Source organism: Malania oleifera, chromosome 11 (genome assembly GCF_029873635.1).
Source record: "Malania oleifera isolate guangnan ecotype guangnan chromosome 11, ASM2987363v1, whole genome shotgun sequence".
Classification (NCBI taxonomy): Eukaryota; Viridiplantae; Streptophyta; class Magnoliopsida; order Santalales; family Ximeniaceae; genus Malania; species Malania oleifera.
In genome coordinates, this window is record NC_080427.1 from 86,828,319 (window position 1) to 86,900,407 (window position 72,089).

Below are 72,089 nucleotides of genomic sequence, written 5' to 3' on the forward strand. Positions count from 1 at the left end.
AAATATATTTTTTCCCTTACCTGGTTTCTTGATCTACGCCAGTAGGGACCTCAAAAAATACCTACAGCGCTCATCCGGACCCTGAATAAAAAATTCTAATTCCATTAAATTAATTCTAAATAAAATACTATTTAAATATTTCTTAGGGCCCTTAAATACTAAATAAATAATTATACCCTTAAATATAGTCAAAGTACCAAATTTCTCAAATCTCACTCTCGCTTTGAAGTAGGGTCTAGAAAATCCCAATTGAAAAATTACCTACGCCAAAATGACGACGACTAGGACCCCGTGGTGGTGCCCAATCATTGATTAAATGGTAGATTTAACGAGAAATTAAGAAATTAGGGGAAAGTTACCTTTCCCTAGGAGTGCTACCTACACCACTCCCACGACAAATCCGCTCCAGTAGAAATGTCGGTGGCGGAGTTAGGAATCCAACAACACCTTCCATTTCTCGATCGGTCAAATATCCGTCGAGAAATAAAGGGAGAGGGAGAGAAGACGGAGAGGCGAGACGGCAGCACGTAGAAGCTGAGAGAGAATTGAATCCACAAAGATCAAATTTCAAAATTTTGAAATCTGATCTTCTGCAATGCAATCTATATATATATATATGTGTGTGTGTGTGTGTGTGTGTGTGTGTGTGCGTGTGTGTGTGTGTACATATATAATTTAATATACATATCTTTATTTTAATTTTTTTTCCACACTATTCATTTTATTTGTTTATTTAATTAATTAGTTCAATAATATTTAATTAATTAATTAATAATTAGTCTTAATTTTTTTTCATTATTTTTTTTCATACTATTTCTTTTTACTTGTTTATTTAATACATTAATTTAATAATGTTTAACTAGTTAATTGATTAATAATTTTAATTTATTAATTTTTTTTTTGGGTTATTATATTCTTCCCTCCTTTAAAGAATTTCGTCCTCGAAATTTTGCTAACTAATCAATCATTTCCTTAACTTCTGAAATCAATTAGCCAACCTCATACAACACATTTCCATATACTTCAATTTAAATAGCAACCCAAGTTGCTCACAAATCATTTAATCACATCACTTAAATTATTCTCCTTCAAAAATCTTTCTCCCTAAATCAAGCAACCTAACCTTCGAGTTCAAATTACAAGTAGCACTCCTCTACTCTGATACCTAGGCAACCCAAAGGTCACAGCTAAAGCATACCAAGGCACTCACCTTACTCAATAAGCTCTCGAGTGATAAATTGATCTCATACTCACATAGTTCATACAAAAGTTTACCAGTGAAGGCTCCCAAGAATAAAGAAATCTACCCGCCTATACAAGTAGTTTCCCTCTGCCCTAACACGTTATGCAGCCTACTGCTACACCTAATACAACCAGAGCACTCGCCTTTCTCAGCAAGCCCTCAGGCAAAGAGTTTGCCTCGCCCAAACGTAACATGTTCTATTAGCATAAATACTTCTAATATCATAATACATTATTCTTTTCTGTCATTATTCAATCATACACATCTGTTCATGTTCATAGCTTAAACATTGCATTTCATTTCACTTTAAGTGACTCTTTTCCATTTTACATTGTTCACATTTCACATTTCATTTCCATTCCATTCATTTCCCTTTTCATTTCATTTCATTTCATACCCAGCATCTTTCAACTATTTTACCCAATATCTTTCAACTGTTTTACCCAACATTTTTCAGTTGTCATACATTTATCCAACATCTTTCAGCTATTTTACCCAACATTTTTCAGCCGTTTTACCCAACATTTTTCAGCAGTTACACATTTACCCAGCATCTTTCAGTTGTTTTACCCAGCATCTTTTAGCTGCTTTACCCAACATTTTTCAGCTGTTTACCCAACATTTTTCAGTTGTTTACGTGGTTGCATTAACACACACAAGCAGCATAGTCCATATCATGTTTTATTCACAATGCATTACTTACTTAACCTGCATTTCATACATTTAACATATATTTGTACAAAATCTCATGTCAAACAGTTTAGCAATAAAATTCATATATTACCTATAAAATAAGCCAACCAACATTTAACGTTTATATACTGAAAATACCTTTTATTTCTTACATAATTATCCTGAAAATATTTTTCCACTTTCATCAGTTCATTTTTGCATATACATATCTAATAAACAACCCTAAACTTGAAAAAATATAATTTAAACAGTTGGAATTTTACTCATACCGAAACATATACACGTATATATAACACAATTTATTTTTTCATTAAATTCATAAAAATTATGGTTTAATATATATTTTTCCCCTTACCTAGTTTCTTGAACTACGCCAACAGGGACCTCGAAAAATACCTGCAGCCCTCACCGAGACCCTGAATAAAAAATCCTAATATCATTAAATTAATTCTAAATAAAATACTATTTAAATATTTCCATGGACCCTTAAATACTAAATAAATAATTATACCCTTAAATATAGTCAAAGTACCAAATTTCCCAAATCTCACTCTCGCTTTGGAGTAGGGCCTAAAAAATCTCAATTGAAAAATTACTTACGCCAAAATGACGACGACGACGACGACTAGGACCCCGTGGTGGTGCCTAATTGTTGATTAAATGGCAGATTTAACGAAAAATTGAGAAATTAGGGGAAAGTTACCTTTCCCCAAGAGTGGTGCCTACGCCGCTCCCACGACAAATCTACTTTAGTAGAAATGTCGGTGGCGGAGTTAAGAATCAAACGACACCTTCCATTTCCTGATCGATCAAATATCCGTCAAGAAATGAGGGGAAAAGGAGAGAAGACGAAGAGGCGAGACGGTGGCACGAAGAGGCTGAGAGAGAACTGAGCCCAGAAAGATCAAATTTCAATTTTGAAATCTGATCTTCAGATTGCAATGCAATCTTACATATCCACTTATTATTATATTAATTATATATATATATATGTAGATATTAAATATAATATACATATCTTTATTTTAATTTTTTTCCACACCATTCATTTTTTTTATTTAATTAATTAGTCAATAATATTTATTTATTTAATTAATTAATTAATTAATAATTAGTTTTAATTTTTTTTCATTATTTTTTTCATACTATTTCTTTTTACTTGTTTATTTAATACATTAATTTAATAATGTTTAACTAGTTAATTGATTAATAATTTTAATTTTTTTTTTTAATTTTTTTTCCCGGGTTATTACACACCCCATTACTTTATCATTTTTCAGGTGAGCCAACTAAGCGCGTAGATTAGGCTCTCATATAAGGAGTTTATTTGATTACCCTGGTTATAGGGTGAGTTTTTGACAGAGTTTTGTCTTTTTGGCGTAGATGATACTGGAGGGAATTACTTTGTATAACTATGGTCTGTATATACTGGATTATGGTATTGTATAGTATATATGGTTATATGATTTATGTTTTCGCTGTGTAGGTATGAATACTGTATACAGGATTATCCTGGTTCCTTCTAAGGCCCGAGTTTCACAGTAGAGGGTATCAGAACAGTTTATATATATAATAAGGAAAAAAAATGATGATGATGATGTAAATTTTGAGGTCGTTACACCGAGGGTGACACTTCCACCTAAATTCAATACTCGGTTGGTTATCCTGATGACCGATCGGCTAGGCTCTAATGGTCGATCAACTGAGGCAAAGCTCAGTTCATTTTGGTCGGTCAGCTAACCCTTTGACTTTGGTCAAAATCTTAGGTCAACCGACTGAGCACCTCAAGCTTTAAATACGCCAGTCGACTGACTTTGAGTGAAAAAAACATTTTTGCCCTTAAGGCATGGTCGGTTAGCTGAGCGTTATAAAGCGTGGATTGGTCGATCGACCAAAGTCAGTGAAAACTTAAGATTTGCCTTAATTTTGATCCAAAAGATATTCCAAAAACCTTTGTTTGGTTGTAACTTTTATGAAAAGGATTTTTTATTAAATTTTAGGTGCCCTAAGGTCTGTTTATGGTCTATGTTCTAACTTAGCATCATATCAAATGGAGCATGAATTATTACTGATAAATCTAAATGCAATTACAAATAAAATACATGTCTTCTTCTTCTATTGCTCTTCATTTTCCCATGGAATACACCAGATGTATGAGCTTTAAGTCCTTTATTAGCTTCCATTTTCAATTCCCTTATGTGTGTGTTGAAATATAAACCTGTTCGCATACTGAAAACATACATAAGATACTTGTACTTTGTTAGCATCAAAATAGGGATCAGATTCAAAATGTCAACAGATCTTTGGTCAAATATCACGTTTGACGAAAGTAATGATTTTGGGCCTTATCAAATCCTTTTCTTCTTTAACCTATACCCTTAGTATACATTACGATCCAAATGAAAGTCCTGAGTAGATTGGTATATTGTTGTTTGAAATGAATTGTTAGACTCCATGTTGAGTCTGAACTACGTTATAACCTTATCCTAATAAGGTACATACGCAGCTTGTTCAAATAACAAGTTTGGTCAATACCTTACACTACTTGGGGCATGAAATGTCCTCTAGGGAAGTGATTTTGAGCCTTGATTCCCTTTTTCTTCTAAATGACCTTATCCTTAGCCAGACGTTTCGTCCCGTGTCTAAAAGACCACTTTAAGATTAGAACACTTGTAAGACATTTACCACACTTTAGGAGTAAAGGGTTGAAATGGGGTTGCAAGACCCGTATTAAGAAGAGCCTCATTTAGGGAGAGCATCAGATTTTTAGCAATATAATGCAGAAAAGGGGTACTATGTGTTAGCCTTAGTGGCTAAGGTTTCCCATTCCAGTAAGTTTTGATGTTAACAACCAACTCGTGTCCCTCAAGTTATCTAATCTATGAATTCAAGTTCAGTACAAGTTAAACAGGTCATAACCAAAGTACATACGAGGAACACTCAAGCACAACAAACTAGAATTCATATGAATACTTATTTTGTATACATGTCTGTTGGGTTGTGTGTGAGGTAGGAAATGTTTTGTAACTTGTGCATGTGATGATGGTAAAAACACCTTGCAAAGTGCTAAGCAATTACACATACATATAGTTCATGTAGTATAGAGCATCAAAACTAAATTTTCATATGTATACCGAAGTATGCTAAGTGCATAGGATGTCAAAACAAGCTTTCAAGAGTATTTTATCAAACAAGACATCTTACACTCATTCACACTTCATTTGGACAAGCCAAAGGCATCATTAGAACAATCATATTTCATTGGCACTTGTCCTAGCATGAGTTAGTGCATTTAGAGGTTTACTAGTAAGGAAAACATGGGACTCGTCGACTAGTGCACGACACTCGTCGACTAGTGAGGCTGACTCGTCAACCAGTGGAGCTTGGCTCATCGACAAGAAAAACCAGTAGTTAAATCATGTCTCGCAGCCTAGGTGGCTCGTCGACTAGAATAGGGCACTCGTCGACTAGTGGGTGCGACTCATCGACAAGTGACTGCGGCAGACCCGCATTTAATGAGCTTCAAATAGCTAGTTTTTGCTTTGTCTTTTCTCCATTAATGACCAACGGCTAGCCAGTGACTTGCTCGTCCCCTTGGCTATAAATATAACCCATTGACATTCATTAAATAGATTGATTGAATATTAGTTGTTGAGAAATTTAGTTGGAACATTCATTCTAGGTTTTCATTTTGCTCAAAGCTCTCTTGCACTTTGTTCTTATTTTTCATCACTTGTTGAAAGAGAGTAGTGTGAGATTCTATTTGAAATATCAACTCAAGAAGGAGCATCATTTGTGTTGACTCTACGAGTCCAATCCTGTTTTGATAATGACAAATCACTTGGTATTTGATCTGTGCATTGAGTTTGTGAACAGGACCTATATTAAGCATGCATGGAAAGATAACGAGTCATGGAAGCCATAAAGTAAAGCAGATACATTTTAGAAAGCACCATGGAACTCAAAGAGTACAAGAATCAAGATGCAAGCAGCAAAGTTTAAGAATATCTTGGGAATGGGTATTTAGAACTCATGTACTTACATTTTCGTATGATTTAATTTGAGGCTCAACATAACTTAGAATGAGTTTAGGATTCATGCATTTCATGTACATCATTAGGGAACTTCTATGGACTTAGAAATGTTTTTAAAATCATGGAAAAAATCTTTTATAAAAGACCCAAGAAAAGAAGCAAAGCAGAATATGAAACTGGAAATGAATAATTGAGAAAAAGGGGACTTCAGTAGCTTGAACTCAACCTTAGGCGCCTGAAGAATTTCTTTGGTAGCTTGAACATTAAGTTCGATAGCCTGAATAATTAAATGGGAAAAACAAAACCTGGAAAAGGTACTTCGGTCGCCTGACCCTAGAACCTCAGGCGCCTGAAGTTGCCACTTCAGGAGCCTGACCCCTATTTTGGTTGCCTGAACCTGCAGGAAACTTAAAATTCAAATTTTTATTAAAAAGACTTGTGAGCTATTTTATTGATCCAACGGCTGAGATCAATCCTAAGGGTAATATACTATATATTCTGAATATCTAAACCCTAAAACATATGTTAGACACACAAGAAAGAGAAGAACACACCTTGTTGCAAGAACGTTGAAAATCTACTCCTAGTGCTATACGATTGCTTACACTTCAATCTCTAATCTTCAAGCTTGGGAAAATCAACTCAGATTCTCAAAGGAAACTTGTTTACTCTACTGTACTTCAATCTAGTATTAAGGTTTGATTTTTCATATTAGTCCTACGAACTTTTCATCTCATCTCATTGCTTGTTCTTGACTAGCATTGGAAAAGTTTTAATTCAATCTAGTATTAAGGTTTATGATTTTAATTGAATTTGTATTCAAGACAAAGTTTTTGTTAACTAGTTCACATCAAACATACTTGTGCATTTTTGCAAACTGAACCAAGAACCCTAGTTAACTCCAAAACATTTTAAATATATCTTTACTTGGGAGTTTTGGTTAAATAGGGACTTGTGTGTTGAAGCATATCATACATAAAACAATTGTATCGTTTTCATACATTCATGAGCTTCAAGTTATATTATATGCTAATGTATTTAGAAATTGAATTGTACTCATAAGCTTTTGTTGGAAGCATTGTTTTGAGTGTTAATTTTTCATATTCTATTGTATACATGGTTCGGTGTGTGAACCGGTGTGTGAGAAGAGAGTTGTATCTCTTGTAAGCAGCAGAGTAGGAGGGAGTTGTACCTCTTGTAAGCAGCGGATTGTAAGGGAAGCTCCATCCAATTTAAGGAGCAGGGATTTAGTGAATCCTTGAGTGGTTGCTCAAGGTGAGGACATAGGCTAAGTCGGCTGAACCTCGTAAAACTGCGTTTGTCTTCTCTCTTCCCTTTACTCTTTATTTTCAGCACCGCATTTAATTTGTGTATATTGCATGCATAGGTTGGATAGTCTTACACTTAAGTAAATTGAGTAACAAGATTTTATTGGTAAATAATTAAGAAGGGTTTAAGGGGTAAATAAGTGTCAGATATTTTTAAATACCCAATTCACCCCCCCTCTTGGGATTACACCTGATTCAACATTTGGTATCAGAGCGGGTTTACTTAGACTTGATAGTTAATTTGTAAAATGATAACATGGCACACATTGGTGTAACTCCATTTGGTGAGGGACACTCATCCACTAGACCACCCATTTTCTGTGGTGTAAATTACACCTATTGGAAACGTAGCATGAGCATATATCTACTTAACATAGATTGGAAAGTTTAGAAAATAGAGACTCAGGGAAATCACATTCCCATGAAAGTAATTGATAAGATTAATGTACCTAAAACTGAGGATGAATATACTGAAGAGGATTGGAAGTCAGTTCAAATCAATGCCACTGCCATGAACTTACTTTTCTGTGCATTAGATGTCAATGAATTTAATAGGGTAATGGCATGTTACTCAGCTAAAGAAATTTGGGAAAAACTAAAAGTTACATATGAAGGCACTAAGGAATTCAAGGATAGTAGGATAGACATGCTCACTAGTGAATATGAAGCATTTAAAATGACAGTTGATGAATCCATACAATCCATGTACACTAGATTCACACACATCATTAACTCTTTAAATGCTCTTGAAAAAACTTACCCTACTTATGAGTTGATCAGGAAAATACTTAGGGGATTACCTCCAGTGTGGGAAGCGAAAGCTACAACAATAGCAGAAAGGAGAAATCTCAAGGAGATGTCGGTGGACGAACTCATTGGATCACTCATCACCTATGAGCAAACAATAAACGAGAGGAAAAATGAGCAAAGCAAAGCTAAAAAGGTCACTGCACTTAAGGCATCATCAAGCTATTCAAGTGAAGGAAGCGATTCTAAAACGGATGATGATATGGCCTTTCTAACAAAGAAGTTCGGGAAGTTCTTGAAGAATAACAAAAAGTTCAATAGAAAATTCCGGAACTCTAAATAGGAAAAAGGAGAGCAAAGCATGAAGAAAAAGAAGGAGGATCCACCAACATGCTACAACTGCCGAGAAGTTGGACACATAAAGCCTGAGTACCCCAAGCTCATAAAAGCTTCAAAGAAAAAGAAGAAGGCGCTGAAAGTTGGTTGGGATACACATAGCACTAGCAGTTCAGAATCTGAATCCAGCGACGAAGAGGTTGTCAATCTGTGTCTAATGGCACATGATGACCTTGGGTAAAAAAATATTCTAGCTCGGTTTGTCAAAAGGAAAATATGGAGGGGGTGGTCATTAACTGGTTTACTATGTTGACATCAAAGTTACACGACGTTAAAGTCATGTCCTGTTAAAACGGCACCGAAACCTGGTAATCTAAGTGATTTGCGTATTTTTGTCCCATGCTTAGATGAGGTTGTACTACATATTTTTTTTTCATTTCTATTCAAAATGATTTTTTTTTTTTTTTAAAAGGGTCCAACCAAAATCATAAAATTTGAATAATGGAGGTCATAAGCAGAGTGGGGTTTATTACATGTTAAGAACAAAACTCGGAATCATCCGCATCAGATAACATGATTGGCGTTTCATGGAGTTCCCTTTGTATTGAGAATAAAAGCTGGGTTGCAAAATCTGAGTTGTTGGTGGAATGGAGCCTTGACATACTTGAAGAAGGAGGTTCATGCATCCCCATGCATAACATCATAAATGACCTGAAACAACATGCATACATATCATCATGTCATGCCTCACTCATGTTTACTTACATAAGTTTTGCATATCCATGGTCATCATTGTCCAGTCCAAAATCCTTATGGTTGGAGGTCTACTTTGGTACCAGGGAGCATCAATCCTTATATCCAAATGGTTCTTGCAAAAAGTTCTCTCAAATACTATGGCATTAGTTCTCGAATTTGAGCAGTTCTAGCAAAAATATCTTTTGCATGATGGGGCATCTTGTCCCCAAAATGCAAATAGTCACATCCAAATTGCCATGACTATCTCATTCATTCGAGTTGTCACATCCAAATTGTCCTGACTATCTCATTCATTCGAGTAGTTACATCCAAATTGTCTTGACTATCTCGTTCGTTCGAGTAGTCGAATTGTCCTTACTATCTCGTTCATTAGAGTAGTCACATCCAAATTGTCCTGAATATCTCGTTCATTCAAGCATTCACATCCAAATTATCTTGAATATCATTCATCCAAGAAGAGTTGACTATTTCAAAATTCAAGCAGTCACCTCCAAAATGTCTTGATTATCATTCATCTAAGAAGAGTTGACTATCTCAAAATTCAAGTAGTCACATTCAAAATATCTTTGTTGGCCTATCTAGGTTTAATCCCATTTTTATAATGACAAACCAAGGCATCTAATTGTGCTACTAAATGTGTTCACGGGAATTAAAGTATTAAACACAATAACAAGATGCAAATTGGAAGCCATGAAGCGTACATGATGATTGTATCTAGCTATAATCAATGGAGCTTATAAATACCAAGCTTGAAGACTATGACTATGATCATGGCGCTCATAAAGACCAAGCTTGAAGAATTAAGAGAATTTTTATTTTGTATATTGCAATAGGACCTATGTGAGTGCACTATCCTTGATTATGTGAAGAAACTCATAGGTGACCTTAGTTGGACCCTAGGCACCCTATATTTCATTGAAAGTCATTTTATAAATATTCAAAAATTATTTCAAAGTGTTAAATCATTTTTGAAATGAAAAACTAAGGGTCTTGAGGCTTTAGGAAGCTTAGGCGACTGAAGCAAGGTACTTAGTCGACCGTATTACCACTAGACGTGCACAATTCATGTTCCAGGTAGTTCGGGCGACCAAACTTCAAAGGTTGGGCGACCAAGTCGCTACTGACTTTCACAATTTCCATCTTCAGGTAATTCCGGCAACTAAATCCCAATTTGGGCGACCGAGTCTAGGGGATTCAACCCGCAATGGCTAGAAAACACCTAGTTTTGAAAATGATAAATTATTTTTTAAGGCCCAATGGTCATAAAACGGCTAGTTCATTATCTTGCCTATAAATACAAGTTTCTAAACTTTTTCTAACATATGCAAAGGGATTGATATTGATTGGATTTGATTTGTATTATTATTGGTAGCACTCATACATGATTCCAAGCTTTTGATCTATGTTGAAAAACCTTTTCAAGCACTTTGCAAATTCTTTGTTCATCTTTGCAAATTCTTTGTTCATCTTTCAAAGTGCTCACCTTCTAGTTACTCCTTTAGCTTCATTCATAATCATTTGAGAGTGTATTAGTGTGGTATTTTTCATTTTACTTATCCACTCAATTTAGGAGCATTCATTGTACAACAATCTTTATTGATTGCACTTTGTAAAGACATCTCCACGTATGGAAGAGGCATCTTCGTCTATTGAATGAGAGAGGCATTTCAGCCTAAAAAAGGAGAAAGGCATCTCCACCTATTGAAGGAGAGAGACATCTCCACCTAGTGAAGGAGGGATTGTAAAGGCGTCTCCTAAAAGTAATGGTGTAGTCCTAAGAGGGGGATCAATTGGGTATTTTAAAATTTTAATGCGCGGAAGTTTGATTAATTTTAAAACTTAATTACCACGTGCCCTCACAATTTCAATCACCACGAAAAACTAAGCAGTGAACGACTATACCAATCAGCAATCCTAAATATATAATCAACTCACAAGATATATTATTTTTTTCAGCAAATTAATATAGATAACAAGTTATTTAACTATACAAATATCAATCTTGAATTTGAACAATTAATTGATCAATATCATGCAATCCCAACAGATTTAAACCACTTCTCAATTTGAAGCTACAACAATGTTTGGTCTTAATATATATTTAAATCATTCAAACCATTCACAAATTTAACTAAGCATTCACAATATTCCCAAATCACAATATATCAATCACAGCAGATGAATATCAATTCTAAATACAAGAAAGTAAAGAGATTAAGGGAAAGAAGAACACCAAGATTTTTTACAAGGTTCGGCGGCTTGCCTTTGTCCTTGCCTCAAGCAACCCGCTGTGAGGATTTCCTTTACTCTCTCCGTTCAATAGTTGGAGTTTCTCTCTCTTTTCAATAGGTAGAGACACCTCTCTCCATTCAGTAGGTGAAGATCCCTCTCTAACAAGAATACCTCTCTTGCTAAGTCGATTCTATCCCCGAATCGATCATTCAAAACAATTATAGCAACAGATTTTCCGTACAAGATAAAACTCTCTCAGAAGAGCGGATTTGTACAAAATAAAATCACTAATGTACTCTCAACAATAAGATGTTATGAAGCTCAACAAGTTTGCTAGGGTTTTCTGGATTTAGAGATGAGAAATCAAGAGTAAAAACAAGAATTTGATTTGCAGCAGTGAGGAATGTGCATAGCAGCGTATGATGGTTGAAATCAAAGAGTATTATGTGCAATTGGTTGCCCTAATGTGATTAGGGTTTTCCTTAAATAGGTGGGTTTTGAAATTTGTCTGTTTGTAAAAAGTTTGGAAACAATATATTTTGAAAATGGTAAGAAATCGCAATGTTTGCAACTTAAATCGTGAACTTCGGTCGCCTAAATTGGACACTTAGTCGCCCAAACCATTTAAAAGATTTGAATACCAAACAGGCAGTAGCCTTTCGGTCACTGGACTCAAGAGTCCAGTCGCTTGAACCTGTTTGGTTGATTGAACATTTAGTTCGATCACCCGAACCAACACTGTCTTGGCTTTTCTCAATGACAGTACATCTTCGGTTGACTGAACCAAGTGTCCGATCGCCTGAACTCACTCTTTCCAAAGTAGGTTGTTCAGTTTACTGCATTCGATTGACTAAGCTGTACCCTTGGTCACCCGAACTTTCTGAAATTCAGTTTTTTCCTTTATTTTTTATTTCAAAATTCATTTGACTTCTTTTGAAAAGATGTTTGGACTTTGAAAGAATATTTTTCAAGATATTAAAACAAGTCTCTAAGTCCAATTAATCCTATGAGCTTCATAAACAAACTTAAGATTGAAAAGTACTTACATGAGACTTCTAATACATTACATATCAAATAAAAACTAAGTCCTTATGTCTTGAAGCTTTAACTTCATCCAAGCTTTTGCCAATCTCCATTTAACTTGTGTTCTTCATGACTTTTAAGCTTTAAATGTAAACCATTTTTCTTCCATTGTGCTTGTAAGATATAGAACCTCAAACTTAACTTGAACGCACAATTAGAGTTCTTTGTTTGTCATTATCAAAACTAAGATTAAGCCTTGTTAGGACAACATCTCTACCTACTTAAAGAAAGAGGCATCTCCACCTACTAAGGAGAGAGGTTTCTCCACCTATTGAAGGAGAGGAGTTTAGTGGAATCCTCAAGTGGGTTACTTGAGGTAAGGATATTCAAACCTTGTAAAAACACGATTTTATTCTCTCTTCCCTTAACTCTTTAATTTGAGCACATTTACTTTCATACATACTTAATGTGAATATTGATAACATTTGCATATTTAGATCACTTGCTTAAATTGTGGTTAAAATTGTTAAGTGTTAGCTTAAAACTTTAAATATTCAATTCAACCCCCTCTTGGGATTACACCTCAACTCACAATCTTGATTATCGTTCATCCAAGAAGAGTTGATAATCTCAAAATTCAAGTAGTCTTATCTGGGTCATCTTGACTATCTCATTTACTTGAGAAGTCTCACCCATGTTATTTTAACTATCTTGTTTATTCGGGTAGTTATGATGGCCACCTCAAAGGTATGTGGCATTAAGGGTTCCCTAATCTAAGTGGTTCCCCTTTTCCAGTTATTTTGACTATTTTGGAGGCACGTGACATTTAAAGTTCTCCAATTCGAATAGTCATCTTCAAAATTGCTTTGCCTATCTCGGAAGCATGTAGCATGAAGAGTTTCCAAATCCACGTAATCATATTCAAGTTGTTCTGCCCATCTCAGAGGCATGTGGCATTTATAATTCCTAAAATCTAAGTGATCCCCTCTAGGTTATCTTGGCTATTTCGGAGGCATATTACATTAAGAGTTCCCAAATTCACATAGTTTCTAATCAATTTTTGCTAACTACTGACTTGTACTAATCACTAACATTCTGAGTGGCCCTGATCATCCCTTTTTCATCCCAAACTATCTTGGCTCTGATTGAATATAGCTTGAGCAGGCAATGCCAAGTCAACCTAAAATCCTATACATCCCTTCTTTTATTATATAAGGCCCGATATAAAATATGTGTCTTTTATCTTTATAGGCTTATTGTCAAAAGATGACAAGAAGACTGCTCTTCATGTCACCTTAAGCAACATACCTATAAAGAGGGGCAACTGTAAACACCTAATTTTAACCAGACCTCAAAAATAACAAATTTTAATATTATACGTGAGCAATACATCATAATAGAGGAGAAAAACATTGAACTACAGGGGAAATACAGGGAAGTAAGGGAAAATATAGGGAAACATAGAAATACAAAAAAAAAAAAATAGGGGGTCAAATAAAAAATGCTCATCAGCTGTAGAGAATATCTCTGGCATCTTCATGGATAGCTGCGTCCAAAATCAAAGAGAAATCAAGCAATAAAAGGAAGAACAATTGAAAGATTTTGTGAGCCAATTGAAAAATCTGCAAGATTGGTGAAGTAATTGAATAATCTGCAAGATTGGGAAGTAATTGAAAATCTACAAGATTGAGGAATTAATTGAAAAATCTACATTAATTGAGAAATATGCAAGATTGATAAATTAATTGGAAAAAATGCATTAATTAAGAAAATCGGTGAAACTTGTTTCCTATATTGTCTAAGGCCCCAACCCTATAAATATGGGGGAGGCCTTCGAGAAAAAAAAAAAAAAAGAACACACACACACACACATTGGCACAACAAAAGATTCAGACAGCAAGAGAGATTGACATAGTGAGAGACATACACAACATTCAGTGAGAGAAATTGGCATACATAGTGAGAATTGCTGAGATATTCACATAGAAACAGTGTGTGAGCTACAGAGGGCAACCAAAGAGATCAGTTAGTGAAGAGCAATTCACAGAGGTAGCATCAAGCAGTTCGTAGTGCCAAGCAATATCAAGCAGAGTAGCAGAGAAAATGCCAATCACCAAAGAATTCACACACTGAATCATTTAAAGGCTTACAAAGGTATACTGGGGGATAAAGTTAGAAAGCGTTACTTGTTTCAATCCGAAGATTGAAGGAGTGGAAGATAGAGGTAGGTTTTTGCTTATTTCTACATCTTTCTGTATTATTTGTTCAATATTAATTCATAAAAAAAAATAGAAAAACATTTTAAAATCGGTTGAATCTGACCTGTGGACCTGGATCCGACCCGCTGACTTGACCAATGGGTTGATATGAACAATTGGCTCCCCATTGACCCATTTTAAAAATAACCCAAGCCTTATTTTTTTTAATTTTTTTTTTTTAAAAGGGCCCTGAGCCCAATTTTTAACTCCCAAACCCCCGACCATTTTTTTTTTTTTTTTAAAAAGACAACAGGCTCAGGCCCAATTTTTTTAAAACTTAGGCCCAATTTTTAACTCCCAAACCCCCGACCATTTAAAAAAAAAAATAGTGGGTTTAAGCCCAATTTTTTAAAACCCAAGCCCAATTTTGAACCAAATCAAACCCCTTAGCCGAACCAGCGAGTTGACTCACCCACTGAGCCAACTCGGAACTAGTCCAGTGGGTTGACTCGAATAATCCAATTCATTGAGTTCGAACGAGTCAACTCATCTAACTCCAATCCCCAAATCCAAATTGAGCCTAAGGAAATCACAAGTCCATAAAAACCCAATCGAGTTTCACAAAATCAAACAAATACAGAGAGATTAAGGGGATAGGGAAAATTTATCTTCAATGGAATTCATCGGTTTTCCCCAATTTCAATTTTTTAACCTACAAAATGGAAAACAAAGCAAAAATGAGAAAACAAGGAAAGAAAAACAAAAAGGAGGAGGAAAGAAGAGAGATCTTGGGGAAGGAGAAGATCTGAGAGGGGAAAGAAGAAGAAGAAGAAGGAGGAGGAGGAGGAGAGGAGAAATCTTGGGGAAGAGCAAATCTGTGAGGGGAAAGATCAAGAAGAAGAAGGAAAAAGCAGAAGAGAGAGAGAGAGATAGGGAGAGGGGAGGAGAAGAGAGAGAAAATGATTTAGGAAAATGAAAGAAGAAAAAAAATTTATATTTGGAGGTACAATGCCACGTGTCACCACCACATGGTGACACGTTTTGATCCAAGTGTTGAAGTGGGCAACGTGGCAGCTTCTGTCAGATTTGTGTTTCTTTAACAATCCAAAATGCCCCACATTATTAATCCTTAACTTTTCTTTTGAGCCAAGATCTAGCACATGGCAAGGTGACGTCATGATAACATCACCCTATCTAAAAAATTTAAAATAAAAATAAAAGGAGCCACGTGTCACCACTGTGGGAGGACACGTGACACTTACTAGCTTGACCCGGTTCAGTTTAAATGAATCTATTGACCCAATTTGCCCTTTTTTTTTATTTATTTAATATTTTTAATTAGTTTTAATTTTAAAAATTAAAGAAAAATAGCAAAAAATCACCCCAAAAAAAATGAGAAAATTTTGGACAAAAATTTTTGAAGTATGGAAAAATATTTTGAGTTATTTTGACTTGGGATTTGAAAAAAAAATGGAAAATAAAATACCAAAATATGAGGAGAAATATTTAAAAATCCCATAAAATTTTAGAAAAATATGAAAAAATTTCAGAAAAATTTTACAAAGATTTGGAAAAATTTGGGAATGTTTTAAAAGATACTTTTTTTTTTGGGATTTTAATTGTGATTTTAAAAAAGACAATGAAGTATTTTAGACCTTACCTATAATAATTGTGAGGGATTTATCTAACAAGATTTCCTCATTTGGAAGTCTTATTAGACCTTCCTAAGTCACACCCATATTTTCTAATCTCACGTTAATTTTGTACATTTATTCATTTATTTATTGATTTATTTTAAAAAGAGTTAATTAAAAGATTATTTAATTCAATTTGATGATAATTCACAATTAATTAGGTACTGTTTATAAAACGAGTGTATAAGGCGTGCGAATAACTTTCTCTTACATAACCGAACTTCTGATCTCAATCCAAGTATACACAGACTGAGACTACTGGTTCCTTGACCTAAGTTTAGTCTTGTAACCAATCAATTTAGTAATTAGATATTCTAACCACATCAAAGAAAAACAAGTTAGTGGCAACTCCCAAATTCAAAATTTTCAAATACAATATCTAATTTCGTCTCGGCCCCGCGACCCTCGCGCCCGAGACGTCAAGACAGTTGTAACACAAGTTTTTCATCCAAATGTGTCCTAGCTATCAAACAATATATTCAGCTTCTATTGAGGAATCTACTTTGGTGATCTTGTTTGGAACTTCAAGTGGTAGCTTTAGCACTATAGGTGAAAGAATAACCTAAAATGGATGTCCCATGATTAATATCTAGTCAAACCTAAAAAATTGTAAACTGTTTAGGAGAAATCTTGATCTTGAATTTGCATATATTAAAAAATATAAAATATAAAATTATATCAAATTTTATCTAAATCCACTCAAATTCAAATCCAAGATTTGAAATCCACACTTTCAAAAGCAACGTCAAATCCATAAACAAGTATTGCATTATTTAGTTCTCAAATATTTAAGGATGCACTGGGTAAGTATCTAACCTTCATGACTTTACTTCATCCCAAGAACTTACTAATGATGAAGCATAGAATATCCTTCCCATGACATCCTTCTCTTGATCCATCCCAAGAATTATATCCTTTCAGAGGTGAATTTCATTTCATGCCAAACTGCCATGATCGGCTCTTTATGTCTAATCATTTTGACACTTTCACCAACCAGTGGCATCATACCAATGTCATCACTATATAAAATTATATCATATCCATACAATACTATGAAATAATGGCGTTACCATCCACTATAGGTTATCTAAGTTTTATTCATTTTATTAGCAAAACATTGAACGGCATCATCAGAACAAATGCTCCGACTTGGGAGAAACATGCCCAACCCAAAAATTTAACTGTTCTGAAGCTACAGTTATATGGTTGCTTAAATCAATTTGAATTTCATCTTGCACACCATATAATTTTAAAAATTGTTAAGCATCCATAACAAAATCAATACATTGAAAGCTAACAAGTGATAAATAAAATTAACAAATATATATATATATATACACACACTAAAACAAATACCCTTGGAGCATTCATCGCAACAATGCCGAACCCCATTCATATCGCACTGCATCCATTTCATCCATACGCACAAAATTCCTCTAACATCCAGAAATATAGTGATTCCTATGGAGCAGCCACAAATAACGGGCAATATCAATTCATTTTATTTTGTCAAGATCGTCCATACGCCAGCCCAGCCGAGGAGAAAGGTCAAGGGTTGTGGGTCAGAGCAGCATTTAAACCTAGTATATTGACTACCTTTCAAGTAAATAAACTCAACAATGTCAACACAAAGCAGAAGAGCGAGCATAATGCCGGCAAGTTAAAACTTCTCATTTCACTGTTATACGTTACATACATACAACTATGGGTAAAATGCTACAAATTTCCGAAAATGGCACAAAAACGACACAGGCAAATCTTGTGGGAAAGTGCCGATGACAATGGTACGATCCTGTATAACGACAGCTTGCGCTACAAATCAGTATCCTCAATTGGCATGAGAACAAAAATGTACAACAATGATCCTGCAAAAAAAAATTATCATAAATATGCACATCAAGTGTAGACGTTCAAGTTATAATATGGGCTCAAAATTGTGCTTCGTTTGATTGAAGATCTCGCAAGGAAAGAACTGAAAACTTGAAATCTGTAACAGGTTCAGTTGACTCATACAAGGCTCCACTAAAAATTCCGGTCTATACAACAAACAAAACCAAACCTCAAGTCCCACTAGGTGGGATCAACTATATGAATCTTTTTCCCCCAATTTATGCGATCATGGACAATTTTTTTTGACAGATTTTAAGGCTATTAAATCCTTACTATCTTATTCTAAGTTACTTTAGGTCTACTCCTACTCCTACTACTACCCCCCCTCACAGTAACTCACTCACTCTTCCTCGCTGACGTACTATGCGGCCTATGTTGCAAATGACCATACCATCTGAGTTGTCCCTCCCTTATCTTATCTTCTATAAGAGTTACACCTAATCTATCTCGAATATGTTCATTTCTTAATTTATCTTTCAATGGTTATACATACCACTCATCCATCTAAGCATTCTCATCTTGACAAATTTTACGTTTTGGATATTCTGTTTCTTCCTTGCCCAACATTTTGATCCATATAGCATAGCTAGTCTTATGGCCGTCCTACAAAACTTCTCTTTTAATTTTAAAGGTATTCCAACCTGCTTTAATTCTATGCATTACATCATCTTCAATTTCTCCTTTAACTTGCATAATAGAACCAAGTTATTGAAATCTTTAAGTGCTATTTATTTCTTCATCATCAAATTTGACTGTCTCCAAAATTCCTCCTACCATTACTGAAATTACATTTCATATATTCGGTCTTACTTCTACTTCTCCAAAAGCCTCTAGAGTCCAAAACTTCTCTCCATAATTCTAACTCAGTCTCTACTCTGCCTCTAGTTTCATCAATCAATACAATATCATCGACAAACATATACCACGGAACCTCATTTTGAATGCTCTTAGTCAGTTGGTCCATTATTAAAGCAAAAAGATAAAGGCTCAAAGCAGATCCTTGATGTACACCTATGATGATTGGAAATTCTCTAATTTCTCCATCTATAATCCTTACACCAGTCATTACTTCATCGTACATATCCTTAATGGCATCAGTATACCTACTACATACACCCTTTTTTTTCTAAAACCCACCATAGAACTTCCCAAGGTATCCTATCATATTCTTTCTCTAAGTCAATAAATACCATATGCAAGCTCTTTTTCTTTTTTCCCTAAACTTTTCTAATAATCTTCTTAAAAGATGTATAATTTCTATGGTAGATCTTTCAGACATAAAACCAAATTGATTTTCTAGTTTATCAGAAAAATAATGATTTCAAATGTTCATAATCTTTTCCAACGAGATCTAAGCAATCAGACACGACATTATGTTAAGGTGTCACTAAATTTTAGTAAACCAAAACCAAGATCAGTTCGAGGATGGCAAAAGACTCAAAAGCTGCAGATTTTAAAAGCACACACCTGAGATTATCTGAACAGCTTATATCCCGTCCAGACATCAGATCATCAAAAGAATGCTATATATGTGCACAAACAAAACTAATCAGACATCCTATCTCTTCAAGTAAGTCGGGGCATGTCCATGCGAGGTGGCTGAGACATGGGCAGTTTAATTATTGGCTTCAAGGACTCCATAATGCTAGAAAAGGACGGGCGTTTCCAGGACTCACTGAAACCAAATTTACATAAACAATAAAAGATTACCCTTGCGAAAAGAACAAAAAAGCAAATACGTGAATAGAGAATTTCAACCCACTTGGTCCAGCAAGCCTCAATTATGGCAGCCACCTGAGGATCCAAGTCACGAGGAATCTCAAGCCTTTTTGCCTTGAAACCAACAGCTGCTACAACCTAGGAGGTAACATAGTATATATTTAGCTACATCTCAGCATATAGAATATTTTCCTCACAAATATCATATTTGCAATGCAAATTCACAAATACATTCAATATATTACTAGAATACCCCCGATAGAAGAGGGAAAGAAATGAATCAAAATAAGAAATAAGTGATTCAAAAACAATGCATGAACACAAGTGATCGTCTTGACCTCAGCCAGAAAATCACAGAACAAACCTACTGTCTAGTAACTCTAGTTAATTATTTAACCACCAAATCTCCTAAGCAATTATATAAGTTCTATTTAAATACTTCCAATGAACCTGCAAATGTGGATAATATATGGAAGAGAATACCTGCCATTAATATATACCGAAGAGAATACAGATTATCTTATACACTGTAATTGTCCATGTGCAAATAGCAACATATTTCCATTATGAAGTCTCTCGTAAAAGGAAATTCACAATTTTTAACTCAATCTATGGAGTTCCCAGCTCAAGTTTGTTTTCAAGATGAGTTAACACTTAAAGTGACACCTAAATTTTTATGGCTAAGTCCAGCTTTATGCTGCTAAAATACTTGTTTTCATTTCCACAACTTGATAAAATAATTTGACCAAGTACAACAATGAACTAAATTGCTCTTCTATTTTGATGTGTTGCTTTCCACAGGAGAAACATCTATACTATCAATTCTGAAAGCATTTCTCCATGTCCCAACTCCCTGAGAGGGAAATCATTACCAGAAAAAGGACCACTCCCACCATAAAAAATAGTGTAGATTTTAGACGGTATGTGCTGTTTCCAAAATTCACAATTATATAGAACTTCAACAAAACAAACCTGTGGTGGATTCAAATTACTCCAAGGCTGTTGCAATGTTACCAGCTCCCACAAAATTACACCAAAGCTGTAAACATCTGACTTCTCATTAGATGGCTCGTCACGGAGAACTTCTGGTGCCATCCACTCCGGCTAACAAAATTAAAAGAAAATGCAAAATACTATCATGTGATAAGGTCTCCTATAGCACCACGCATGACATAAAACTGAGATCATGATACAGCTAAGGGCCACCTAGGAATAGCTTTGAGGTAGAAGTGATTTAGCAGTAGCAGGCTCTGTTATAATAATATTTTTTTTCTGAAAAAGTAGTTTTCATGCCACAAATAAAGGTAGAAACTAATTCTTGACAGGAAATTTCTTTCATTTTAGAGTAGAAAACAACTTCCCAAGAGAAATAAAAGTAGTCTCTCCCCAAATGAAAAAGAAAATTAAAGGAAAGTTTCTCCTGAATAAAACAATTTTCCTATTATCCATTGAAAGCATTTTCTATCCAACCAAATGGAGCCTAAATGCTGATGTGCAACAATTTGGCTGGAAGGTTACTGATCTAAAATTAGTTTTGGAGGAAGCTTCCATAACCAACTTCCCCCAAAAGAGATTTCAGGTTCAAAACAAATTTCTAATTCCCAAAATTTAAGCAATATAAGTTGGCCGAGAATTTTAAGCTAGGAAATCACTTTTAATTGGAATCTCTCACAAATGAGCACCATATCTAATAGAACTTACAGTGCCTGCTGCTGACTTCGACGAAAGAAATGTGTTTGCCTTTAAACGAGAAAGACCAAAATCACAAACCTGAAGGAACATAGCATACAAAGAGAAAAGGAAAAAACAAATGCTCAATGAATAAGAACCTAATTTAATAAAAATGCAAATACTGAAAAATGTATCTATGGATATTTCTTCCATGATACTTGCCCATTTCCAAATGAGATTCTGCAGGAATATTAAAAGATAAATGGGATTTTAAAGGCATACCCATTAATTATACATATTTTTTGGGGCTGTTTGTGTCCCCCCCCCCCCCCCCAAAATTTTTTTCCTCTTTAAAAATAAAGGCAGGTGGTGTTCGGTATTATCATGTATTTATTGATCAAATGAAATGGCCCTAAAAAAGTAGAATTAGTGTTAATAATTATATAGAGTAAAAATTGCTTGTTTCCAAACTACAAATTTCACTTGAAATTTCAAGTGAGACTCTAACACCTGCTTGATGTCCCCAGAATCTACTGGTACAATTCAACAGATTATTAATCTGGCATTAATTTTTCAACACTTCATGCGAATTTAAAAACGTGGGTCCATAATTAAATAAAACTCGCAAGTCAAGAATATGGTTTCAGGAAACATGTAATATGGGAAAAAAAATCATAGGATGCAAATCTGGCTTTACAAACCATTGCAGAAGCCCAGAGTACCAAAAATAATAGCTTTAAAAATGGGGTACAAAAATGAATGACCCAGTAACTACCTATATTCACTTCCAAAATTCTAAAGATTCAAAGTTTGTGGCTGTGTCGCCCAATAAGTTGAATCTATCTGTGAGTTCTTGCAGCATACAAGGTTCCAAAGTTAGGCTGCCCGAGCCCCAGTATCATAAAGTGGAGCATTGGTACTTTATCTAGTAAATTAAGAAAACCTTCAGTGCTACCTTCACTGTGTATTTTTTGTCAACCAAAAGATTCGGAGACTTCAGATCTCGATGTACAATGGGAGGATTGCGTCTATGAAGATAATTCATTCCCTTTGCCTGACATAAATAAAAGAATTGTTATCTCAAAACTGCCTGAAATTTGTATAAAAATTAATTGAAATATGCAGTCTAACAACTGCAAAATTATCAAATGCGTACCACATCATAGGCCATATACAACCGCCGCCTATAATCCAACATCTCTCTCGCACCAGGTTTATGCAACAACCTATATAAGCTACCCCTGTTGTTCAAAGACAATATTAGTTCATTTAGTAGCTAACTACTAACTACAATAACCATCCAACTACAACAAATTATGAGAAGAAAAAAGAATGGGAGGATAGCAAAACCTTGATAAATACTCTGTAACAATAGACAAGTTGGGGGGCTGAGTGACAGCACCCATAAAAAGAACAATATTTGGATGTCTGAGACTTTTCATTATTGCAACCTAACCAGAAAAAGAAGCAGCAAAAATAAAAAATTAACCAATATTAAGGTAACCATTAAGTTCAGCTGATATCACCTAAAGCTTAAAGCACAATGCAGAATCAGCAATTCAGACCTCACGCAAAAACTCCTTGAAGCGCTCTGCATGAAAATCCTGTTCCATGAGAATTTTCACTGCCACATCCTGAAAGCAACAGCCTTAATATGATCAGCTAAACTAAAAAAGAAACTAAAAAGGAAAAAAAAAAAAAAAAGGAAATGCATAGCACCAACCAAAAATATAATCTATCAGTATGGAACTAAGATAGGATATCAGACGCAACTTTTCCTAGCAGCCCTCTTTGGGATAAAAAGATGGATCGACAGAACTTTTAACAATACACCACTTATTATTTTTAATTTTTATGAGAGAAGATGGTTATTAAGAAAGCCCAAGGAGGCTAACAATACAATGAATAACATATTGTCACATAAATATATATATATATATATATATATAAAATATCAGTGTGTACGCTCGAACAAGCCTGCATATGTAAATCAAGGGAACATATAAATGCATAAAATACAGTGCAGGCATATGCACATGTAAACCACAAAACAGAAAAGAAAACTTTTAAATTGCAAAAAAAAAAAAAAAGAAGCTAAAAACATCTTAATTTTATCGAGATGAGCTGTAACTCACACAGCAACTACTTATGGTCTTCCATGACAAGTAAGATGTACCATCTTTCTGACAAGAAGTGTTATTTACAGAGAGACCGATTTTTTTAGGGAAAAACTTGCAATATTCGTCATTGTTGTTGTTTATTGCATACTTCACACAATTAGCTATAAGAATATTTAGAAGCACCCCGGCACTCATTGCCATCACTTGAAAATACAACCAAACATCTGCACAATATTTGTGTGACTTAATGTTCAATCTATGCCAAGTTCCATACTAGAAGACTATATTTTTGTTTTGGCCCCATCGCAATCGACCTAGCACAATCATTCATTTAGTGCAAAAATTACAACGCACACAATTGACATAATCTTCCATACAACTACATAAAAATTTAGCTTGATGCACTTAACAACTCTACAAATAGCATACAATCTCTCCAAATTTAATGCATCGATTCAATCATACAAAAATTCATTCTTATTGGTGTGTATTAAGTGTTATAGTTACATATTGCTCGAGAATTAGTTTGGGATAGGGCGATAAGTAGTCCTAAAGAAATTCGCAGCACATCAGATGATATATCATCTGAATCATCAACATCATCAATTTCTCAATGCTATAGTGCCCACTACACGATGACACGACATCCTGTCAATGCTGCATAACTTTAAACTGCTTTCCCCTTCATTTTTTTCCATTCTTTCTTGTTTCTTGAGCACTTAGGATTAGAAACAATAGTTGTAAGTTGGATCAACAAGATTTTTGCATTAAAAAAAAAAAAAATTCAGGCTTGAAATCAAGATTTCTATAAGTTGGATAACTCCAAATCACAAACTGAACAACAGAGGTTAAATGCGGTCATTTGTCGCTCCTTTGCTCTGATTTCTACTTGGATTAGGGTTAAGAAGGATCTTCATAACCTAGGTACACAATCTTCAAAGGTTGAATTTAATTTCATATTCAAGAGCAAACCGGTTAGATATTTGGTGAATGTAAGTGCACTTTTTCAAGTGCTCTTCTTGTGCATTTGGGCTAACTTGATCTTGTAAGAGATGAATCTACTCATAACAGAAGAAAATCTAGCATCTAATTGTTTTCAAATATTTTATGACTTTTTTTTTTTTTTTTTGAAGTTTTTCCTTCCTAACTTAGTATTCTTAAGTTTTATAATGTGGTACTTATACTAAAATTAAATTATTTGGCCCAGTACTAATTTACCACTTACAAATGATGCAAGATAATGTTTTTGTTTTTTTCTTTCTTGATTGTATATGATTATCATTTATATTTTAAACTCGTAATTTAAATCTATTTTGCTCTTGATTTTATATAAGCTAGTTTAATACTTTTCTAAAATCAGTACCACCTTACCACTTTTGTATTTGCTCTTGATTTTCATATTCACCCATGTTATTAATTTATGTCGGACATTATAGATGCAAAAAACAAAAAGTGTAAATTCTACTTCAGATTAGTGAATGTTTATTACAACACTGGATGCATTTTTCATTTGTTCCATTTCATCAATAAAAAATTGAAAGGGATCATTTGGTATCACTGTTAAAAATTGTGAAAATGAAAACTAAAACTAAAACCTAAAACAGAAACTAAAAATCGAAAACCAGCAACTTGTTTGGTTAATATTTCTAAAACTAAAACAAATTAAAAACTTGATTAAACAAATGGTCATTTTTGTCCTTGAATCAAATAAAAATTAAAAAAATTAAATAATAGAATTACAAAAATAAAAAATAAAAACTGTAATAAAAATACAATATATTATAACTATTTTATTTAATTATTATATTTCAAACTTCACTTTACAAGAACAATCTTAATGTGTACATGACAATTGAAAAATAATAAAATATTTTCTAAATGGATTTTTTAATTTTTTTCCAAAATTTCTTGGACACTTTTATTTTGATTATATTTTAAAATGATACGATAATTTTATTTTATTTTTAATTAAAAAATATGTATAAAATGAATAATTTAATCCAAAAAAATTGATTTTGGGTACTCAAAACATTCTGGCAAAAAAGTTGCCAAACCAACTGAAAACCGTGAAATTTGGTTTTCTTAATTTTTTGCAAGTAGCTAAAAAACAATAGAAAGAGAAAACTACCAACACAAATGATAAGTCATTTTTGTACTCAACAAAGAAAAAGGATTGCAACATAGGACGGTTGATCGGCCCTACTTCTCGGGTTTTGGCATCATCCAATAGCGGTCAACCAGCCTCTCAAGGCAGTTGACCGACCCAATGAAATTTTAAAATTTTGAGTTCTCATTTGATTGGCAGTTGGTAGTTGCTAGTTTGAATTTGAATTTTTGAAATTCAAATCAAAGTCATTGGTTCCCTCCATCTTCTGGGTGCTCAATAAATAGATCCCTTTGGGGGACTATTGGAGCACATCCAAGTGAGGGTAAGGAAGCAATTTGCAGAGAGAGACATGGGAAATACAAAGGGCACTTTGGGTTTTGAAGAGGATTTCATTTTATCTCTTGTGAGAATGTGTGGATATTCCAAAGTGTATCCCCACTTCATATACAGTTGTTGTAATGGCTTAAGGACAATCCACTCATTCTTCTCTTATAATTCAAGTGTGTTTTGATTTTTTTTTTTTTCAAACCATATATGTGGCAATGTTATTAATGTAAATGGTAGTTTTTTTTTTTAATGAAATCATGAGTTATGAAGAGAGATGTCATTTAAATTGTGTCTAGAATGAAGTCATAGTTTAATTCATGAAAAATTTTCATTAGGTTTCAATAAATTTGCATTTTTCATTGAAGGAGCATACAAACGGTCAACCGACCTACAAGCACAATCAACCGGCACCCTGGTTTTAAAAGTAGCCATTGGCTAGAAGTGAACGGTTGACCAGTCTGCAAGCACAAACACGATTGACCGGCCTGTTTGACCAATTTTAAAAATTTTCTTGTGCTTTCCATGATGTTCTTGGGTCTAAACACACTCTGGAGTGTATGGTCAAGTCTAAATGTTGATATCTCTGTGGTTTTATGATTTTTCGATGAAAAACCAAGATTCCAGCCTAAAAGAGAATCTTCAAGAGGTTTCAAGTGTCAAGTTTAAAACCAAAAATCTTGAAGTAAATGCCCATCATGTGACATTTGGGCATTCTCTAAAGTAATCAAGTTTCCAAAAATCAAGTTTTCAAGGCAAGTTTGTTGTTCTCCCACAAAAAAAATCCACACTTTCTCAAGTTTAAGAGAGTAAAATATTATTTTTTAAAGTAATTGCCTATCAAGTGTCCTGATGGTGGAAGAATGGTATGTTTTCAAACTTAACTTGGTACCAAATCTCTGCTTTATAGAGGACTCATTGGGAGGTCAGAGTTTTCAAAACAAAATAAAGATCTTTCAACAAAAAATACAAGTATTTTCAGGAGATTTCAAGTGATTTCAAGGATTCCACCCAATTGTTTTTGAATGATAACTTGGAAAATGTTTTGAAGAACCACAAATGGTTTGATTCGTCTTTGGAGGATATGTAGGCAATCCACACATGTAAACTCAGCCATAAAGGGCAGCTCGGTGCACAAAGTTCCCACATATATGGGGTCTGGGGAAAGGGCGGACCACAATAGGTCTATAGTACGCAGCCTTACCTTGCATTTTTGCAAGAGGTTGTTTCCACACCTTGAACCCATAACCTCCAAGTGATACAGCGACAACCTTACCATTGCGTCTTAGCTCCCCTTCATGTAGACTCAGCCATAAAAAACAAAAAACATAAAGATTTCTTTTCCTTTCCTTCTTCTTCCCTTTCCTTTTATTCCTTTTTATGCATGAATGTGTTTTTATTTTGAAAAGGGCACTAATAGAAGAGTTTTCATGAGGCTAAATCCTCTACATAAACTGTATGAAAGCCTTTTCAAAAAAAGTTTAAGACCAGAAAGTTTTTTGCAAACAAAGAATAGGAAAGTCGCAGTAGGCGGTCGACTGACCATTGCTGCAACTTAATCTTTTTTTCTTATTTTTGACCTTTTCTTCAAAAAATTATCCTCAAAATTGGAGACATACACACACAAACATGTGGTAAGTGCGGTTACCATTCTTGGAATGGGTGTTTTAGGGTGCTAAGCATTTAAATTTCATTTTAAAAAAGTGCAAAGGGCTACCTTCAACCCTGGGTCTTCCAAACCTAATCTCTTTTCAAAAAGGTTTTCCTTTGTTTTACCTTTTCAAAACTAAATTGAAGGGGCAACTTTGTTTTCTAAAATAAATTGGTAAGTTAGAGAACCAATGGCTTGGTTTTTTTTACTTATTTTTCAAATAGTTACCAAGCATGTTGGCAACCAAAAAGGGCCACCTGAGCTTGCTGTCGACAGTTAACAAACATATTTTCATAATTTGTTTCTTCATTGTATGGAAATGAAAAAACGAAAAATACAAAAAAACAATACCACACGGACCCAAAACAATTTAGGAGTTGCTAACCGGCTTACCACTTGAGCTTTTTTCTTTCTGTTTGTTTTATTGTTTTCCCCGCTCATCTGCAGCTTTTCAAAAGTTAGAGGGTGCTTCGTTGTCCTAGGACTGGGAGGGAGGATGGATGGGGAGGGGGGACACATATTTCTAAGCTGAATCGACATGATTTTTTGCATCAGAACAAAGGATTCAAATTGAGATTTCTGAAAGTTGGAGCCCCAAATCATGAACTGAATAGCAGACTTAAAATGCTGCCATTTGTTTTTTTTTTTTTTTCTCTTTTTTTCTTTTGGCTCTATTTTTTAACTTAATTTAAATCAAGAAAGGATCTTTCTAACCTACATAATCATTGAAAGTTGGACTTCATCTTCTAGGCAAACTTCTGAGAACCTAAGTGCCATTCACATTTTCAAGTGCTCTTCTTTTGTGCACCTGAGCTTACTTGTGCTTATAAATCACAAATCTACTAATAAAATAAGAAAGTCTTGCATCTGCTTTTTTTTTTTTTTTACATTTTTTATGAATTTTTTTTTATCTTTCTCCCATTTTTTTTTATTGTTTTTTCCTCTTTGCTTCTTAACTCAACTCTTTCTAATGCTTTCATTTCATTATGCACTCATCTATAATCAAGATTTGCACTATAATATTGAGTTATTTGGTCCAAGCAACATCTTTCCATTTACAAATTACAATTTCATTACCAAGATGGTATGTTTTGTATTTTATTTTTCTTTATTTTATATGATTATGAATCCTTATCCACCCAGACCAAGGGGATGGACTAAGTCAATATATAAGGGAAAGGGCTAAGAAGTTAGCAGAAGAAACTAAGATTAGATTAGCAACTTGGAATATAGGAACACTTAACGGCCAAAAGCATGGAAATAATGGAAACAATAATTAGAAGGAAAAGTAACTTAATTTTCCTTCAAGAGACTAAATGGGTAGAGGGAAGAAAGTTAGAGAAATTAAAAAATCAGGGTTTAAACTTTAATACACAGAAAAAGAGGAACATAAAAGTGGAGTGGGAATTATTGTAGACAAAGAACTAAAAGATAACATAGTAGATGTTAAAAGAATAAGAAATAAAATCAATAAATCAAGATAGCTTTAGTCCTAGAGGTAGTAAATGTCATTAGTGTGTATGTTCCCAAAATAGGCTTAACAAAAAATCTTAAGAGACAATTTTGAGAAGATACAGATAATAATTTACAAAGGAGACCAACATCTAAAAAGACATTTATAGGAGTGATTTGAATGGACACATTGGTAAGGATAATATAAGTTATGAACGGATACATGGAGGATATGGATATGGTGATAAAAATGAAAATCGGCGATAAAATTTTAGATTTTGGCATGTCTTACAATTTAGTTATATTGAATACTTGCTTTATAAAAAGAGAAGAACACTTAATAACTTCTAAGAGTGGGCAAAATAAAAGCCAAATAGATTTATTCTTAAGTAGGAAGGGGGATCGTCTATCTTGTAAGGATTGTGAAGTTATTCTAGGTGAAAATTTGGCTACACAACATAGTCCTCATATACATACTAAAAAATGGGAGAGAGAGTAAAGTAAATCAACATGAGAGGACTAGATGGTGGAGCTTGAAGGGAGAAAATATAGTAATATTCAAAGATAAAATGATCAAAGTGTGTGATTGGACAATAGGAGGTAAGGTAGATGCGAATACTGTTTGGAATAAGATGACTAACTCTATCATAAAGATGGCAAAAGAGATCTTACGCAAGTCCAAAGGAAGATATTCAGATAGTAAAGAAAGTTGTGGTGGGATCAAGAAGTCGAAAAAATCGTTAAGACAAAAAGATATTGGTATAAAAATTGGCAAACTTGTAGAATTATAGAAAACCTTGAAAAGTGTAAAGAGGAAAGAAAAAATGCAAAAAAGACCATTAGTGAAGCTAAACATAGAGCTTATGATAATAGATTAGATACAAACGAAGGAGAGAGACATTTATAAACTTGCTTGCTAGAGAAAAAAATGCAAAGATTTAGGTAATGTAAAATATATAAAGGACAAGAATGATAATGTTTTAACTAGAGAAGAAGATGTAAAAGTGAGGTGGTGGAGATATTTTGGTAAGTTTAATGAAAACCAAAATGAAAGATTGAACTTGGAAGTGACAAATGAGGAAAAACCTAGAAATAGGAGATTTATTCACGAAGTAGAGTCATTGAAGTTAAGATGGCTTTGAAAAAGATGAAAAGTGGGAAATCAATAGGACCAGATAACATACCAATTGAAGTTTGGAAATATTTAGGGGATAAAAGAAATATATACTAATATATCCAACATTGCTCTGGTAACCAAGAAAATACTAGAGGAATGGAGGAAAAACACGTTGATTCCTTTATATAACAGCGAAGGCGATATCCAAAATTGTAATAACTATCGTGAAATTAAGATTGAGTCATACAATGAAACTTTGGGAAAGGGTAATTAAACAAAGAATAAAACTAGAAACAAGGGTTTCAAAGAATCAATTTGGTCTTCTGCCTAGATGATCGACAGTAGAAGCTATTTATCTTTTAAGAAAGTAATGGAAAAGTTTTAAGAAAAGAAGAGACTTGCATATGGATTTTCTTGACCTTGAGAAAGCTATGATAGAGTGCCTAGGAAAGTTCTTTGCTGGGTCTTAGAAAAGAAGGGGATATGCAGTAGATATACTGAGGTCATTAAGAATATGTATGATAGAGTAATAACTACCATTAGTACTGTAAGGGGGGAATCTAGAGATTTTCCAATCATAATTGATGTACATCAAGTTTCTACTTTGAGTTCTTATCTTTTTACTTTAGTGATTGACGACCTCACCAATAATATCCAAGACGAGATCCCTTGGTTATATTGTTTGCAGATGATATCGTTTAGGATAAGTAGGAATAAGGTAGAATATATGAAATGTAATTTCAATAATTTAAGGAGTAAAAGAGAGAAGATTAAACATGATAATCAAGAAATTAATAATACTCAAAGATTTCAATATCTTGGATCTATTATAAATGCGGACGGGAAAATTGAAGATGTAATACATAGAATTATAGCAGGTTGGTAAAATGGTGTGCATCAAGTGTGTTGGGTAATCATAGAATACCCTTAAAATTAAAAGAAAAGTTCTGTAAGACGGCTATAAGGTATGCTCTATGATACCAAATGTTAGGCAACCAAGAAACAAGTACAAAAAGAAAAAGTTGCCGCAATGCGAATGTTAAATTGGATGAGTGATATAACATTAAAAGATAAATTAAAGAATGGGTATATACACAATAATCTAGGCATAACACTAGTTGAAGATAAGATAAAGGGGCGGCCCGGGGGGGGGAGGGCTTAGTTGGTTCAGACATTTGAAACAAAGGCCTAGTAGTGTACCTCTGAGGAGGAGTGAATTAGTTGTCTCTAGTAGAAAAAGGGTAGGGATATGCCTAAAATGACTTCAAATCAGGTAGTGAAGAAGGATTTAGTAGCTCTTAATCTAATAGAAAAAAAAAAAATGCTCTCGATGGAATGAATTGGAAAAAAACATTCATATAGTCAACCCCACCTAGTGGGACTTAAGGATTGTTGTCGTTCTTCTTGTTTTATTTCATATGATTATGAGTGAAAATTCATAGTTGCTACTTATAATCTATTTTTTCTACTTTATTTTGTATTAGCTAGTTATAACTTATAATATTGTCATAAAATCAGTAAAATTATTTTTATAATGTCAATACATTTTTTTATATTTATGTTACTAATTTACATGGGCATTACAAATGCAATAAAATATGCTATAACTTTTACTTATGACTTATGAATATATTGATCAAATGACATCATGTGTTGTTTACTAGTTTCATTCCATCAATGTAAAATTGAAAACAACTAAATACTTTTTGGGGCTTACTTGTCAGCTTACCGCTTATGCAAATTTTTTCCTTTTTTTAAATTTCTACTATTTTTCTCCATTATTCTCTCTCCCCCTCCCCCCCTCTTTTTTTCTTGCTTGGGGCTTTGAAAAGCTATAGGATGCTTTGTGATCGCAGGACTGGGGTGAGGGTAGTTGTGGGGACGATGTCCTAGAGAAGATACTGGGTAGCAATATGCTCAAACTATGGATAGAAATAGGCATTGCGTCAGATGCAAGGTCTTTTTCCGAGTGTGAAATACTTTAGGGGAGTATCACAAGATTAAAGTAACACTTAGCCCATGACCAAGTTTAAGTGTCAAGGTGTCCAAACATTTCTTCAGAAGATGGATCAAATACAATGCAACATCTAAAACAAATGAAAAAGAGTCGCACTTGCACACAGAGAAACACACACACACCATGGTTTTAAATCGCGGTAGCGGGTAGCGTAACGTAACGGTAACAGGTGTAACGGGAAGCAAGAGTAGCGGATGTTACATAATGGGAAGCGGGTGTAACGGCTGTGAATTTTTTTGAAGCACGCACAACCTTGTGCATATTAGCGTACTTGCATGTTTTAAGCTTTTAGCTATTCTTAGAAAGGGTTTTAGTGTATTTTGGACCCTTTAGTTCGAGTAACTAAGTTATTTGGTAAGGATAACAAGTTTACATTTGTTTTAAACCATCATTGATAGAAAATTACATGTGTGCGCGTATTTATACTTCTCATTGTTCTTATCTGTGATAAATTCTTATGTGTGCTTAATGAATTAATAAAATAAAATACATTATACACTCCATTAATCTATTAGTCACATAAGACATACGAATAATATAAATATAAAATAGCTAGAAAAGAAAGAAGGTTGAAGTTAAAAAATAAAGAACATAAATATCACATTACTAATATTATTAAAAAAAAAATTTCCTAACAAGTTAGTATTTTGAAATTGTTAATTAATGCATCTATTGTGAGTATTTAAAGAAATAGTAAATTTTGTATCATTGTCATCCTCATTATAATCTTTTCCCCCTTTTGCCACTTGGTATATTGAAAATGATATATGAAAGAGAGAGATAAAGTGAGAAGAAAAAGTAAAAAATAAAATATTTTTTTGGTGTAACAGTCCTGTAGCGGTTACGTAACGGTCGTAGCAGCCTTTACATAATGGTCGCGGTCCATAACGGCCGCTACGGTTGTGATTTTTCTTCCCACCGATTTCGCGGTGTGTAACGGTATCGGTAACCCAAAAAACCTTTACGTAACGGCGTTACGTAACGGTCGCGGCCTTTATTTAAAACCATGACACACACACACACAAAAAGAAGCAAAAGCAACAAATATGATAATAGTTAGAAGCATAGTCTTAAATTTCCACGAAATTGTCAAAATTTACGTCGAAATTTTCGATTTCCGTCACCCCCAAAATCGAAATGGCATTTGATAATTTCTGTCGAAATCTCAATGAATCATCCGAAATTTATCGAAATCTCGAAATTTTAGCGAAACTTGCCCAAATTTTAACTATACAATAAAATTTCCTTAGAATTCAAATGAGAAATTTAGGAGTGAAGTGAAATTCTATCTTTATTTATTTTATTGATTTTGTCAGAACAAAAGATTATTACAAGTGCTTTTGAAATTATATGAAAAAATAAACTTACAGTAACATTTTATTTAACCATTCATGTCTAAATTATCATTATTTGTATATTAAATAATATTTAAATGATTTATGAATTTCATTTGTATTAACTGAATATGTTTAATGTACATTATCTTAAATATATTTGATGCACATACTATTTTACAACTTTTCCACCTCATACAAAACATAGATGTATTTAATTTGTAATATATTAGTCCTAAAACTTATATTATTATGTTTGTTAACCATTTCTAAAGCTTCACAAAGAATTCCATGCTTTATTATTGAATTCCTTTACTTTTTCAAATCGAAATTGAAATTGACATCGAAATCGAAATCGAAATTTCCGTCGAAATTTCCGTACTTTTGGAGCTTCGAAATTTGAGTCGAAATCGAAATTTAAGACCTTGGTTAGAAGAAACAATAGATTGAGATTCTCGTAGGGATGAAGATAAGGGGATCATTAAACGAAGGGAAAATGAAGATCATAAGATAATAATTGCAAGAAGGGAGAGTTTAAGGGAATTAGAGAATGGGAAGAATACAGACAGATTTAAAGATTGAGACATGCATCATTATGATGAAGGGGCTAGTGGTGCTGGTAGAAACACAAAGCATCAAAGCATGGTAAAAAGAGCTAGTAGGGATCATTGGGCACTTCTCCTGAGGGTGATCTTGGAAGTTGCCTCCACTGGATTAACCTTGATACTCCAGAACCTAGGTTTAAGGGCTACGGATCCTTAACTTCAAAGTAGAAGTGCCAAACAATGCTGAATTGACAAGAACCTTACAAAGGGTCCAGAGCCCGTTCTGGTAGATAAGAAGCGCCTGCTGTCTCTAAAACCCCCTTCTTTATTAGAAAAAGTGGAATCAAAGACAATTATGCACATTCAAGAAAGGAAGACTATTGACTTGTTCAATGTAGAGAAGTAAATGCCTGCTAGAATTAGAGAGCTTTGGATGAGAGGGGCAGCTTTCATATTTTTATCCAATGACAGACTAGTTGGATGGATATAATGTGTGGTGGCATCAATTCATTCCCTCATGCACATCTAGGACAGTGTCTCAAAAATAAAAATGGGCATGCAGTGCCGCATTCTTAAATCTACAACCACATTTCTGCCAATGTAGCAAATTCTCCTTGGTTATCAAGCATGATATGCAATGCTAAATAGGTTGGGAAAGGATTCAAGTTGCCTCGTCCATATGAAATTTCAATCATTTCTCTGAAAGAAGAATTCAAGGGGTTAAAAGCGTGCTCTAGAGGATTTCAGGGAAAACACAAGGCATGATGTGTGATGGCTGGCTAGGTCCCACAAGAAAGCATATCATTAATTTCCTCATCTACGCTAATTGAAACATTGTATTTAATGTATCTGTTGATGCAACTGATGTTTATCCACAGATGCATGACAGAGTGGAGGAGATTGGTGAGAGCATGGCTGGGACACATAACGAGTGGCAACTGCTGCATAATGCATTGACCTTATTCTCCATGATATTGGGGAAACCAAGAGCCTGTTTAGTTTTGGAAAATGGTTTCCATTTTCCATTTTAGTTTTCCAAGAAACTTACAAAGTTTTTTTTTTTCTCATTTTTACAAGATTTTTATGAGATAAAAGAACAACAATAAACAATTTTGGCATTATTTGCCCGTGAAAATAGTACTATTTTTCATTTCTAATTTTCAAATAATTACAAAACTGCCACCTTGTTTTCCAATTTTCTAAATTTATATAGGAAACTTGGAAAACATTGTTTCATTATTTGTCTAGATTTCTAACTCTTACTTTCCGTATGGAAGAATGGAATTTGGATGTTTTGACTTTAATTTGTGTGGATTATGTGTAAAAGTTCTTCTAAATCCACACAAATCCAAATTCAAGCCCCAAAAGCCATAATTCTATCCTATGTTTGGAGAGACATCGGATTTGAATTTATATTAGATTAAGATAAGATATAATATAAAAACATATTTAAAAATTTCCAAATCCACCCAAATCCAAATTCATGGTCCGAAATCCATACTCCCAAACGCAGCGTAAGAACTACCATACATAAATTTTGGAAAATTGGAAAACAAGTTGTCTTTTTTGTGGTTATTTTGAAATCTAGAAATTAAAAATAAAAATTTGTTTAACACATTTAAACACTCTTTATTTTCTATCTGTTTAATATGAATTTAGAAAAATTTAAAAATAAGCTAAAATTTTTATAATTCTTTAGAAAACTAAAAATTGAAAAACTGAAAATATTTTCCAAAATCAAAAGGGCCCCAAAGGTTTCCATGGATGTTTTCTCCTGCAAAAAGAAAAAAATTACATCTTTCATCTATAATCATATTTAGGTGATGAATTACATTTACCAACAATAAAAAAATTGCTGTTTGCTAAGGCTAGTTATTACCAGAGTCGCCAGCAATTTCATTCCATTAGAAAGCATTTTTAGACAAAAGAAAGGTATGGGGAAGATGTTCCAATCTGATGGATGGAAAATTCTAGGTGGGGGAAGTAAGGGAATTTTTTCTTTACAATGTGACGAAAATTATACCGGGAACAAATTTTTGGTCAAAGGCAAAAGATATTATAAATGTGCAATGAATCTTTGTCAAGGTTTTCTTATTTATTGAAATGAGAAACCAACCAAGGCTTTTGTTCGTGAGGCAATGAATAGACCAAGCTTGCAATCCTGAAAGACTTTAGTTAGTACAAGGATTATTGAAAAAATCATAGAAAAGACGTTGAATTTCTATCTGCATGCTGATTTGCATGCAACGGATATGTTATAGTTTATAAGTTTTTTACACAAAAATGTTTGTACAATTGGAATTGTGCTAAATTATACTATTAATTCTTTGTAGGCTATTGTCTAAATCCCCAACTACAATATAGTGACAATCACAACATTGGGAGCTTATGAAGGGTGTCCCCGGGCCACACGGCTCCCCACTTTGCAAGGGTAAGGGAAGGGTCATCACAATATATGCACATTTACCCTTGCTTCAACGCACAGAGACTGTTTCCTTCAACTCAAACCTGTGACCAACCGGTCACAAAGGAGCAACCTTACCATTGATCCAAGGTATGCCCTAAATATTGGAGTTTATGTATGGAGTTATATCAGTGATCATATGAATGAAACCAAAGCAAACACAGTCAATCAAGTATAAAAAAAAAAGATGCATGGCAGATTGATTAATTTGAATCACTTATTTTTACAATCATATACAAGGAACAAGCTTGCTTCGATGTCTTCAATTGAATTTAAATTTATAATTGATGTTTTGCAACAAGAAAGATTCATTTGGAAAACCATTAGGTCAACGCCTTGAAGTATTGAATTGAATTTCAATTTATAATTGATGTTTTGCAACAAGAAAGATTCATTTGGAACACCATTAGGTCAAAGGGGTGTTAGAAGAACAAATCCTAGTGATGGTAATTTGAAAAATTTTGGATTAATTGAATTTTGTACCTAGCATAAAATAGATGATGATTGATGACTCGAAAGAAAAATGCTTTGGATATTGTAATGCAGCTTAATGGTGGGTCTCTTGTGGCAACCGTGCTGCAGAACTCCAAACAATAGTCGTGGAAGTCTTAAGATATTGCTTGAGACGACTTATAGAAAAGTACTTTTCTGAAAATAGTACTGCTGAGGGAAACAGGTCATAAGCACTAAATTGGAAAGTATTGAACATGTTCAGTTGTGTCTAAAAATAAGTACTACTCATAAAATAAGTGGTGTTTGGATAATCACTTCTATTATGAGTGTTCACTTATTATAATAATGTTATTATATTTCAACATATAATTAACATATTATAATACAAAACAAAAAATAATATTACTAAATTATGTTAACAATAATATTATTAAAAAACTGACATTTTTAATTATTTCTAGTAACAATTTAATTAATATTTATTAGTTACCATTTTAATATCTTCCAATTAACCATTTTAATTAACAATTTAAATATTGTATACAGGGACACATTGATAAAAGCTTGGAGATAACTAACACAATGAAACTAAGTGGGTGGGGGGCGAAAGCTAGAGAAATTGAAAATTCAATATTGAAACTTTGGTACATTAGAAAATAAAAACAAAAGAATAGAATAGGTATCAAGACAGAGACGTAAAAGATAGTTTTTTATAGATGTTAAAGGAGTAGGAGATAGAATCATAAAAATCATGATGATATAAGGACGAGATAATAAATTTCATTAGTGTTTACTGCTTATGCTCAAACAGGAGTAGCAGGAAACCTTAAAAGACAATTTTGTGAAAATATGGATAATATTATACAAGGGATTTTAGGGACTGAAAAAATATTCATAGGACCTGATTTGGATGGAGATATTGAAAAAGTCAAAAAAGGTTATGAGGGGATACGTGGAGGACATGGATATGGAGGTAAAAATAAGTCCGTTAATATGATCTTAGACTTGATCATGTTAGATGATCTTATTACAATTGTATGTTTTAAAGAAGAGGGAAGAACACCTAATAACCTTCAAGAATGGATGAAATAAAATTCAAATAGATATTCTTAACTAGAGGGTTGATCGCTTATCATGTAAGAGTTGTGAAGTTATCAGAGTGTATGCATATGCAATTATGCTATTGAACTAGGTTTACAATAGTTTTCAACACCTATATTTTGACACTAGGTGTTGACTGCTTGTGTTTAAGCCAAAGTGATGTCATGTTTGTGTTACATGCATGGCTCATGCATTTTCTTCCAAGGGAAAGTTTAACTACACAACATAGAGTTTTAGTGTTAGATATGCGTATTAAAAAAGACACATAAATCAATGCAAGAGAACTAGATGGTGGAACCTAAAGGGCGAAAATATAATAAAATTTAAATATAAAATGATCAAAGATGATGATTGGACAATAGAGGATAGCACACACAGTCATTCTTTGCAATTGGATAGCTAGCTCTATTAAATAGACAACAAAATAGATTTTAGGTGAATGAAGATTCCCGGTGAGTGAAGAGAGTTGGTGGTGGGCTCAAGATGTCCAAAAAGCCATGCTAACAAAAAGAATTTTGTTTAAAACATGGAAAAACTATAGAAACATTGGAAAAGTTTCGAAAGTATAAAGAGGCAAAAGAAAATGAAAAAAAAAATTGTTAGTGAAATTAAATAAAGCATATACTAATTTATATCGACTACATAAAAAAGAAGGGGAAAGACATTTAAACTTGCACGACCTAGAGAAAAGATTCAGTTCATGACTTCCCTAGGGTGGGTCGGGTTTGGAATTTTCAAGGAAGCTAGCTTTCAAGATTTAAATAGGGCTTGGAAGAACTAGTTGACTTGATTTATGTTTTTTGTTGTTTTAGTTTTTTTTCTGGTTTGTTCTTGATTTATTTTTTTTTGGAGCTGTCTTATTCTCCCTCCTTGTAAATTCTTTCCCAATTAATGAAATTTATTTTTTCTATCGAAAAAAAAAAAGCTAGGAGTATCCAAAATGAAGTTCTACCATGTATGTTGCTTGCAAAGGATATTGTCTTGACTGAAAAAACAATGGGTGGGGAGAAGCTTTAGAATCTATAAGTTTCTATAATAAGTATAAATAAGACAAAATATATCAAATATAATTACAATCATAATAGGAGGAATATTGAAGAAAAGATTAAACTTGATGGTCAAGAAATTAATAGCACTGCCTTGGATATATTATGCAAGTAGAAGGAGAAATTGAAGAAAATGTAATACAAAGAATTGAAACTGGAGGTAAAATGTATAAGTGCTTGGGGTATGCTATGTGATGAGAATACCCTTAAAATCAAAAGGGAAGTTTTATAACACAGCTATAACACCAGCTATACTACATGGATTTGAATGTTGCACAACTATGAAACAACATATCCAAAAAAATAAACAACAACAAAACCAAGCCTTAGTCCCACTAAGTGGGGTCGGCTATATGAATAATTTTCCGCCAATTTATGCGATCATGGACCATTTCTTTTGATAGATTCAAGGATATTAAATCCTTACTCACTATCTCCTCCCAAGTTATTTTAGGTCTATCCCTACCCCTTCTACTGCCTCCCACAGTAACTAAGTCACTCTTGCTCAGGTGCACTATAAGGCCTACGTTGCAAGTGTCCATACCATCTGAGTCGTCCCTCCCTTATCTTATCTTCTATAGGAGCTACACCTAACTTACCACAAATATATTCATTCCTTAATTTATCTTTCAATATTATACCACTCATCCATCTAAGCATTCTCATCTCGACAATTTTTACTTTGTGGATATTATGTTTCTTCGTCGCCCAACATTCCGATCCATATAGCATAGTTGGTCTTATAGTTGTCCTATAAAACTTCCCTTTCAATTTTAGGGGTATTCTACGATCACATAGCACACTTGAAGCACTTCTCCATTTTACCCAACCTGCTTTAACTCTATGCATTACATCATCTTCAATTTCTCCTTCAGCTTGCATAATAGATCCAAGGTATCAAAATCTACAAGTGCTATTTATTTCTTCATCATCAAATTTAACTTTGTCTCCAATATTCCTCCTATCATTACTAAAATTACATTTCACATATTTTGTTTTATTTCTACTTATCCTAAAGCCTCTAAATTCCAAAGTTTCTCTCCATAATTCTAACTCAGCCTCTACTTCCTTCCTAGTTTCGTCAATTAATACGATATCATATGCAAACAACATACACCATGGAACCTCCTTTTGAATACTCTTAGTCAATTGGTCCATCACTAAAGCAAAAGGATAGGACTCAAAACAGATCCTTGATGTACACCTATGATAATTGGAAATTCTCTAGTTTCTCTATCTATAGTCCTTACACCAATCATTACTCCATCGTACATATCCTTAATGACATCAGTATACCTACAACATATACTCTTTTTTTCTAAAACCCACCACAGAACTTCCCTAAGTATCCTATCATATGCTTTCTCAAGGTCAATATAAATATCATATGCAAATCTCTCTTCTTTTCGCTAAACTTTTCCATTAATCTTCTTAAAAGATAAATAGCTTCTATGGTAGATCTCCCAAGCATAAAACCAAATTGATTTTTTGAGATCTTCGTTTCTAACCTTAATCTTTGTTCAACTACCATTTCCCATAGTTTCATCGTATGACTCATAAGTTTAATTCCACGATAATTATTACAATTTTGAATATCTCCTTTATTTTTGTATATAGGCATTAAAGTGCTTTTCCTCCATTCATCTAAAATTTTCTTAATTTTTACAATTGTATTAAATAAATTAGTTAACCATATAATTCCGTAATCACCCAAGCATTTCCAAACTTCAATTGGGATGTTATCTGGTCCCATAACTTTCCCATTTTTCATCTTTTTTAGTGCGAACTTAACTTCGTTAACTCTAATTAGGCGTAGCACCCATAGAAGATAAGAGAGAGGTTGGAGGACAAATAGTGCACTAGAAAGAGTGAACTAGTTACTGTTAGTGCCTTAAGTGGCAATAGAAGGACTAGGAGTAGACATAAAATTACTGCGAAAGAGATGGTAAAAAAGAATTTAACTGCCCTCAACTTGTTGGAGAAAATTGCCCAAGATAGTGTAAATTGGCAGAAAAGGATTCATGTGACCAAACCCCACCTAGCGGGGCTTAAGGCTGGTTTATTGTTATTGTAATTAACATTTTTAATATAGTCTAATTAAAAAATTAATTAACATTTTTCAATTGAAAATTTTTAATTAATTCATCAATTAGACAAATTAACAGATCTGGTTGTTTAAAACATTATTAGATAAGGTTTTGGGTTCAAAACATGTGAAATTCACATGTTTGCCAACTGGAAAAAAAAAAAGGGAATTCATGGACATGGAACCACCACAGCCACCCCTGCATAATATCCACAATGATTTGTTACCTTCAGTATTACACTAACTATCACCATTTTTTATGAACTATGACTAATTCCCACACAAGCAAGAATTTGAAAATCCAATGATATAACACACATCAACATTACGAACATCATAATGGATCTAATGTTGCAATATCACCATCATTTTCATTTTTTAATGATATCATTCATCTACTTTGTCAATTATGGATCAACAACAACAGCCAACACTTTAAGTCAATAAGTCCCACTAGCTGGGGTCAGCTATCAATAGATTAAAAATGGTAATAACATAAAGATGAATAAATTACTTACTGAGCCATGCCAGTCAGCACGATGGACAGTTCCAAAAGAACCTGAAAACCAATTGTCATTCTCTTCATCATAGTATCCTAGATAATTATTGCACATTGCTATGTAAAGATCTGATGCAAATTGCATTTCAAAGTGAAAATACAGGAAATAGAAATGAAAGATTAAGAGAAGAACACCAACACCAATCCTTAGGAGAAAAGGAGATGAACGAGTCTGTTGTAGGCTTGTAGCAAGCTGAAAATAACACTAAAACAACCAAAAAGTATTTGAATGCAACTAGAAACAACCCTTTCAAGAAGTTTCAGGGTTGCCCTAGCTAAGAAACCATCTTCGCCCTTCATTTAGAATTAATCTAAGGGCTGCAAATCAGTCCAGCAGAAAACAAGATATAAAATGAACAAGGGGCCCTTAATAGTCACATGAATTATGAGCCACGAGGTTCAGAAGAAATGTCTAATGATCAAAATATCCCTAAAAAGAGGACCTCAATGACTGACAAATAAAAAAGAATCACTAAACAGAAAAATAAAGCCAAACTTAAAATGAAAGGCTGATTTCAAAACATGCCAATCAAGATCACATGTGCGAGATTAACCATGTGTTAAGATCCCTTCATTGGGATTTGGGAAGTTTTTAGTGGTTTACTATGATGCGCTTTGTACAATCAAACTCTGGTGCTGCACCAAGATGCAGATTGTTTTGTCTGTACTCAATAGGATACAATGTTATTTATTAATTTGGAAATGTGCAGCTTTATGACACCTTGAAGTTTGTTCTTGGGATATGAAGTCTCTTCGCAAGGAATTCAAGTAGATTCTCCAATACAACTGTTGCTGGTTGACCAACCCCTAAAAATTAAGGCTTTTATCTGGTTGATCGTGCTTGGTAGAATCAATAACAACAATTTGTTGTGGATTAAGAGACCATTTAAGGCACTTCTTCCTCCAGATGTTTGTGTGCTGTGCTATAAAAATCCAGATATAGCATCTCATCTCTTCCTGCATTGTGATTTTTCTTGGAGAGTATGGAACAAGTTATTTGGTGAGTTGAGAGAAAGCTGGTTTGTCCAGTATTGGTGGAGGAATTTTTGGCTATTTCATTTGTTGGTTTTGGAAGGAGAAAGGTCTAGTCTGCTTTATGGAAATGTGGTTTTTTGGCAGTGTTGTGGGGGTTATGGTTGGAAAGAAATGCATTACTCTTTTCAGGGAAGAAGTTGGATAGTCCGCTGGTTTGGGAAAAGATTCACTACATGTCATCCTTGTGGTGTGTTGGTTATGGGTATTCCAATGGAGTGAGCTTTTAGGATGTCCAGCGAGATTGGCGTAATCTGATGGTTTGATATTAGGAGATGTGGTTTTGTTTGTTAACTTTTTCTTTCAAATTCTGTTTTTAATGTTCTCTTTCAGGTTTGTCCCAGATTTTTATAGGGAGATATCTTGCTCTCTTTTACGTAAATTCTTAATTTATTACCGAAATCTCTTCTTTTGCTCTAAAAAATATATATATTGGCCAACCCAGACTAGCATTCACCAGGTTTTTCATGTATTAGCTTTATTGTGTAGATAATGGCATTCAATCATACAGCAACCCCAACAACTGATTGCAGGAAGCAAGGATCATTTATGTGGACTAATCAACCATCAGAGACTGTACTTCCTCTTCCAGATTTTGATGAGGTATTTTGAGTTGCATTGTGATGCTTTGACGACTGGAATTGAAGTGGTACTTCAAGAAGGACACCAGTAGCCTCCACCGGTGAGAAGATAAGAGGATTGAGGCTGAACCATACCACTGTTATGATGTGGAATTTTATGCCATTGTGTGGGAAATGTGGGCAAGAAATGTGAATCTTCATCAAGGAAATGTGGGCAATTTTTTTTGCAGAGTTTCTTCTTTACTGCACAGAAGCAATCAACTGCACAATATAAGCCAGTTGGTGCTTTAAGACGATGATCTCTTCTATTATCAGCTATGAAGGTTAAAGCTGTGGAGTTTGACGGCATCAAGGACATGTATCTAGACTATCGTTTAGAATGATATAGATGGAAGTTTCATCTGGAAGTCATTTACTCTCTAAGGGTGAAACTAGCCAGATTTCAACATTATGATGGTCATTTTGGAAGAGATGAGACTTCTTCTTTGATTAAAGGAAGCTAGTTTTGGATGAAATTAAGAAGTGATGCTACTCAGGTTTGACCACTGCCACACTCATCAACAAAAGGGTGAATGCTAGGTTATACACTCTTTTACCTATTCAAGGTGCTGCATGTCTGTCATAGGGCTACCACAAAATTAAATGAGATTTAGATTCTATTCTAGTTGTTGTGGAAATAGTTTTCTAGAGTGCACATTTTATACCTTGTTCGAAGCCTATGGATGCTTCAATATCAACAGTTTCTTGAATTGTCTGCTTGTTTTGTGTACCAAAATCCATATATACCTATAAAGACACAGTGTTTATTAGCCATTTTATGAGGACTTTGTGGAGGAAATTCGGATTTGACCTGAACTTTAGTTTTGGCATCCACACTCTGATGAACAAACTAAAATTACCAATAGAAGCCTTGGAAATTTGATTCAAAGCTTAGTCAGCCTCAATATTAACTAATGTGAACAAGTTCTTCCTCAAGCAGAATTTACTACTAAACAACAACAACAAAACCAAACCTTAAGTCTCACTAGGTGCGATCGGCTCTATGAATCATTTTCCACCAATTTATGAGGTCATGGACCATTTCTTGTGACAAATTCAATGATATTAAATCCTTACTATCTCATTCCAAGTTGTTTTAGGTCTACCCTTACCCCCTCTACTGTCCCCCATAGTAACTCACTCACTCTTCCTTACTGACGCATTATGTGGCCTACATTGCAAGTGTCCAAGCCATCTGAGTCATCCCTCCCTTATTTTACCTTCTATAGGAGCTACACCTATCTCATCTCGGCAACTTTTCCTTTTTGGATATTCTGTTTTTTCGTTGCCCAACATTCTAATCCATATAGCATAGCTAGTCTTATAGTTTTCCTATAAAACTACCCCTTTAATTTTAAGGGTATTCTACCATTACAAAACACACTTGAAGCACTTCTCCATTTTACCAAACCTACTTTAACTCTATGCATTACATCATCTTCAATTTCTCCTTCAGCTTGCGTAATAGATCCAAGGTATCGAAATCTACAAGTACTATTTATTTCATCATCATCAAGTTTTTAACTTTTAACTCTAATATTCCTCCTTCCATTACTAAAATTACATTTCATATATTTTGTCTAGATTCCAAAGCTTCTTTCCATACTTCTAACTTAGCGCCTCTACTCCACCCCTAGTTTCATCAATCAATACAATATCATCTACAAACAACATACACCATGGAACCTCATTTTGAATGCTCTTAGTTAGTTGGTCCATCACTAAAGCAAAAAGATAAGGGCTCAAAGTAAATCCTTAATTTGTGTATGGTGATTGAAAATTCTCTAGTTTCTCCATCTATAGTCCTTACACTAGTTAGTACTCCATTGTACAAAACCTTAATGACATCAGTATAACAACTATATATACCCTTTTTTTTTTCTAAAATCCACCATAGAACTTCCCTAGGTACCCTATCATATGCTTTCTTTAAGTCAATAAATACCATATGCAAGTCCCTCTTCTTTTCCCTAAACTTTTCCATTAATCTTCTTAAAAGATATATAGTTTCTGTGGGGGATCTCTTAGGCATAAAACCAAGTTGATTTTCTGAGACCTTCGTTTCTAGCCTTAATCTTTGTTCATCTACCCTCTCCCACTGTTTTATCGTATGAATCATAAGTTTAATTCCACGATAGTTATTACAATTTTGAATATCTCCTTTATTTTTGTATTATAGGTATTAAAGTGTTTTTCCTCCATTCATCTGTCCTTTTCTTAGTTTTGATAATTGTGTTAAACAAATTAGTTAACCATATAACTCCGTTATCACCTAAGCATTTCCAAACTTCAATTGGGATGTTATCAGGTCCTATAGTTTTTCCATTTTTTTATCTTTTTTAATGCAAACTTAACTTCGTTAACTCTAATTTTGCGAATAAATCTATTATTTTTAGTCTTTTCCTCATTTATCAATTCTAAGTTAAGCCTTCTATTTAGTTTTCATTAAACAACTTACTAAAGTAACTTCGCCATCTTTCTTTTATGTCTTCATCCTTAACCAAGACAATATCAACCTCACTTTTTATACATTTTACATTTCCTAAGTCCTTACTCTTCCTTTCTGTAGCTTTAGCAAGTTTAAATATACCTTTTTCCCTTTCTTTTAAATCTAATCTATCATACAAACTATTAAATAATTCGTGTTTAGCTTCACTAATGGTTTTTTTTGCATCTTTTCTCGCCTCTTTATACTTTTCAAAGTTATCCATGTTTCTACATTTTCCCATGTTTTATACCAAATTCTTTTTGTCTTTACGGCTTATTGGACATCTTTATCCCACCACCAACTTTCTTTGCTATTCGAAAATCTTCCCCTTAATTCACCTAAAATCTCTTTTGAGATCTTTTGAATAAAGTTAGCTAACCTACTCCAAAGAGTATTTGTATTTATCTCATCCTCTATAGTCCAATCCCCATTTTGATCATTTTATCTTTAAATTTTATTATATTTTCTCCCTTTAGGTTCCACCACCTAGTTCTCTTACATTGGTTTATTTTATCCTTTTTCTTCCATTTGTTAATACATATATCTAACACTAAAACTCTATGTTGTGTGATTAGGCTTTCACCTGGAATAACTTTACATTCCTTGCATGATAAATGATCTACCCTCCTAGTTTAAAAAAAAAAAATCAATTTGACTTCTATTTTTTCCACTTTTAAAGGTTATTAAGTGTTCTTCTATCTTCTTAAAGCAATTATTCATTATAATAAAATCATATGGCATAGCAAAGTCTAAGATCATCTCCTCAGGCTCATTTTTGTCTCCATATTCATATCCTCTATGTATCCTCTCAAAACCTTTATTATCCCTTCCAACGTGTCCATCCAAATCTCCTCCTATGAATATTTTTTCAATCTCTGACATGCCATCTATAATACTTTCCATATCTTCCCAAAATTGTCTCTTAAGATTTTCTGCTAAGATTACTTGAGGAGCATAAGCATTAATGATATTTATTATCTCTTGGCCTAATACCATCTTGATTTTTATAATTCTATCCCCTACTCTGTTACATCAACAACACTATCTTTTAAGTTTTTATCTACAATAATTCCTAACAGAATTTACTACTAACAGATCAAAAAATAGGACAATAAAACAAGCCCGTTGGAGATCATCTATAAGCAGCATCCAACAAAGTTGACAAGATGGCTAACTCGCATCAAGCAGATAGAAGAAGTTAGAAAGCAAATTTATAGCAGTCAAAAGAGTACAGGAAGCATGTTTACAAAGCAGGAGTGCGATTTTGAAGTTGGTGACTATGTATGGACTATTTTGACAAAAGATAGGTATCCAGGGGGTAAATATAACAAGCTAAGTGCATGGAAAAAACGGTCTTCGTGAGATGAAAGAAAGGATCAATGACAACGCATACAAATTGAATTCCAAGTCACATCGAGACCTTTGATGTTTTCAACATGCGTCACCTGGATACTTACTATGGTAATTCCTCTTTTGAAGACAGTTTCAATGTGACAAGAAGACAGCTGTTGCCCAGAGAGACTGATGTGGAGCTAATCCAACTATGCAATCTTCCCTCATTTGGCTTTATTTTTTCTGTTTACTTATTCTCTTTTAGTTTCCAGGTACTTAGGTCGGTTTGAGGTTTTTTCAGTCACTAGGAATTTATTTTAGAAGTCCGGTATGACCTTTAAGTAAATCAAGTGACCATTTAAGGGTGTTTGGTCATTTTATTTGTTTTCTTCTGGAACCTAAATGAAAGGTTAAGCTGGTTTCTTTGCCAGGGCAACCTTAGAACCTTTTAAACGGGTTTTCCCTAGTTGTATTCAGTAGGTTTTTGGATGATTTAACGTTTTCAGCCTGCTACAGCGGAAATTTTCCTCTCCTTTATTCCTAAAGACTGAGACATGGGTGTTCACTCAATCTTTCCATTTACTTTCTGGTCTCTTTTTACTTCCATACGTAATTTGCATCAACATCAGGTGTATGACTCCTACAACTATTAACAACCATCATGTTTGCACACGAAAATGATCCTCAAGGAAATAGGAACAAGCTACCTGATCCAATTTTCTCCTTTAAGACAAGATCACTCCATGGAATGTCCAAGTCCTCCACATCGAGGGAAAATTCTCTGCTTGATTTACTTGGAAAATTTTTAACCATACCAATCCTTGCAACCCTTGGATCAGATAAGGCCAAAAGTGGTTGAGCACCTCTGCGACCATGGGGGATGTGCTTTATAGGGATTTGATCATTGACCATGTTTGTTGAGCTTAAAATATTCTGAGAAGGATTACATGATTGAAACAGTTGGGAATCTCCATCACTGGAACTTGGCCATACAACTTTTTGGGGTTGATGTAAATGAGGAACTCCATCACTGTTGATTGAGATGGACACATTGTCATTTCTAACTGCAGATTTCCTACAGTCTCCAGCAACTTCTTCAACACCAATATTGCCTGTAACAGAAAAATCAAACCACTCAAAATTCATTCCATTAGACTAGATCAATACCATACAATCTGACAATGATCTTGAAAACATAACTACAACCTAGTTATTTTAAGAACTAATACAACAGCATCAAATTTTAGTGCATTGAAATATAACATACATGAATTCATTATCACCAAAGAATAAAATAAAATGAAATCTTCCGTAATTCAAAGCAACTGGAATGGGTAGAGAATTAAACTAGAACCTTCCTTCTTTAACTCTGTTGCTCCAGAAAAAGGAAAATAGCATATGTGAAGTTATTTTCTCCAAAATAAAATAAAATGAAGAAAATCTCATATTTGTACCTCAGTGGAACAAATTCAGAACTAAATAGAGATTGTTAAATACCCCTTCATTAATCCCACTGCTTCAGTAATTGATAGGTTCAAAAATCGTCAACACTCATTTGACATGAATGTGTTATAATAGTCTAGATATAAAGAAAATATGCAATGGATATAGTTTGTTAAAAGAAAGAGGAAGAAGCAGAACCACAATTATTCAATGACCCTGCACTCTTTTTCTTTTTTTTGGTCGGGGCATAGTTGTCAGTTATGACATCTTCCCAGTCCTTAACTCAGAATTATTTGCATAAGATAAGAACAACAGACTTGAGGAGTCATCAAAAGATATACTTCAAGCAAGAAAGTCAGAAAAACACTGTGTGGCAAAGCAAAATGCTCAATATTAATCTCCACGTACCAAAAGGTTTTTTCTTTTGGATCGGAAAAGAATTAATTCATTGAAGGGCACCAAGGGATGCCACCAATGTAAAACTGTGTCAGAAGAAAAAATTAGCAGTGATACAAGGTATCTTTAAAAAAAAAAAAAAAAGTTACTATTGTATAAGAGCCTATCATGTAAAAGGACTTCATGAGTGCGCATGCAGATGCGTGCACACATGCAAGTGTGAGAGAGATTCCAAAACTACTCCAATTTGTCATTACAATCACAAGCAGTTCAGCAATAACTCAAAAAAATTCTTTTCCCAGTAAATTTAGAGTATCATATTGAATTGATAAAAGGACTCCAAGGAAGACTAGGAAAAAAATCTGATTAATGTACCATATATATTAGTGCCAACTGCCAACTCATTATATTCACAAACATCACACAAAAGCTAAATTACAAAATAGAACTAAGTGGGGTTTTCAAGGGACTGCTGCCAGGGGCAAAGGAAAAAAACTATCATAAAAGAAAGAGAGAAAAAAAGGAAGAAAGAGAAGTCATGAGAAAGAGAAACTATCCTGAGAAAAGTAGGAGAAACCGTCATGACAGAAAGTGAGAATAAACAGAAGACTCATTTAATAAACTAAATACAATTCCTTAAATCCATAAGCCTATATTGTAGCCAACCAAGAAACTTAAAGATTAGCAATCGAAAATTACAAATAACCCAAAAAAAAAAACCGAAGTTATAAAGTAACCCCAAAGTTAATAAATATTAAAATAAAACCCCAAATGAGCTAAAATATCCAAAACAACTCTAAATTAACTAAACTTCATAAAATATCAAATTTTCTCAAAGATAAATATCTAATTTCTAAATCTTTGAATAGAGTACGACTGCTCTGAAATATCCATAGGCGGTACTCCATCAAATTTTTCCAATTAGAGAAAACTCAAATTTTGAAATGGCATAGTAGGAACAACTTGACAATCTCAAACAACTTCAACCAAGCAGCAAAATGAAGAACTTGCAGATAAATGCTCAATTAAAAATATTATTTAACAAATGTTTAACTTGGTAGAAATCATTCATCAAAAGCAGAAACAAGGAAAAAGTACAAGTGATGTCCTTAATATTGTTAAGAGACATATCAAAGAAAAGAAGCGAAAGAATGAAAGAGCTTGCATATTAAATAAAACTGTCAAAATCTAAAAACATATTATCAGAATATTAAATTCAATGTGGCAAGAATCCTAGAAGAATTAAAGAGATCACCTGCTGAAGCATCATCAAATACAAGATTAAGTGACTGACTATCAGAGAAATATTGTTTGGCCAGTGAACTGAAATCAATTGTAGGTTCAACCCGTTTGAATCTTGGAAAGCGCAATGGAGAAGAAATAGAGATGGAAGATGGGCCATTGAGCAAGGAATCAGGCCCACATAAGCATCCAGGCCTCCCAACCAGATCAACTAGATACTCCCTGAAGATGATAACCAAGCGCACTTCATGAGATGTTTAAGCCAAATGCAACAGCTGAACCATTGAGGCACATCTATCTAGAATATTGTCCAGTAGAATATAAATCCATCTGTTCAACAAAGCAGACCAAGTGGAGAAAAGGACAAAAAAACAAAGACCTTTCCCTATTTTGGTGCCACAACAGTCATCTGGAACTAGGCCAGAACTACTTTACATAATATGATTCAATACTCCACAAAAAAAAAATAATAACATCAACTAGTAATGCATCATTGAATTACAACAGCATGATGAAAAACATCCAAGTCATGGCTCCACTTATACTTGATACTTCATTTATTCTCCTGCAAAAACTAGAAAATATAAACTAAATAGGTTAATACTCCAAGAACCAAACTGAGGCCATCATCATACTCACGAAATACTATGATGATGAATTACTTGATCACCCCAAGTTCATTCGATCTATACTGGCTTATGACCTAAGCGGCTAAGCAATTGGTAGTTTAGTAGTGTGCAATGACCCAAGCAATTGATAATTTTCACATTTAAGAATTAAGCAGCACAATATTTCCAGGAAAAATTTTGCAACTTGGAAAAAAAAAACATAAATAATATTGTTCTAAATGCAAGTTGCATCAGTTTCAAGTTTATATCCCATTAAAACTTGCTGAGTATAGACATTTGTAATTAACAAACTCAACAGATTGTCAACAGATCATGTTAATTGATCAAAACATCTATAATTAGCAAAATTAACATACATAATAAAGATTGATAAAGCACACCTGTCAAACCCAAACCTAACAAGGCAAGAGGAAGCATCATCTCTTGCACAATATTTGCATCCCTTGGCAATTCGACAAGGTAAATCAATTGTGTCAGCCAACACCTGCAAGAACAATATTGAAGTGAGAACACTCTTGTCCAATTGAGCATTTTAAACGAAAAGAAACACATCAACAATACTCAAATTCTATTGAAAAAATTAACCTTGTAGATTCAAACGAAATAATGAGATCAAAAAATTAAAAGAAATAATAAAGGGAGGTAGCTCTAAGTAGAATAAAAATGTAACACCTAGTACATAAGGCTCCCATGTCATATCAGGAATCTGGAGAGGGCATGACAAACACCCTACCTCCACATCTGGAGAGGCCGTTTCCCTGAATTGAAACTGCAACCTCCAGGTTTGGATGTAATACCCTTTTACCACAAGGTCAAGGCTCAATCTCATTCCTCCAACTAAAGAATGGATTCAAAAAGTACAATAATGTAAATTGATCAGAAAAACTTACTTTGAATAGTAAAGCTCGATGCGTGCAAAGGCCAACAGACAGACTACCAATTGGAAGTACAACAGATCCTAAGCAATCCTTAAGATCATCAATGCACTCACCCCATATGGGAACAAAGTCATCCTCTCCAGTGGAAGCTGCACCCCTTGTGGTCACAACAAAAAACTTGGTTATAGAGGCATACGAGAAAGGTAAGTTACAGGAATTAGTAAGTAGAAGGTGCAGACAACCCACCCCAAGCGATTGCAGACAAGCTTAGCAAGCTGATCAACAACATCTTTTGTAGTAATGCAACTACAAGAAATGCTAAGGACCCTATTTTGTAATTCCTTTAAGCTGGGATCACTACGCCGATCAATCAAAATGACTTCAACTGAAGAATTAACACTATGTTCAATGGACCTTAGTGATTCAATTGATGGAATACGACCATTTTCTTGTAGATCGGTGCATACAGTCCAGACATAGGGATCCATCCCATGTATTAAGTAAAACCCATCAGGAACTTTATCATAATATGATAGGCAGCCATTCACCTGGCACATTAAATTTATAAGTTTAGAATGTCAACCCAAAACATACATATACCACAATTTAATGAACAGGAAGTGACCTTGCATCTTGGCCATTTTACACTGGTTCAATTTAATTACTCAGAAACTAGAAGGAAAGGAAAGGAAAACAAAACAAAATAGTCAACTGAAAAAATTATTTTACAATCTTGGCAGAGGTATCACAGAAGGCAAAACCAAACAGAAATTATTGAATTTCAAATTTCTATCCTTCTCTTTTCCATGGTTTTTCTTAGAAACCCCACAAGAATTAGGTAAAATATGAATCTTTGAATTTCTGCAACCAAAAGACATACTGTACAAATGGACACTGATTATCAGGAATTTAGACAAACATTACATCAAAACTGAGAACACTCAATAGCATCATCAGCTACCAGCCCAGACATAACAACTGTGTTCATGCCAAGTCGCAAATCAACCAAGTTTTCTATGAACGGCTCAAAGTTCAGCTCAGTAAGAGAGCTCACTCATATTCGTTCAGCAACTAAATTGAAAATAATTTTTAGGCCCATTCAATAAACCAAATTTTAACATAATAAAGCTCAGATCATGTTGAGTGATAGTGTGTTCAAGAGCCTGCTTCGGTGCAAGAGCTAACCAAGAAAGGTGATGGGCAAAGTTACTACAATCCCGTTTAGGGTAAATTCACACCCCACCCCCCTCCCCCCTCCCCCTCCCCCTCCTTCTGCTCAACCTCTCTTTTTGAAAGGTAAAGGGGGGGGACTATAAAGCTCTTGGTAAACAGCATTTTTCAGCTTTTAAGAAATAAGCTATTAGCTTTTCTGGGGAACTTTCAGAAGTTATGGATTTGGAGCTTTTAAAAGCTAAAAGAAAACTTCTTCCAACAAATTATTTTATTCCACTTCCCTAGCTTTTTTTATTTTCAAATATTATAAAATTATCAACAAATCAATTACATTCCCTAGAAATACATATCCATTTTAGTCATTTAAAAATTTTCAGGCATGCTAAGATTTTTTAATTAAACACTCATCATCAGTTTTTTTCCCTTACTAAAAGCTCCTTTTTCATAGGGCAAACAAATTCTACAACAGTCTCGATCATCTCTTTCCATCAGTTATTTTTTTAAAACATCATCTTCAAAAGCTATAGGGAGCAAACTAAGCCTTAACAAGCAAGAATTTACAAATTCCAAGACTTCCAGCTAAAGTACACTTACCAACAAAAATTTAAGCAACAAGATGTTGCAAGCCATGAAGCACAAAGATAGGGCACAAATATGACATAACGCAAACACAAAAACACTAACGGTAAGTCCCCCCTCCCCCCTGGTTGAACTCCTTTTAAAAATAAAAGTATAGTATAAAGCATTTGGTAATCAACTTTTTCAGATTTTAAAAAGTTAACTTTTGAAACTAAAAAGCTAGCTTTTCCAACAAATTATTCAATTCCATGGGTGTCCTGAGTACTTTTTTTAAATATTACAAAACTATCCAAGCATTAATTAAATTTTCTCTAAAGAAATATCCATTTTGGTCATTTTAAACATATTTAGTCACCTGCAACTTTTTTACCAAACACTTGACATCAACTTTTCCTTTCAGCTCCTTTCTCACAAGGGGCCCAAACAATTTTTACAACTACCTTAATCAGCTCCCTTTTCATCAGTTTCTTTCCAAAAGTGACAAGTGGTCAAAACTAAGCCCAAAGGTCTTGTAAGGGAATCAAGCTGGGTTGCAAGCAACTCAAATTGCTCCATAACACAAGTTGGTTTGATTCTATTTGAATTTGAACTGAGCTCAAGCCACTCAAGTAGGTTGACGAGTAGAGTTCAAGTCATAATAAATATTTTAATACATATACTTCATAGTATATATACATAATATATATTTAACAATATTGTTAATCTTATTTTATAAGTAACTCAGGCTTAATTACAATGAGCTTGTATTTAAGAATGCACAGCAATGTTAAGCTCAAGTTGGATAATTTTCAGATCAATCAACGTAGAGTTGAACTTTAAGCTCAAAATTTTTTGAGTTGATTTCAAGTATCACACTATGTTGATTCAACTCATCTTGAATGCACCCACCCCAACAGACATGACAAATTTCTAAATATTGGACACTGCAACATAATAGCAACGTATTAATTATTGTAAACATATTACAATGCCATATAGCATGTTTTTAATAGTTATACAACAATCTTATATTAAAAGAAATCCAAGATAAAGACAAGTGCATCTTACTCTTTCTTTTATACTCCATAAAAGATCTTATATATCATTTACTTTATTCTAAATGTCCACAAGAATATTGTAATTTTTGTAAAATTTAATATTTTAGGAGTTATTCTTTTTATAATTATGATTTTTTAAAATTATAACATACAACAATGCCATACTACAATGTGCCATTATATGTCAAAGAAGTATTAGTGTGTCCAAGAAGTGATTGAAAAAATACATTCAAAAATTATGGATGTGTTTATGAAGTTTTGGATACATATTTGAGGAGTGTCAAAAATGTTGGTGACAAACAACACCCTTATAGAAGTAGTTGGTGCTACATAGCTTGCAGACTAGGAGATCTAACAAGGCTTTTCCCCTCCAATGTATGTGTTTTGTGTTTTAGCAGTGGTAAGAATCATTCTCATCTGTTTTTATTTTGCTTTGTTGCTTTTGAATATCTGGAGTAAGTTGTTTAATCTTTTTTATGAACATTGAGTTTGTTCTGATGCTTTAGAGCCTTTCTTTGTGTCTAGGGTTTTTGGGAGGAAGGAGGCTAAAAGTTTTTGGCATGGTATTTTGCTGTTGTTTGGTGTATCCCCTGATGTATGTTGTTTATGTTTTAGCAGTGTTGAGACACATTCTCATCTCTTTTTGCTCAGTTCTGCAGCTTGGAGTATTTGAAGAAATTTTTTTAATCTTTTTTAGGAACATTTTGTCATACCATGGATGCCTTTTGTAGATTTGTTTAGGGTTTTTCAAGAGAAGGACTCAAGCACTGCATAGGAGAACGGGTGTGGGAGAAGGCAAGAAGTTTGTGGCACAGTGCTAGTTTTGCCGTTATATGGTGTATATGATAGGGAAAAAACACATGAATTTTTTAAAGCATTGCTTCACTTAGCTGCTTTGCAAGAGAGATAGTTCTTCTTGCTTCTTTAAGATCTTGCGCTGTTATATTTCTCTAACGTGCAGCCGAATTGGAGAGCTCTTTTGACGTCATATTTGCTGTTATATGATTCTATTTTTTTCCCTTTTCAAGGATGCTTCACCCTCCTGTATTCTCTTTCTTACTTAACATTGTTATTCTTTTATCAAAAATAGCATATTTTATCGCAGAAAAAATTCTAAATGTACCCCGACCCACCACCCTTCTCCTAAATGCTTTCCAAAAACTAAAGTGAGGATTAAGATAATGGCTCATTCAGCCCACTAAAAATTATATAGTGTAAAACATCCACATTGAGTCACTCACCATCCAGTTCTACCCAAATCCACTTCAGTCGCTCTAATAACTAAAAAAAATTCCAGGTTTTGAATTCACAGTCGACAACACCAGTATACATATTTGGTAAAACCAGTCCCAACTGCCCGTAATTATAAATTACAAAGTAGGAACCAAAAGCAATAATAAATATATCGCCGGCATAATAAAACCTACCCAAAATCGATGTGACATAGCCTCAGCAGAACCAGAAATTGCGGAAGACCGCATCGCCAATTCATCTGGCACTGGATCCAAGAAATTAGGATCATCGGCACATGTAGCCTCTGATGATAGACGAAGCGCCAACGCGAGCTGCAACTGATAGCTCTCCTCCGTCTGCTGCGCCCAACTCTTCGAAGAAGACGACCCACCGGGCGCCACCTCCACGCCCTTAGCCCTCAATTCCCCTCCACCAGCACCCACACCAGCCTTGAACAAATCTTCGTGCAAATACCCGAACGCATCGATGTCGTTCGATACCGTCGGCAAGGAATACTCTCCCGACAACGTGCTCTCCCCAAAACTACTCCCACTTGACTGCCCCTGCAACCCGATCGACTGCGGAAACGCGCTCCCGATCCGCATCCGGTGATCCCCACCGTCGAAGTCGAACCCCCTCTCCCCCTTGCCTTTATTGTTGCCCTTTTCGCCAGACAGAGACTCGTAGTACGGCCCCGGAGCTCCGGCGAACTGATCGTCAGCAGACTGGCTGAGCAGAGAGTAGTTAGAACGCCTACCGGGCACTTCCATCGAGACTCTCGAGGTAAGTCCTTACAAAACCCTAGTTTTGGCCACCATCCTTACAGGTTTTCATTGAAACTTCGACAGTCCAAAGCGTCTCTCTCTCTCTAGCCTCATGTCAGGGAAAAGAGGGGGGAGTTGGGACTGGGAAGGTTTGATCTTGTTTGGTGGCGTAATCGTAATATTCTGCATTTATTATTTTAAGTTCTTTTTTTCGGTGGTGTGTGCCGAAACCCGAAATTTCGCTGGCACGTTGATTTCTACATTGAACTGTGTTTGCCAGTAGAGATGAGCAATGGCTTTATCCGCGGACCGAATACATTCCTCCTAATAATCACAAGGGGCCTCCAATCCCACGCGCCTTTACAGTCCGTGATGGCTAAGACGCCACTGACCTTTTCGCCTGCTCCGCCTACGTATACAGGCTAGTCGAGGTGCCAGCTCATCTCGTTCGTCCAAATAATCCATTTATGAGGGAAAAAAAAATTGAGTTCGGCGCATATTTAAGCGACCACATTCATTGCTACTGGATCCATACGGTCTGTTTGTATATGAGGAATTGCCAAGGAAAGAAAAAAAAAAGACTTGCAATGTTTGACTACACAAGGAAAGGAAAAGGAAGGTAGAAAAATATTTATTTTTTTTTTGTTAATAAAGGGAAAACTTTATTTCCCCAAAAACAATTAGAGGAAAGTGAAGAAAACAAGGGTAAAAATATTATCACCACCCTTGTCCCATGCACAAGCTATGCAATAGGTTGTCATCGCTCATCTTCTTTCTTCCTTTTTCGTATTTTTTATTCCATTACTTTTCAAGGTAAATCCAATCGTCTAATTGTTTTTTATCATCCTCTACCGCTCATTAACTCTTGTAGTCAGCTTAAAGAAAACAATATTCAATGATTTCAACATTCGATTTCATAGAAAAATCATATTTTAGGAAATTTGAAACATCCTTATCTAAGTTTCTATGGCAACAATGGATCACAGTCGTTCAGCAGCTCAATCTTGCATCAAACCTTCCGCCTACCACTTTTAGTGAAGATCCTCACCCAGCCAATTTCAATCTACAAAATTTACTTTCAAATCAACCCTCTCTCAAAGGCATGGAATTGGAAGAAGCTTTTATTGAGGTGCATGACATTCAATAATCTATATTTATTTTCTATGGTTCAGTTCAACAAATTAAGATAAATAAGAGTTCTCCAATTAGTTAGATTAGGAACTTTAAAAGGCAACAAGATCAATTGAATGGAACTAAGATAAACAGCCATACAAAATGTCAAAGTCCATTATCTTTGGCCCACACACACTCCCTTGACAAGAAAATTTTATAATGGAATGAATGGGACAATCCTAAGGACGAGTCTACAAAAGTAAGAAGTATGTATATGTGTCTGGTGTGTGACAAGAGCATGGTCGTTTGCACAAGCTTCCTACCACAATTTTATTATATTGTTAATTGTTGTCTTTTTATGTGTATAATATATTCCGTTGTCTCTAAGTCACATTCAAGTCTAAATAATGCTCAAATACATGTTTTTTTCTTTGCAGAATTTTTTTCTACACATATTTCCCTGTAACTAGCAGCATTACCATTGCCATGAATTGTTGTACCAAATTATGTGTGTGTAGATTTTATGTGTGTATCTATATATATATATATATATATATATATATATATATATATATATATATAGATATGGTTTAGGCTCACTGTTGCAAATATAATGAAAATTAATTTAAATTCATATGCATTTCAAATGATTTAACATCAATGAAGACGACATGTTGCAATTCATGCAAAAGGGTCTATTAAAATTGTATATATGCAACTAGCAATGAATGATTTGTGAGTGATTAATTAATTTATTGATTTTTTACAATTATATATGATGAATTGAAACTTTAGAAATAATTTAGATAGAAGTGTGTGTTTATGAGGATGTGCACAAGTTTTTAAATACAATGTTGGGTGAAGAATGATTGATATAGTTTAAGCATATTTAGGTATTGTGTGTTGACTTTATGAGTCATATCCTGTTTTGATTATGACAAATCCAAAGTATCTTAGTTGTACATCTAGTGTGTGAACATATTTCCTATTTGAAGGAGAGTAATATACTCATCTTCTTCATTTGCATATTGATTGCAACTTGAAGCTAGATTGAGTACACATTTTTGCGAGCATTACATGTAGAAACCCTGTTGATTTATGTGTAATCCCAAAAGGGGGAGTGAATTGGGTATTTTAAAAATTCTTTGAAACTTATTTACCACTTAGTTCTTATGTCTAAATTTAACCAATTACTTATCAAGTTCGTGTGAGATTATTCAACAAACATACATGTAATGTAAGTAATGAAATGCGTCGCGGAAATTAAAAAGATAAGGGAAGAGAGAATGCAAATATAGTTTTTACGAGGTTCAGCCAACCCGCCCTATGTCCTCGCCTTGAGCAACCCACTCAAGGATTCCACTATAATCCATACTCCTTAAATTGGGATGGAAATTCCCTTACAATCCGATGCTTACAAGAGGTACAGCTTCCTCTTACTTCGCTGCTTACAAGAGATACAACTCTCTCCTCAAACCCGGTTCACAACCCGAACCATGATTACAATGAAATCTGTAAAACACTCAAAGTTGCTTCCAACAAAACTAGTGAGTACAATTCAAATTCTTAATATATAATCATATGATGAAACTTGAAGTTCAGAATGTATGAAATGATACAATCGTTAATGAATGAATATACTTCAATACACAAATCCCTTTTTATAAAATCTCCCAAAAATATTTATATGAATCAATACTTTGGAGAACTTAGGTTAAATCTTTGAATACATAAAAAAGCTTTGAAGATTACAAAGATTTGAAACACACTTTGTCACAACAATACTTCTCTCAAGATTTTAATCTCAATATGATCTTTGTAATATTCAACTTAATGTGTGTGTGTGTGTGTGTGTGTGTATATATATATATATATATATATGATGTGATTACCAAAGATCAAAACTTAATATAAGATTTTCAGAAAATATCCTTCAATAGTATATATATATATATATATATATATATATATATATAAATATATAGTTATAAACTTCTAAAGATATCTAATCAATTAGTTTTGAAGTATCCAAACTATCAAGTCTTTAACTAAGAACACACTTGAATGATAACTCTTTAATCAATGGCAAAAGAAAAACTTTCTTAAGTAATTCAAGTAATGAACTTGTCAAAAATCACTCTCTATATGTATATGAAAACTTAATATCAATCTCTCTAATGATATTCAATAACAGATGATGATATGAGCAACTCTTGAAAAACACTAAATGGATTAACCAAACCTCAATAACAAGTTGAAATCAAGATGTGTAAATGAATTCCCTTTGATTTTTTGAGTTAATTTGCCCAAGCTTTATGAGTATGAGCTAGAGTGCAGGCAATTGTATAGTTATATGCTCAAGTTTCTCAAATCTCTTTCAAAAGCAATGTTCTCTTCTCTTCTCTTTGTTCTTAGCTAACGTACTAGGGTTTAGATGTTCAATATATAGGTGTATTACCCTTAGAATCAATCTCAAACGTTGGATAAAAAAATATCTCGCAAGTCCTCTTATTAAAAATTAAATTTTTAAGTTTTCTCGCAAGTTCAGATGACTGAGGTCAAAGACCCAGACGACAGAAGTTCCTTAAAGTTTTGAAAAAATGACCTGGATATAGGGTCAGACGACTGAAGTTTGGGGTTCAGATGACTGAAGTGTCGGGTTCAGATGATTAAAGTCTGAGTTCAGTCTTTTGAGGTGCTTCTGCTAGGTTTTGTGTTTCCTCATAAATTCTTCAAGCGACTAAGCTTAATCTTCAGTCTTCTAAAGAAATTCTTCAGACGACTGAAGTTAATTTCAGTCTTCTAAAGTGGCAACTTCAGGCGACTGACCGCTGAGTTCGGTCGTCTGAAGTTCCTTTTTTCTAAATTTTTCCTTTTCAGTTCAAAAATATGTTTTGTTCTCTTTCTTGGCTCTTTTATAAAAATATTTTCTGGGATTTTAAAAATATTTCTAAGTCCATGAAAGTCCCCTAATGATGTTCATAAGATGCATGAGTCCTAAGGTCATTCTAGATTATGATTCAAGTCTCAAATTAAATCATATGAAAATATAAATAAATGAGTTCTAAGTACCCATTCCCATGACGCTCTTGAATTGGTGCTTGTGTAAGAACTAGAACCGTGATATACGGCTTTAAATAATTAAGATAAGGGTAAATTGGTAATTGAGTAGGCCTCGTCGATGAAGCCAGAGTTCATCGACGAAGTCCATGTGCTGCTCGTCGACGAAATTCAGAGGCTTGTCGACGAGGAGAAGCCGAGGGGTTTCGGAAAGTCGGTAATATCAGGTTTATCGACGAGTTCATCGTCTCGTCGACGAGCTGTCTATGTGGCCTCGTCGACGAGGACGCTATTCGTCAACGAGGAGTGGCTAGGTCAAGGGGTTATAAATAGATGTTTTCATTACTTTTTAGCTAAGAAATCTAAAAACCTCTCTCTATCTCTCTAGAAACTCAACGTACTCTATATATATATATATATATTCCTTCACCGTACGTTGCGAGAATCGCTGATCCGACATTACCGTGAGGATCAGGGAAGAATTTTCTACAAGTTCTATGGATCGAATCTTTGTTCCAGGCACTTTCGAGTTTTGGCTCGAAATTGAGGTAAGGCTCGATTTTCAATTATGATTAGGTAGTTATGTAGGGAATAGGATTGTGAGTATCTTCTGTACTGTGCTTTGTAGATTTTGGGAACTTGATTAGTTGTTTAGGGGCTGTAGAGCTCAAGATTGACCATTTGGGGAAAGGGAAGAGAATTCAGTTTATGTCAGTTATTTTTGAAATCGGACTCGGTGGAACTGTGGTCCACGGTTCTGTGTGTATTTTGGTTACTCATTTGGGGGGGGGGGATCTAATGGGTAAAATTATGAGTTTTTCATTATTACAGTTTTGGGAAAAAGGGGCAACGGGTTGCATCCTTGGTTTTTTTGGAAAATCGTAAATATACTGTGATATATATTGTGTTATAGGGATGGTCGTGCCTTGACTTGTTTAAATTGTATGTGTTTGGAAAATCATGATTTTAGATTACCAAATGGGTATGGTTTGTTTGGTTATATGAGCATGCATGGTTGTGTTTTGTTGAAATGCAATGAAATAGGAACTGGGTTCCGAGTTGTTCCAGGTACTAAAAGAGTGTTCGACTTAATATCTGAGGGCGTATGAAATCGCTGGCCATGTTTGGCAAGAGTGTCCGGCTCTATATCCGAGGGCGTGAACCTTACCGGCTGATCACCAAAGGGTGTGGATCCACCAGTTTGTACCGGTAGTATGCCATGGGAGTCTGGACTAGCCATGTGCCGGGGACCCTGTGTAATGCGAGTCGGCTTCGGGTCAAAGGGTGTGATGACACCGGGTTGCTTGGTCATGTGTCTGTGCGTGTGTGCACTGTACTGGAACTGTTTTGTGAAAATACTGGAATTGCATTTAACTGTATGTGTTTTTTGTATCATGATAACACTTATATTCTACACACTGATATAACTTGTATCTGCCCTTACTAAGAGGTATCTCACCCCTGCTATACGTACATATTTTTCAAGTCCTTCGAGTAACCGAAACTAGCGTCCTTGTGTGGGAGTGTAGTGGTCAGTGTACTGTGGACAATACTTAGGTAAGTAATAGGACTGTATCAGGTTGTCTTTTATGGTTTTGGCTGACACCTGGGTTGTGTTTTGTATTATGGATCTGGATTTACTTTTGTATAGACTCTGGTATGATATAAGATATGTATAGAAAAACCATTTTCTGCTGCGTATATGTTGTTGTGTATGAATATGTATAGGGTGCCTGGGAACTCCATGGGGTCGGACCCTCATTCGGGGTATGACAGCTTAGTATCAGACCTAACCAGGTTGTTAGGTCTTATAGACTTGGTTAGGCATAGCTGTGTGTACATACCATAGTATAAGATGTTGGAAATGGGTAGAGTAGGTCAAAGGTTGTTTTGTTGCTAGACAGGGACTCGTCGGCGGTGTTCCTTGTTTTTCCTAGAATGACTATTTCAATAAAATCATGGCAAACCATTGATGACTTTCATGTCGGTGTGATAGGACAGACCTGGACCTGTGAGGTGGTAGTTAAGATGATTAGTTGTAGATAATTGTGTTAACTATACGTGTTGTAGGAATACTAATAGGTTCCTATCGTTTGTTTTCAGAATGGAACCCAAGGATAATAACTTGGAAAGTGGCTCCGAGGAGACTGCGAGCGATAAGTCTCCTTCTGTGCCTCAAGGGTTGATAAGGCAGGTCCTGCGGAAGATTGGGTGAAGTTTTAGGAGACGCGAACGCTCTCCTACATCTGCAAGGTGCACCATTGAGAGGTTCACACGCATGCACCCTCCAACGTTCTCTGGAGGACATGACCCAATGATAGCCGAGGACTGGGTTGAGAAGACTGATAGGATTCTGGAGGTCTTCCACTACACAGATAGGCAGAGAGTCCTCTATGCTATCTTCCAGCTGTCTGGGGAAGCAGGTCGATGATGGACTGCGGTGAGTATGCTAAAGAAGTAAAGGGTCGGTCTAGTAGAAATGACATGGAGCCATTTTAAGGAGGTATTTTTTGATTGATACTTCTCGGCTTCCACACATGACGCTAAGGAAGATGAGTTTTCTGCTTTGACTCAAGGAAGTATGACGGTGCAGGGGTATGCTGCTCGGTATATAGAGCTATCCCGATTTGTGCCCTGTTTGATCTCGAATGAGTACGAGAAGACTTGGAGGTTCGAGAAGGGCCTGAGGAAGGACATCTACATATTAGTGGATATGCTTCAGATCCGTGACTTCTCGATTTTGGTGGATAAGGCCACTATGATCGAGACCGGTATTCGAGAGGATGAGGTGGATCAGGAGCCAAAGAAGAGGTCAGTGCCTTCTGGTTCTCCGTCTGGATCTCTCCAGGGATCATGGAAGAAAAGGAACAAGGGCTCGAGTTATCGTCAGAATACCAAGCATCAGAGTTCTTAGATGAGCCAGTCGGGTGATCGTTGTACCAAGTGCCACAGATGGCATAGCAGTGATTGCCAGTTGTTTGGGGGTAACTGCTACAACTGTGGCTAGTCAGGTCACATGGCTCGGGATTGCCACGAGCCAAAAAGGGGTTCGAGTCAGAATCGGGGAAGTAATCAGGTATCCTAGAGGATGTATCAAGCAAACACAGCTCCAGCACAAGTGTACTTGCTTACTCCAGTGGATGCTGAGCATGCGGGGAATGTGGTGACAGGTACTATGATGTTGCTTTTAAATAGAGCTGTGGTTTTATTTGATTCGGGTGCGATCCACTCCTTTATATCTGTTAATTTTATGAAACTGTGTGGGGTGGAGACCCAAGTCATGGATGAAGTATTGTCTGTAGCTACACCATCTGGGAGCGTATCATTCTGTAGGAGGATGTTAGGAGATTGCCCAATGGTAATTCAGGGGAAGTTGCTACCAGTGAATCTTGTGGTGTATGATATGTCGGGGTTTGATGTCATACTGGGGATGGATTGGTTGTTCTCTAGTTATGCTATGATCGACTATCATAGGAAGGTGGTGGTATTCAAATCTTTTGGGGAGTAGGAGTATGAATTTGTAGGATTGTGTGTGCGTTCGATGCCACAAGTTCTATCGGCATTACAGGTGAGGAGGTTACTTTTTGACGAATGTCAAGGGTACCTAGCTTGCGTGAGTGAACCGTCGCGAGATGAGTTAAGGCTCAAGGATATTCGGGTAGTCAGCGAGTTCCCAGATGTGTTTCTAGAAGATTTACCCGGTTTACCTTCGGATCGTGAGGTGGAGTTCGCGATAGAGTTGCTGCCTACCAAGGCACCGATCTCTAAAGCTCCGTATCGGATGGCTCCAGTAGAACTTCAGGAGTTGAAGGAGCAGTTATAGGAATTACTGGATAGAGGTTTCATTCAACCTAGTGTTTCACCCTGGGGAGCTCCAGTTTTGTTTGTGAAGAAAAAGGACGGATCGATGTGCATGTGCATTGATTACCGTGAGATCAACAAGGTGATTGTGAAGAACCGTTACCCTTTGCCTAGTATAGATGATCTCTTTGACCAGTTGCAGGGGACTTAGGTCTTTACATAGATTGACCTACGATCAGGGTATCATCAGGTGAGGGTTAGATCTGAGGATGTTGCGAAGACTGCTTTCCGAACCAGGTATGGCCACTACGAGTTCTTAGTCATGCCTTTTGGGTTGACGAATGCTCTGGCGGTGTTCATGGATCTTATGAACAGGGTTTTCCATGAGTACTTGGACCGATTTGTAGTGGTGTTTATTGATGATATACTGGTATATTCGAGGAGTTCTGAAAAGCATGAAAACCATTTGAGGTTAGTGTTACAGATTCTATGGAAGAAGAAGTTGTATGCTAAACTGAAGAAGTGTGAATTCTGGTTGAATCAAGTTACATTCTTAGGAAATTTGGTGTCTAAGGACGACATCTCAGTGGATCCTAGCAAGATTGAAGTTGTGGTCGACTAGGTGATGCCGAAGAATGTGCAGGAGGTTCGGAGTTTCCTAGGACTGGCGGGTTATTATCGTCGGTTCGTGGAAGAGTTCTCTAAGTTATCTGGGCCTCTAACTCGATTGACCAGGAAGGGCGTGAAGTTTGAATGGACTAGTGATTGCAAGCAGTACTTTTAGGAGTTAAAGCACCGGCTGGTTACTGCTCCGGTGTTGACCATTCCTTCTGGGGATGGCGATTTTGTGATTTATAGCGACGCATCTCTGAAGGGTTTGTGATGTGTGCTTATGCAGCAGGGTAAGGTAATAGCGCATGCTTCTCATAAACTGAAGGAATACGAGAGGAATTACCCTACACATGATTTAAAGTTAGCTGCTGTTGTATATGCGCTGAAGATCTGGTGGCAACACTACTTGTATGGTGTGCAATGCGAGATCTTCACTGATCACAAAAGCCTCAGGTACTTTTTGAGGCAAAAGGAGTTGAATATGAGACAATGATGGTGGCTTGAGTTGATCAAGGACTACGATTGCACCATCAATTATCACCCAAGGAGAGCTAATGCGGTAGCCTATGCGTTGAGTCGGAAGTCGGAACATGCTACTGTATTTGCAGTTGTAGCTCAGCATCACATTAGATAGGATCGGGAGAGCTTGGGTATAGAGTTGGTGTTTGGTGATCATCAGGCTTTCATTGCTAGCTTGGTGGTCCAGCTAACTTTGTTCGAGCGTATTAAAGTAGCGCAGACTAGTGATGCAGATTTAGCTAAGATTTTGGGAAAAGTGCAGCAGGGATTAGCTGCAGATTTTAACATCCTGAAGGAGGTGTGTTGAGGTTTGGGACCATGTTATGTGTTCCGAACAATGATGGGATCATAAGAACAATCTTGAAGGAAGTGCATCGTTCTTGTATACGGTACATCCGGGTAGTACAAAGATGTATCGGGATTTGTGCGAGACCTTCTGGTGGAGTGGTATGAAAAGGTAGATTGTTCAGTTCATGGAGCAGTGTCTAACGTGTCAGCAGGTGAAAGTTGAACATCAGAGGACGGCGGGGCCGCTATAGCCCTTAGTAATTCCGGAATAGAAATGGGAGCATATTTCCATGGATTTTGTGACTGGATTGCAGATAGCACTTCACGAGCAGAATGATATCTGGGTGATCGTGGATAGGTTGACGAAATCTGCTCACTTTTTACCAATGAAGGTTAGCTACCCTTTGAGTAAGCTAGTAGATATGTATGTGCATGAGATAGTTAGGATGCACAGGGTACTAGTGTCCATTGTGTCAGATCGAGACCCAAGGTTTACTTCTCGATTCTAGACAAGCTTGCAGGAGGCACTGGGGACGAAGCTTACTTTCAGTACAACGTTTCACCCCCATATTGAGGGACAGTCAAAGAGGACAATACAGATCTTGGAAGGTATGTTGTTGGCTTATGTGTTAGACTTCGGTGGTAGCTGGATATAGTTTATGCCACTAATAGAGTTTGCTTATAATAACAGCTACCAGACGTGTATCGGGATGGCACCGTTCAAGGCTCTGTATGGTCGGAGGTGTCGATCTCCTCTGTGTTGAAATGAGGTTGGTGAACGTCAGGTGTTAGGACCTAAACTCATGTAGCAAGTGTTTGAGAAGGTGGGTTTGATCCGGGAGTGAACTTAATCAGCTCAGAGTCGGCTAAAGAGTTACGCAGATGTTCGCCACCGTGAGTTAGAGTTCGAAGTGGGGGGTAAGGTATTTCTAAGGATCACTTCGATGAAAGGGGTGATAAGATTCGAGAAGAAGGGCAAGATGAGCTCGAGGTATATTGGACCATTCGATGTTCTTGAGCGAGTGGGTTCGGTAGCTTACACGATTGCTCTACCCCCAGCACTCTCGAGGATCCACGATGTGTTTCACGTATCCATGTTGAGGAGGTACGTGATGGATCCATCGCATATTGTGAGTTATAAGGACTTGGAGATTGGGGATACTTTAGCATATGAGGAGATACTTATCCAGATTCTGGACCGTAAAGTTCAGAAGCTACGTACCAAGAATATACCGTTAGTGAAGGTATTGTGGCGGAATCACGAGGTTGAGGAAGCTTCTTGGGAACTAGAAGCAGAAATATGCTAGAAGTATCCACAGTTGTTTTGAGTCATGTACATTACCCTACTTTGTATTGGAATAGGTGGTTGGTCTTTAGGAGTGTGTGTATTTATGGACTCCTAAGACGGTTTATGTTTGTTACCATGGTATTCCTCCACCATAAGTGAGGGTATGTATATGTTTTGATAGGACTGTGTAATAGTAGTCGCCGGTTTTCTTCCTAAGTCGAGTGTACAATTGATTTCATGAATGAGTTTGTGAATGAGAGATGGCAAATTTTGAGGACGATATTTTTGTAAGGAGGGGAGGTTGTAAGAACCCAAACTATGATATATGGCTTTAAATAATTAAGAGAGGGGTAAATTGGTAATTGAGCAGGCCTCGTCAACGAAGCCAGAGTTCGTCAACGAAGTCCATGTGCTGCTCGTCAATGAAATTCAGAGGCTCGTCAGCGAGGAGAAGTCGAGGGGTTTCGAAAAACCGATAATATTAGGTTCATTGACGAGGCCATCATCTCGTTGACGAGTTGTCTATGTGGCCTCGTCGACGAGGACGCTATTCGTCGACGAGGAGTGGCGGGGTCAAAGGACTATAAATAGATATTTTCATTACTTCTCAGTTAAGAAATCTAAAAACCTCTCTTTATCTCTCTAGAAACTCAATGTACTCTCTCTCTCTAGATTCCTCCGACGTACGTTGCAGGAATCGTTGATCCGACGTTACCACGAGGATCAGAGAAGGATTCTCTATAAGTTCTATGGACCAGATCTTTGTTTCGGGCACTTTCGGGTTTTGGCTTGAAATTGAGGTAAGGTTCAGTTTTCAATTCTGATCCAGTAGTTATATAGGGAATAAGATTGTGAGTTAAAGGGGGTGTATGGGCTTGAGGATGTTTAATAGTTGCCGATTTGGGATTTGAGTTGATTAAACTGGGGGAAATGGGTTTTGGGCTCCGTATCGCTATAAGGGGTGTTAACTTTTTGGTCAGATCCTTGTTTTGATTATGACAAACCACAGTATCTCATTTGTGTGCTTTGATTATTTGAGCAGGTTTATATTTTAGTTAGCACAAATGATGATGCAATGTGGAAGCCGTAAGAGCACCTGAACAAGCATATCCTAGTGTATTCCATGGAATTGCAAAGGAGCTGTGCATGAAGATCGGTTTATATTTCAAGTTGTATTATATTTTTATATTTATTATTTTGGTTCTGTAATCTTATATGGTCTGTAATAATTAATGCATTGCATGCATGAGAGGACTAATAAGCTCAAATGACCATAAGGATCCGAATGACCTTAGGGCACCCTTCGGTCGATCGACGCCGGATTTTTGGGGTTATCTCTCAAAGACCATAGATTGACTTTAGGACCCCAAAATATCACATAAAAAGTCCTCTATAACTTAGAAATGAGAATTATGTGAGAAGGGGTGACTTTATATAGAAATCAGAACTTAAATGCACATTTTTTGTATGTTCGGTCGATCGAACCAAAACATACAGAACACCTTCGGTCGACCGAACCTCGCCATGGTTAATTGTTAACCACTTAGTTAACCGAACCAGAACATGCATAGATCTTTGTTCAACCAAACCTCCCTGGGGTCAACAAGTTGACTCTTCGGTTGATTGACCAGAAATGGGCTGCAATGCTCTGGTTGACTGAACCACCTCAGGGGATGTCCCAACGCTATGGTCGACCGAACCTTCAAGTTCAAAAGACCTTGGTCAACCGAACCTCAGAGATAAAAAATCGCCTCAAGTCTGGTCGACCAAACTCGTAGTTCAAATTATCCCTACTCGACCGAATTGGGCACCACGGTCGACCGAACCATCAAGATGGTCGACTGACCCTCTCGGGTTGCCTAATTTTTACCGAGTTTAAATTGGGTTAATTTTAATTAAACTCACTCAATCTTTTTCTAAAATACCCAGCATGTCCCCAACAGCTATAATATTTCCCAATTATATATATAGCCCTTCATTTTGCAAAATTAAGAGTGATTAGGGTTTTAAGATTAGGCAAAATTCCCTAAAAATATTTTTGGCCAAAATCATCTATACTCTCGTATATCCCTAAACATATTGCCAAAATCTACCTCACATACTCATCTACCCACTTATCTTGAAAGAGGGTAGTGCTTTCATATTCTTTGTATGAGCTAAACTCTCCTTTGTTTACATTTGATTGTGTATTGATTTTTGGAGATTTAGCTAAGGTTTTTCCCATAATATTTCATTCATAAATATTTGATTAGGAAAACCTATTACTTGGCTTAACATCTTGCATCCTCATTGCAAGTTTCATAAGTTTGATTTGTGCTTTGACGAAAATATCTTTAGCAAGCTTAAAAACCTATTATCTACTGTGCTTTACATTTGAGAAATATTTATGTGATATTTGCTTAGGGTTTTAATGATTGTTTGATCATCCACACAAGAAGCATATTTGCTTAAGATCAAAAGTCATACTCTCTCACACATACATTGATACACATTTAGTTGAGAGTTAACACATTAGTTAACAAAATCTCATTTGAGCTTAATATCCTATCATACGTGAGTGCATTATTCAGTTGAGCTTATTGGTACATATCTGCTTAGTGTAAGAAGCATTTTATGTGTATGCTATTAATTAAATTTTTTGTATTCCAGGCACGAGCCTACAGAGGGAGACTATCCCTATTGAATAGTCTCGGATTGGCTTAGACCTGGTTAGGAAAGCTAGGTGCACCATCCTGGTAAGGTGTAGGTTGAGGTTAGCCTCGTTAATTGACCTGGTTGTAATCGGTGTCGCTCCACCAGTTAAGTGAGTATTAGTGGAATCCTCGGGCTTGCGAGCTAGAGGTGGGGACATAGGCACAATTGGACAAATCCCGATGACATATCATGTGTCTGTTTATATTTTCGCCATTTATATTCCTACACATGTATATTATAGTGTGAATGATGCGCATGATTTAAATTTCTGCATATTATGCTTATCTGCGCATTTGTGATTACATAAACAGACTCTACGTTGTGTAATACTGCAAATGTCTGGTCAAACCTAAGGAGAAATTTTAAATACCCAGTTCACCCCCCTTTTGGGAATACACCAATTCCAACAGGTGGGCTATAGGAGCGTTGTAGGAACTCTCTCAATAAACAGGTAAGGGAATTAAGTTAAGTCAGGATTTTTCTAAAGTTGAACCGATTAAACTACTATATATGTATATTTATGTTTTCAGTTGTTATTATCAAACCAACCGTTCAAAATGGATTTTTCAAACCTAGGATATATGATATAGTATTTTGAGTAAAAATGAACGGTGGAAACTTTGGTTTAACCTTATAAACTAAATATAGTGTGTTTCTTGGTTGCCTACGGGCTATGTTCAAAATACTGAAACCGTGTGGCAGGGGAATATTATTTTAGGGATTATAGTATAACCGAGTTTGTGAATGTCTGTGAAATACTAGAACTGTTTGTGAAAAATATAGGGATTTGATATAGCAGTTGTGAGCCAAGTTTTATTTGATGGTCGGGGGCCGGGGTTTTGTTTAGCGATTGTGATCCGAGTGGTATATAACGGTCGGGGGCTGGGTTTTATAGTATGACTTGTTTTATACGAAATGAGTTTGAACTACAGTTTTTATTACTTAAATTGCATAATATGTTTTAGGAACACTGAGGACTAGTTGTATTATGAGCACGCTACCGTTGCTACAAATTCAGTAGTTGACCACGTGTGCCTATATTGTTCTGGATAAAAGTGTAGGGTGGTTTCAGCCGATTAGCCTCAGTAGAGGATGTACCTTCCCTGGAAATCTGGACCAGGAAGTGGCAAGGCAATTGGACCTACAACTGGGTTACGGATGCCTGCAGGTGTATTAGTAGACATATGATTTTGACTTAATCTGGGTTGATCTCCTAGGGCTAAGTCCAGCTTTCGAGCTGCACAACTCGTACCATAGGAGAAGTAAATGGTGTTTAGTTTCAGAGAGTGTCTTTTATGCATATCTTTAGATTTATGCAAATGATGTTACTTATTTACTGAAATGTTTATACTATGAAAACGAGACGAGTATTTTCAACCGTGCAAAGTGAGTGCAATGTAAAATAGTTATTTTCTGTTAAATGAAGGATAAATGTTTTCTGTAAACACTAAATGCATACTGACCACACACTGATATTAACTTAATCTGCCTTACTGAGAAGTGTGTCACCCCAATATACAAATTATTTTTTCAAGACCATCTCGAGGTCGACTTTAGCGAACTCCAGGGCGGGGTGATAGCCAGTTAGTTTTTGTGAGTGTCAGTAAGAACTCTGTTGTATTTAAGTTGGGTTTGAAGCCCTTGAGTATATAATATGGGTGTATGGATTGAGTTAGTTTTTGGTATTGTCTACGCTTTGTATTATGAGCATCGGGAGACTCTGATGTATATTAGAAACATAGAACTCTGGTAATGGACTATGGAGACTATTTTATTTATTTACACTGCAGTTATATTATTGATTATGGTATCAGGTACATAGACGTCACTAATGTAACGTCCTACTTAACTTATCACATAATAAACATAAATAATAATAATAATAATAATATCAACCCGAACCCGTGGGTAGCGGGGATAACCTGAAA

At 35.2% G+C, this 72,089-nt stretch overlaps 1 protein-coding gene across 2 annotated transcripts; it reads right to left on the bottom strand.

Annotated features, from left to right (window-relative positions):
• Positions 1 to 17,763: 17,763 nt before the first annotated feature.
• On the bottom strand, positions 17,764 to 57,057 carry LOC131143455 (serine/threonine-protein kinase CTR1). 2 transcript variants are annotated; one of them, XR_009133497.1, is made up of 16 exons: positions 56,217 to 57,057; positions 52,247 to 52,548; positions 52,013 to 52,157; positions 51,503 to 51,606; positions 50,507 to 50,715; positions 48,120 to 48,524; positions 41,900 to 41,940; positions 23,130 to 23,198; positions 22,915 to 23,015; positions 22,721 to 22,805; positions 22,520 to 22,618; positions 21,595 to 21,663; positions 20,866 to 20,997; positions 19,937 to 20,031; positions 19,642 to 19,849; positions 17,764 to 18,149 (listed from the first exon to the last, which is right to left on the bottom strand). XR_009133497.1 is itself a non-coding variant. In XM_058091756.1 (15 exons), exons 1-15 carry the CDS (start codon positions 56,790 to 56,792, stop codon positions 19,741 to 19,743), a joined length of 2,541 nt encoding a protein of 846 aa, XP_057947739.1. In that variant the 5' UTR covers positions 56,793 to 57,051; the 3' UTR covers positions 19,467 to 19,740. The 2 variants fall into 2 exon arrangements, 1 of the variants encoding a protein (XP_057947739.1); XM_058091756.1 differs by lacking the exon at positions 17,764 to 18,149 and having other exon boundaries at positions 19,467 to 19,849; positions 56,217 to 57,051.
• Between the last annotated feature and the right edge of the window lie 15,032 nt (positions 57,058 to 72,089).

Excerpts from the sequence above, each read along its gene's own strand:
- LOC131143455 (XM_058091756.1), bottom strand. The coding sequence starts at position 56,792 with ATGGAAGTGCCCGGTAGGCGTTCTAACTACTCTCTGCTCAGCCAGTCT. Across the intron at positions 52,549-56,216 it reads CTATGTCACATCGATTTTGG|GTGAATGGCTGCCTATCATA; the intron begins GTAGGTTTTATT and ends TTAATGTGCCAG. Across the intron at positions 52,158-52,246 it reads CTTGTCTGCAATCGCTTGGG|GGGTGCAGCTTCCACTGGAG; the intron begins GTGGGTTGTCTG and ends TGTGACCACAAG.